At 39.2% G+C, this 72,089-nt stretch overlaps 1 protein-coding gene across 1 annotated transcript; it reads left to right on the top strand.

The window, feature by feature from the left end:
• Positions 1 to 14,447: 14,447 nt before the first annotated feature.
• COL1A2 (collagen type I alpha 2 chain) lies at positions 14,448 to 50,664 on the top strand. The gene is made up of 52 exons (XM_030307966.1): positions 14,448 to 14,590; positions 17,571 to 17,581; positions 18,240 to 18,254; positions 18,899 to 18,934; positions 20,129 to 20,221; positions 21,499 to 21,555; positions 24,347 to 24,391; positions 24,479 to 24,532; positions 24,622 to 24,675; positions 24,991 to 25,044; positions 25,465 to 25,518; positions 26,013 to 26,066; positions 27,799 to 27,843; positions 28,137 to 28,190; positions 28,293 to 28,337; positions 28,699 to 28,752; positions 29,258 to 29,356; positions 29,479 to 29,523; positions 29,631 to 29,729; positions 30,172 to 30,225; positions 30,389 to 30,496; positions 30,840 to 30,893; positions 30,983 to 31,081; positions 31,985 to 32,038; positions 32,502 to 32,600; positions 32,977 to 33,030; positions 33,498 to 33,551; positions 33,704 to 33,757; positions 34,032 to 34,085; positions 35,062 to 35,106; positions 36,271 to 36,369; positions 37,768 to 37,875; positions 38,528 to 38,581; positions 39,545 to 39,598; positions 40,294 to 40,347; positions 40,445 to 40,498; positions 40,595 to 40,702; positions 41,062 to 41,115; positions 42,230 to 42,283; positions 43,256 to 43,417; positions 44,125 to 44,232; positions 44,906 to 45,013; positions 45,449 to 45,502; positions 45,590 to 45,697; positions 45,842 to 45,895; positions 46,277 to 46,384; positions 46,843 to 46,896; positions 47,019 to 47,126; positions 47,462 to 47,720; positions 48,102 to 48,286; positions 48,979 to 49,221; positions 50,195 to 50,664. The coding sequence occupies exons 1-52, from the start codon at positions 14,521 to 14,523 to the stop codon at positions 50,339 to 50,341; spliced, it is 4,104 nt and encodes a 1,367-aa protein (XP_030163826.1). The 5' UTR covers positions 14,448 to 14,520; the 3' UTR covers positions 50,342 to 50,664.
• Positions 50,665 to 72,089: the final 21,425 nt, after the last annotated feature.

A 72,089-nucleotide genomic window follows, 5' to 3' on the forward strand; every position in this document is an offset into this window, starting at 1 on the left:
AGTTAACATTTGGGTCCGGGCTTAATACTCTTCAGTGACTTCTCATTGCTGCTAGGATAAATTCCTTGATATGCCTTTTTGAGGCCTTCCCTGATTGTCCTTTGGGTAACCTGGAACATACCGCTATGGACTCAACCTCTACTCACCCATCTCCCTTCCTTTAGCTAAATGCCACTCATTTATTATGGACTGAATGTTTGTGTCCCCACCACATTATAATGTTGAAGCCCTAACCCCCAATGTATTTAGATATGAGGCTTTTGAGAGGTTATTAGATTTAGATGAGGTGATGAGGGGGAGACCCCCCCCCATGAAGGGGTTAGTATCCTATTATGTAGAGGAAGAGAAACCAGAGCCCTTGCTCCCTGTCTTCCATGTAAAGATAAAACAAGAAGGCAATCATTTACAAGACAAAAAGAGGGTTCTTACCAGGAACCAAATCTGTAGGTACCTTGACCTTGGATTTCCCAGCTTCCAGAAGAGTGAGAAATAAATGTCTGTTGTTTTAGCCACTCAGCCTGTTGTATTTTATTATGGCAGCCCAAGCTAAGACATCATGCTCATTCTGAGTTTTACATTCCCCCAGATCCTTCCCTATATCCCATGGCTAGATCAGGGTCCCTGCCATGTACTCCAGTAGCACCCTACGTATTTCCTGTCAGATGATTCATCTCAGTTTACTGTGCACACTTGTTTAGTGCCTGTCTTCTCTGCTAGACTATAAGATCATGAGAGCAGGAACCCTCCAGCCTTAGATTATTAGTGTCTGTCACAGTGCCTGAGATATAGTTGGCATAAAGTATTTGATAAATAAATGAAAAAATAACTTGATTGCACCATGCTGCTATGCTTTTACATATTCTTGTTTATTTCCTGCAGTGCCAACCTCACAAAACCCTACCCATCAATAATCATCTTCTCCTCTTGGGGATCCACCTTAATATTCTCAGGCAAAGTTAGATACCTCATTTGTTTTCCTACAGAAAGACCTCTATCATATTGTATTGTGTCTCTCTCACACATCCTCACTAAATTATGAGCAACTTGAAGGCAATTATCATCTTAAGCATCCGTTTCTCCTCAGAGCCTGTGATGTTTGCTGAATAAGTGGATAAATGATTCGCTTGAGAAAGAGGTAGGTTAAGTAATATTTCTTCCAATATGGAGGGATGGAGCTATCCTAACTATTCAGTGATTCCAGTTCTTCATTACCGTATTTGAAAGGCATTATAAACATAAAAGAAACAATAGTCTATTGTTTAAGGTATAGAAAATAATAATCATATCTTCCTTATCTCATTTTACATCAGGAAAATATCTTCAGTTAATTGTGAGACTATTCCACCAATTCCTTATTGTTCACTACATTTTTTAGCCCATTCTTTATTTTTAAAAACAACTGAAGTAGTGGAAATTCCTTAATGTTCTTTGAGAAATCCATATAAAGCTTTAAAGGCCACATGATTGTAAGTTGTGTTATAAGTTTCCACTGTTCTTTCTTAAACAATTATTTTTCTATTTGTAATTCTTTTAATTATCATTGTCATTCTCTGACTTCACTTTCTACAAATCTTTTGGAGATGAAGTCTATAGGAGACTTGAGTTCCAAGGAACGGTGAACTGTACTATTTCAGACCTTTCCCATTGTATGATCACAAGACGTTGATGGAACCAATTTATGTCTCTGGAATATCTCCATTGTGCTTTACATGAAGTGTGGTAACCAGGATTGTAAAAATAGAGCAAATGGTCTCTTCAATCCCTTTTTGCTCCCCACTCATGACATGGGCTTTCATATCTGCTGAAGCTTTACCTGGAAAGTTTCCTCGGCTTGAAGAACATTTTGTATTGTTTGAGACAATAATAGATGGTTCACATTGTTTTGCCATATTTTTTACTAGTCTTTTTTTCTCACAATAATGTGAGCTTCCTTTAAAAAAAAACTGCTTGAGGGGCACCTGGATGACTCAGTCAGTTAAGTGTCTCAGGTCATGAACTCAGGGTCCGTGAATTCAAGCCCTGCTTTGGACTGGACAGTGCAGAGCCAACTTGGGATTCTCTCTTTCCCTCTCTCTGCCCTTCTTCTGTTTGCTCTCTCTCTAAACACATAACCTTAAAATTAAGAACTACTTGAGGCAAATTTGCATAAAATAAAATTAACCACCTTAAACTGTAAACCCAGTGGCATTTAGTAGATCCACAGTGTTGTGAAACCATACGACTATATAGTTCCAGAACATTCTCATCATCATCAAAAGAGACCCATACCCTTTAAGTAGTCATTCTCTGTTGCCCTTTTCCCCTAGCCCTTTGGCCACCACTAATATGCCTCTGTGGATTTCTCTGTTCTGAATATTTCAAATAAATGAAATCATATATCATGTGACCTTTTTGAGTCTGGCTTCCTTCACTTGGCATAATACTTTTGAGGTTCATCCATGTTGAAGCATATATCAGTACATTATTCCTTTCTACAGATGAATAAAATTCCATTGTATGGATATACCACATTTTGTTTATCCATTCACCCATTAATGGACATTTGGGTTGTTTCCACTTCTTGGCTAATGTGACTAGAGCGCCTATAAACATGTCAGTTTCTGAAGGACTGTAATTATTTATTTTGATATTCTCAGTGCCTAAATAATCGGTTAATCAAAGTCTGTTGAGTATAATGATATAATGTAATAATACAATATAAAGTTAATATTTTTAATGAATATTCAAAGACAAGCTCATACATACACACACACACACACACACACACACACACACACACACACAAATCCTGCTTCTACTGCTATCTTCCATATCTCTAGTAATGATACCAATGTCCACTTAATAACCCAAGGCAGAAACTTCTCCATTTTCCACATTTAATTATCAAGTCTTAACAATTTTAAGTCTCAAATAGCTCTCAGATCTGCCTCTTCTATCTTAACTACTTCAGCCTTAGATTAGGCCTTCATCATCCCTGCACTATTACCACGCCTTTCTCAATGACTTCCCAAATTCCTGGTTCTTTCTACTGCTGCTTGGTAGGGCACAAATCAGATGGTATCATTTTCCTGCTGAAAACCTTCCATGGTTCTCTATAAACTGTGTATTAAAGGACTTAATATGGCACAAGATGCCCTATATAGTTTTTCTTTAACTTAACAATGGCCTTGTTTTTCCACTCCTCTTTAATTATACCCTAACTTTTAACTCTGCATATGTATTTCCCCTCCCCAAATACTTCCCCTTCTCTTTCATGTCTACATTCACTCAACAAATGTTAAATCAGTATCAACTCTGCCTGTTGACACAGGACTGAGTAAGACAGGTTAGGCAATATTGACATCTGAGGTGGATAATTATGTGTTATGGAGTCTGTCCTGTGTATTGGATTATACTTAGCAGCACCTCTGGCTTCTATCCACTAGACGCCAGTAGCACACCACCCCCCTCCGCCTGTGACAGTAAAAAATGTCTCCAGATATTGCCAAATGTCTCCCAGGGCCCAAATCGCCCTGGGTTGAGAACCATTATTCTAGAGGGAAATTGTTATAACATTAATTATTTTTTAAGTACAAATTACAATAAATTTCATCTGCCTCCATGCATGTTGGACCGCCTCCCTACAAAAGGTTTTCCAAAAAAAAAAAAGGTTTTCCTTTCCCTTTTGCTTGATAAATTTCTCCAAGAATCAGTTTCAGCGTTTCCTTCCCCTGGTCACCTTCCCCAGCAGAATCAGTTACTTCTTTGATTCTCCTGTGGACTCCCTTAGATCTTGTTAATACATTGTTCACTAAACAAATGCAAAATATCTCTGTTTTAATGAGCTAATGTGTTATTTTCTCCAGTTATGTAAGGTAATCTCTCCCCGTGAGTAAATTGCCCCTACTTCAGATTTTGGTAAGCAAGGGATTTGAGTATATGCAGATTTAGTTTTGTATACTTTTTCCCAACCACAAAATTTTAGTTCCAGTATATAGGGATTATAAGTCATTCCTGTTGAGGATAATTGGGGGAAAAAAGGAAATTGGGTGTCGGGAATAAAAAAGTAAAGTAAAGCAGATGGCATGGCAGTAACAGAGGTTTTTGCCTTGAGGCTTTCGGAAATAAGGGAATCTGAGGAGACATAAACCAGGACCTTAAAATGGCACTCCCGCAGCTGCAAGGAAGCAGGAAAGTGATATTTGTGTAAGAGGGGCCTGATGGCATGCGCTTTGGGGAGTTATCTCTGGGACTGAGGATGCAGGAGTCAACAATTCCAAATCATGAAATCAGAAAGGCATTACGCATTTGGATGGAGAACCAGATACAGGGGGGGAAATCCTTTCATATGCATATTATCTTCAGCAAAGCAAAGCAAATTTATGGGTATTTCATTGAAATGGCAGGGGAGGAAGACCCTGAGAAATTTCTTTTGAGCAAAAGATGGTAAATGGAAAGCAATTGTACCATAACCATTATTAGTAATTTAAGACGTGAAAAATGTTACTGATACTCTCCTTATTTAGCATGTTGTCTTAATGGTTCTGTTTTAGAGAGATGATACAGAGGTTTATAAGGGTTTGCATCTAGTCTGTCCATAACCTTATTTTTCCCCTTACATCCTAAGTACTTCAAACTGAAATATATCCTTATCCTCACTTTTAGGGAGAATCTATTGTATTTGTGACATCTCCTGAGATTGGAATCTATACCTTATCCCTCTGTCTATCCCCACATCTGCACCTGGCACATAATTGGAACTCCAACATTGTTTGTCAAGCACACAGTCCAAAACAAGATGTTGCTAGAGGAACTGGCAAAACCCATTCTCTTCTCTCAGATGGAGATTCTGAGAGAAAAGTGGAGATTGGGAGCAGGCACAACAGAAATGGACTCAGCTGCAGGCAATAGCTGGAAGTCAGAAGCAGGGAAAGCACGGAGATGACTAGCATGTGTTGGGCCAAGCCAGGACTGCTATCAGTGAGGTCCTGCAAGAAGAAATGCAGGTGTTGCAACAGGTGCTGGAAGATAGAGCCCTGGGGAAGCACTATTGCAGACCCAGTCAGACAGGTCTACAACAGTAACAGACATGAACATAGAGACATAGTGCTGAAGTTAGGGGCAGGACTCCAGTGTTCAGGATGTCAGGAAAAGGGGATAAAGGGATGGTTGCCAAGAGCATGTCTCACACCCAGTTTCCAACATTTTACTTGCATAAACAGTAGCAGATTCGTTGAGTGAATGAATGAATGAATGAATGGGGTGAATAAATCCAGTCATAGAGGAAATAAATATATTATCAAAAGAGGAACTTGAGTGCAAGAAGAGATGGAAAATATATGAATGAGCATACAATTTACATTGGGCTTTAAATATATGAAGCCCAGACAAAAGAACAATGCTATAGAGTCAAATCCAATGAGTGACAGAAAATGCTAAAACTGGAGCTTCTTAATTTCATCTTATACAAGGACAGGGCAGATTTCCAGAGTCTGGGCAGAACTGGGTCTGAAGGTGTACATCAGTGGCCACAGTTGTAAAATCAGGACCTGTCAGGAAGCCGAGCAGGAACTCACAGGCAGAAACAATGACTTCTGCGATTGTTTTAGTCTAGCATCTTGCACATTCTGAAGTTCTGAACAGGAAGATTTATTTGCTCACTTACTCTCTTGGGTGCTTCAGAAGGAAAGTCCATTTTTTAAGGCTCTCGAGTACCATTCCAATTCAAGTATCAAACGTGACATGGGAACCACAGGGAATAGAAGCGTATGTCTGTGATGTCGATATATAAATAAAATGTTTCAAAACATCATCTGGGCCTTTGGGGGGCACTGTCCAGAATGAGTCATGGATTTGCAGTAAACCATGAATCTTTCCTGCCTCACCTGAACTAATTACCCAGGGAATTAGACCCAGGACCACAGAGTGGTGAATTCCAAGGTACTGTAGCAGGGGGAAGTTAATTGGTCCACAGAGGGACTCCCTAGACTTTATTAGCACCAAGTTCTAACCATTAGGCTGACCATACTCAGCTTTCTTAAAAAGTTCATATATATCCTTCAACACACATTTTTCTACTATAAATGCTATTTATCCAAATAACCTTAAGTAGAGTTTGGATCAGCAAAACAGGATTGAAACGGTCTTCCTTTGATGTTGCATATTCTGTAAATAAAAAATAACCAATAGCCTTCCAGAATGTTTAGCTACCCATCCCCTTGAACCAAGAAAAATTAAGAAAAGAAACAGTAAGTCAACAGATATATTAGAAAGAGAGCAAAAATAGGTGTGAAGGGGACTTTCTGGAGTGAAGGAGCATAGAAAAAAGGAGTTAACATTTTCTTAACTGGACTCTCCCACTTTTCCATCTTGACATGTTCACATCTATTCTCTTTGATGTGAATTAGATGAATTAGATCTAATTCAAGTTTAACCATGACAGTCACATTCCTCAGTACTAAATCACCTGGAGAGCTGTTAAAACACAGACAACTGCTAACCCATGTCCAGAGTTCCTGATTTGCTAGGTCTGGGATGGGGAATGTGATTTGTATCTCTAACAAATTCTAAGCTGATGCTAATATTACTGGTCCAGAACCATACTTTGAGAACCACTGACCTGGAGAAAAACTTTAATTTTGTGAAGCCTCAGTTTAATCCTTTGTAAAATAATAACCAATTTCCAGATTGTTGTAAATACTGCAAAATATTCCAGGCAAGTGCTAGTTGTTATTTTAATTTAAAGGAAAAAGCAAGAGACCGGGAATCAGGAAACCCCCTGGTCACAGATCTACCAGAAGGCAGCTAGTCATATAACCTCAGTAGGCATGTTTTCTCATTTATAAAATGTATTAATTCATGCAACTAAAACATATTGAATGCCTGATGTATACCTGACATTTGCCAGGTATTAAAAGTATGGTAGAAAACAAATCCTGATTCTACACATTTAGAATTATTATGTTTTGGATGATCCCTCAGTTGTCTTCCAGCTCTAAAATTTTGTGACTTTATAATAGTAAAGTTAGCTTTTTCCTAATCTTCAGTCACTTTGTTCTTCAATAATTGGACTTGAAATGTTTATGAGATACCAAGGAAAAGTTAGGTGCTACTATTGGGTGAGTAGGCTAAAACACATTCACGTATTATTCAAGTAATTTCATATATTGACTGTCAGTCTTACCTATCAATAAAAAGAAAAGTTTAAGTGTGTGGACTAAGTGGTAAAACCAACAATGAAGACAATAACCAGAACTGACATCTATGACCCATATTCGCCAATGATGTCATGCCAACTCTATCTTTGTTTATTGAGTAAATATTTGTTGAGCATCTATTATTTAGCAAGCACTATGCTACAATAAAGGGTTGGAAGTGTGAATAAAATAGGCATTGTCTCTGCTATTAATGACCTCACATTCAAGTGAGGTCAGTCAATGAAAAGTTAATTCCTTTCATTAATTAATCAATTGTCATTGTGAGAGCCACTAGATATTAGATCTACAAGGCATTAGAAAATATACAAGGAAAGATGCTCTACATCACTAATCATCAGAAAAGTGCAAATCAAAACTACAGTGAGATATCACCTCACACCTGTCTGAATGGCTAATATAAAAAACACAAGAAACAATAGGTGTTGGTGAGGATGTAGAGAAAAAGGAACCCTTATGCACTATTGGTGGGAATGCAAACTGGTGCAGCCACTGTGAAAAATAGTATGGAGGCTCCTCAAAAAATTAAAAATAGAATTACCATATGATCCACTACTGGATATTTACCCAAAGAATACAAAAGCATAATTCATAAAGATATATGCACTCCTACATTTACTGAAGCACTATTTATAATAGCTAAATTATGAAGCAGCCCAAGAGCTCATCGATAGATGGATGGATAAAGATGTGGTATGTACACACACACACACACACACACACACACTGGAATATTACTCAGCTATAAAAAAAAAAAGGAAATCTGGCCATTTGCAACAACATGGATGGATCTAGAGAGTACAATGCTAAATGAAATAAGCCAGGCAGAGAAAGACAAATACCATATGATTTCACTCATAAGTGGAATTTAAGAAGCAAAACACAAGAACAAAGGGAAAAAAAGATAAAAAACAAACAAACAAAAACCACAGACTCTTAATTATAGAGAATAAACTGATGATTACCAGAGGGGAGGTGAATGGAGTGAGGGAAGCAGGGAGGAGATGGGTAAACTAGGTGAAGGGGATTAAGAGTCCTTCATTTTGATCAGCACTGAGTAATGTATAGAAGTGTTGAATCACTGTATTGTACACCTGAAACTAATAGAACACTGTATGTTAACTACGCTAGAATATTTTTTTAAAAAGAAAAGAAAATGTACAGAGACTTGACTCATTCTAGGATATCCAGGAAGCCTTAGACAAGTCACTTCACTTCTCTAATCCTCAGGTTTTTTACTTGTAAAATCGGGAATAATAGAATATACCCTACTGAGATTTAGATAATGATTATTGGAGGTTTGAGATAATTTATGTCAAATTCCTAGCATAGTACTTAGCACACAATATAATAGGTAGTTATGATGGCTCATTAACTAACTGCAAGATTATCCATGCAAATAGAGAATTTCAAAGGTCAAGATCAAATTTTAAATTCTAAAGAATTCGTCAGTAATACCATTAACTTAATTCACTAGTTATTTTTAAAAGATGAAATATAAATTACATAAATTCTAAATATGGTATCATGTATAAGTAAGTCTTTATAACGCTTTTTCTATATGCAATGTAGGAACCAAAGAGAATGTATCTTGATTCAACTTAACGGGTGAATCAATCAATTACCAACACCCAGAATCTTTCTTGCAACTAAAGTAAAAGTCTCCTCATTTCGTCCAGCTACTTGAAAAGAATTGGAAAATATGAGTCTGGAAACCAAGCCAACCAAAGTTCTAATAAGCCAGAGTGGACTTTTGGAATGCATCAGCATTCTGGTGCTTTTCAATCTAAGGATGAATTTGGAACTAGCTGAAGAAATGTAATCAGCATCTTCTCAAAGAAAGAGGTGGACTTAGTTGAAAGCTGAGATTTGTATGCCCAATAGAGTCTCTGGAATTATCACCCTTAGAACAGACAATAACAAGATACCACAAAACAAACCTGTCCATACAACCTGTACACAAGGACACTCAGAGTCATGCAGAAGTAAAGAAATGAGTATCTATTTCATATTTCTAAACTTGAAAAATGGGGTACTGAGTCCCAGATTAATTCCCCAGATTAAATTAGGATTCATAAACTATGAGATAAATTGACTCTGTCTACACATTTTAAAGAGAACTCCCAAAAAAAAAGAATGCTCATTCACTATGAAGGTAAAAAAAATCTATAAGCACTTAATGCAAAATGCAAATGAGGAGGGGTATAATGTAGGAAATCTAAAGGAGGAGAAGAGCATTTCAGTGGAAGTCTTTAAAGTGGGGCTTAAGTTAAAACATCTGTTAAGATTAAACATTCAGATGGTCTTATTCTAACATACATAATTCTCTTCCATATGAATCTTAACATCATCCTTAAACTATACTCCAACTCTCTCCCAATTCATATTATACTCCCTATATATCTTAAATTCTACCCTAGATGTGTTTCTCACCTCATTCTTCCACCTTCTCATAGCTGGATTCCATTCCATTGAAACCACCTCACCAAGATCACCGGTGACCTCCAAGTTGCTAATCTATGTAATCTTTTTAGCTTTTACTTGACCTCTCAGTAACATATGAAACTTCAACACCCAAAAATCTATACTCTTCTCTCCCAAGCAACCTGTTTCCTTGCCTTCTGTGATGGAGACACTGTGGTTTTCCTCCATCATTTATGTGACTGTTCCTTCTCAGTCACCTTTATCCATTTTCCCCTTCTGTCCATTGCTCACAGGCTGGACCTCTTCAGGGTTTTGTTCTGGCTTTTACTATTGTCCACTTCCACACACACATACAACCCGGGGGATTTCACCCACTCCCATGACATTAGTAATCTAATGTCTTTGACTCCTTTGTCCATAAACCCTGGCCAAGTATAAGTTTTGGACTCCAGGCCTATCCACCTAATCATCTATGAAAACTATCCATTTGGGTAGTCCATAAAAACCCAACACCGACATGCCCAGATTTGGCCTCTGTAGCCTCCCCTCCTTCACCTCAAGTCTTCCCCTCAAATGTTTCCCAGCTCGATGGACTATGCCTCCAGGCAGTCAGTTGCTGAGGCCAGACACCTGGCAATGCTCCCCTCTACCAAGCATCAGACTACTTCCAACTCTAACGGCACCTTGGTACTGACCACCATTATCTTCTGGCAGAATTACTGTTGAAGCCTCCTTACTAGCTCCTCTGTCTCCACTGGTTCCCCCTCTAATCATTTTCTCTGCACTGCAGCCGGAACCATCTTTTTAGAAGCACTCTCTCATTACATAATTTCTCTGTTTAAAAATCATCCAAACACTCCCCATAGCACAGTTTAAAAAACATAAACACCAGAATACAGCTTAAAGGTGCTTTTTTGATCTGGTTCCTGCCAAATCCACCAATCTCATCTCTAGCTCTGTCCTCTGTCCTCCCCTCTGCCCATCCCCACTCCACAATTCAACCATGCTGAAATGCTTCCATTGCTCAGAACTGCCACATTATCTTTTTTTTTTTCTTTAAGTTTATATATGTATTTTGAGAGAGAAAGAGAGAGAGAAAACACAAGCAGGAAAGGGTCAGAGAGAGAGAGAGAGAGAGAGAGAGAGAGAGACATGAAGTTTGAACTCATGAACTATGAGAAAATGACCTGAGCTGAGATCAAGAGTTGGAAACTTAACTGACTGAGCCACCCAGGTGCCCCAGAACTGCCACATATTCTAATGTGTCTGTGCCCAATCTCTCCCCCATCTCTTATAAATCCTATTCATATTTAGGGCTTGAGCTAGTTGCATCTTCCAGGAAGCCCTCCTTGATTCCACCTACCTAAGTTTAGATTAGGTGTCCATCTTAAAACCTCCCCCCCACCAAAAGCATCGTGTCCTCCCCCAGGGTAGTATTCCCCACACTCTTCTCTGTCCTTCAGCAGACCATCAGCTGCCTGAGGGCAATGAGCATGTCATTCTGTTTCAACCCACCAACTAGTACAGTGCCTGGCACAACACTAAATGTTACTTGAATGAATATACATCTGGTCTCATTTAAATAATCAGTGGGAGCTGAATAATGCAACTGATATGATGTAGGACAGGAATCTCCATGCCTTCCCAAACATATCACAGAAAGAAGTCAGCAATCAAACCTTGTCAGCTACCACCTTAATTATCAGCTAATACCTTCTTACAACTGTTTGACAACCAACTCAACTCAAACTCAAACTAGAATGTGATAGGGTAATATTGGGGCTTTCCAGAGAGCGGATCCTCAACAAATGTTTGAAAGGAGACATCAGTCAGATGCTTACTTTGATTAAAGAGAGGAATACAAATGTAAGACAATGTGGCTTCATAAGCCTGTTCACGTCCCTGTATCAGGCTGACTCTCACATCATACTTTAAAGTGTGACCCGGTTCGAAATCTGTGGAGGGTACAGAGCTGAAGAGGCCATCTGTTTGCAACAGAGAATACTTTAGGAATGGGAACCCAGGTGTTAACTGTCAAGCAGAGACTGATCTCTGCCTTCCTTGTTTCACCCCTCCATCCCTTGGCTCTCAACGTCTCCCTCATCTACTCCCTCCCTCCTCTCTCTTCAGGCTCAGTCCCCAACCCACCATCATCAGGTGCCAGGCCCCCCTACACTCACACACCATGGCAGCTATCACCAGGACACTCGTTTAGGCTTCGGGTCAGCTCTCCTCCCAGCCCCACCCCTATCCACACCAAAAGTTTGTCTCTGTTTGAGGTACAAAATATTTAACAGAGATCTAAATATAAACACTATCTTCCCCATTGAGCAATGAGTAAGAAAGAGTAAAAAAAAAAACAATGTATAAAAATGGCTGGGACTGGAATCAGTCTCCTGCTTATAAAAGAAAAATTCCCCTTCAGTTTTCACCATTTTCATTGTTCCATCTAGTTCCAGGGCCTCCCACCAAATGCTGACGACTGACTGCCGGCTTCAACCCCTGCCACATCAGCAGGGAAGGAGCCGGGCAGCATTTGCTATTTGCATCAGTTTCTAGGAATGTGTTTCAAGTTATCAGTTTACTCTGCAGAGATGTTTTTCTTTTCAGTTTATAAACGTGTGACTGAAATTATATTTCTCTAGTTCTTCAAAACTAGCTGAGCATTTTTTTTGCTAAAAGAGAAATTATGGTGGCACTTCCAAAAAAGGTTTTCCGATTTGAACTATCCGATTTGACTGTGGAGTCCTCCTTGTAAACACCCTCCTAAAACTGACCAGACACCCTTTCAAATTCCTTCACTCCAAGTTACTTCAAAAATTCAAAGTTATCTCCCCAGTCAATGCCTTTAATTAGAATAAAAGAAAGGGTCTATTACAGCTTTGGTTGTTCTCTTGTATTTCCATTAACCTGTTGGTTTTTAAGTTTCCAGGCTGCAACCAGTTTAAGAACATTCAATCCCTTTTGTTTATAGAGGTTGCTGATGGAGTTAACTTAGGAGGAATTCCTCCGTAAAGCACAGCCAAAAAAAAAAAAAAAAAAGACGAGTTAGGGGAAAGAAGGGGGCAGGGGGGCGGGGTGTGGAGAGAAAGGAACTGCTGCCCACTCACTTCTGTTTGGCGCCAATGAAATTGACCTAAAGATGGCTCTTTCGAGTTGACTTCTGGGATCCCAAGACACTCTGAGTGGCACCAGACGGCCTCATGGGGGTGCGGGGCAAGCACAGTACAGTCCCAGACCTATGGCCTTTCCTCTGGGCCCGCAATGACATCTCAGGAGGGTTGGGAAAAGGGCCATCCACTGAAGCTGACTGCACCCAATCAGTATTCCACAATCTCCGACTTCTCAATGAGGCCTTTCACCCTCCTTGCTTCAGGGTCAAGGTTGCAACTCCTCCTCCCACTGCTGGAGAGCAGAGAGTGAGTGGGATGGGGCCAAAAGGGGAGAAGGAGGTTGGGTGTTGAGGAGAGAGTTAATATCCACATTGATGAGAGCGCAACTTGGAATGTTACCAGAAAAGACTGCCCTATCCCAAAGTCGAATTGGAAGCCTCTCTAGATGGGCTAGGCATTTTCCCCAAGGTGTGGAGGGGAGGGGAGGAAGGCACGAAGGTGCTTAGGCATTGCCTGTAAGTAGGGTCAGTGAACGCGCATCAGGGTCCAGAGGCATTGGTGGACTCAGTGGAGAGTTATCCGAGTCCAGGCTCCCCCTGGAGCTGGTAAATCTGGACAAGATGTCTGTGGAGAAGAGGAGGTGGAGAATGGAAACCTGAAGCGGAGGGGACAAATTCTCCACTGCAACCTCAGAAACGAGAGACCCCATAAGACAGTCATCCAGGTCGTCCATTGCAGTCATTTTGCAGGGCCAGATGATCTCTGAAGCCTCAGCCGAGAATCGGCCTCAGCAGAGGGAAGCGAGGAGGTCGAAGGATTTCCCCAATAGCCGTCTAGTCTAGCGTGCGCAGAGCACATCCTCCCCCATCACTCGTTGCCACGCTGCCCCTAGCGTGCTCCCCCCACCTTCCGGACACCAGGCGTCCTGGGACTCCAACCCAACCCTGCACAGACAGAAACCCCTTCTCACCCTATCCCGGGGCCAGAAGAGAGAGAAAGCGTTACTGATGAAAAGCGGGCGCACACACGCCCCAAAACTGGAGAGGGGGTTGCGGGAGGGAGCAGGAGGAGGGGGCGGGGGCGGGGGCGGGGGCGGGCGGCCACCGCCTGCGCCACGCTGTCGAATCCCCACTCCCTCCTCCCTAACTTCCTCCGCGCCCGACCGGCCCCCTCCACCCTGCGGGTGGCCCTCAGGGCACAAGGTGAAGCAGGGCTGGACAGCTCCTACTTTGATCTCCGGGCTCCCGTCCCCTCTACAGCTGCCCGGTGCCCGGAGATCGGCAAATGTGCCCACGTCGGTGTCTGCAGAGCGCTCCGACGTGTCCAAAAGTGTTTCCAAACTTGGAAAGGGCGGGGAAGGGAGGGGGGATGGGGAGGGCGGAGGTATGCAGACAGCGAGTCAGAGTTTCCCCCTTGAAAGCCTCAAAAGTGTCCACGTCCTCAAAAAGAATGGAACCAATTTAAGAAGCCAGCCCCGTGGCCACGTCCCTCCCCCCTTCGCTCCCTCCTCTGTGCCCCCGCAGTCTCCTCCCAGCTGTGGCTGCCCGGGCCCCCAGCCCCAGCCTTCCGATTGGTGGAGGCGCTTTTGGAGGCACCCTCGGGCCAGGGAAACTTTGGCCGTATAAATAGGGCAGATCCGGGCTTTATTATTTTAGCACCAAGGCGGCAGGAGGTTACAGCTAAGTTGGAGGTACTGGCCACGACTGCATGCCTGCGCCCGCCAGGTGATACCTCCGCCGGTGACCCAGGGGCTCTGCGACACAAGGAGTCTGCATGTCTAAGTGGTAGACATGCTCAGCTTTGTGGATACGCGGACTTTGTTGCTGCTTGCAGTAACTTCGTGCCTAGCAACATGCCAATGTAAGTGCCTTCGGCTTGCTTGGGGCAAACGGGGAAGAAAGGTTAGATGGGTGGGCACCCTGGTCGGAAGAAAGAAAACCTGGTACAGCTTGGAGGCAAGGCTCCCTGGTATGTGGAGAACCACCGGCATGGATGAAAACATGGAAATTATTTTAGAAAATGAAAACATAAAATGCTCAACTCTCTCCAAAAGTTAGGGAACTTTTCTCTCAACTGAAAGTGAGTCTTAATTTGATCTGGGTCCTCTGATTAGTGAAGCTCAAAAAGCAGAAAGTCTTTTTCCTTAGGATGAGACATTAACAGGCCCCATAACTGCACTGATGCCCACCATGTAAAATCTGAGGCCTGCTTTAGAAAGCCCTTTAATTTCGTAATATAAAACTCACCCCACTATGTAAATCTGGACTTTGGGCTTTTCTCTTCTGGGCGGTTTAAGGCTTGCCTGGATGAGGATGATAACTATGAGGCGCCCTCTGGAGGGAGGACAAGGAAAGCACAGAGGACCAGGCATTATGCTAATGGAATCCCCATGAGAGACTCTATGGGTTTACATATAGAGGTGACCTGCGTTTCTGATTGAAGCCATTCCCAGTAGCTAGTCAGTGTATCCTGGGAAGGAAAATGGATGTTCCTTGGAGTGGATACACTCTGAAGAGTAAGATTAGCTTCTCCACGTATTATCTGGTCATGGAAATGGTAACTTTAGTTAAAATATGTTCTACCTTTTGTTGAGCCTGAGAGTTACCTCTTTAACGTGTCCTCAGTGACAATCAGACACTCTGACCATAGCAAGTTGAGAAATATCAACACTGAGCTGAAACTCAAGAGACCGCGTTTTTTCCAATGACTTTGCCACTAATTTACCACGTGACCTCAGGCAAGTCAAACTGAGCCTTCTCTAAAATGCAGAATGGAGATTAGATGGACTCCAAGGCCACCTTCCAGACATAGGTTTTATGACCAGACTTCTATGTCAAGATAGAATGGAGAAAAGCAATCTGTTTTTGTCTTGAAAATGGCTGTCTAGATACCAGACAAAGATACTGACTTGATGGGGTATGAGGGGTGTCTGGCCACACCCAACACTCCAGAAAGTTTGCTCCACCCACATGCCACGGTGTCTACCATTGCATCATTGTTGGTTCACTTTTGTATGTGTGTTTTCTCCCTTTGTCCACTTTTAGTATACACACTGTGGATACTAAGGAATAATTGTATTGAAGAAATTCATATTACCAATTTTTTTTTCATGAGATCTGAGGATGGGGGAAAGAGTTGGCTCCTAAAGAAATGATGAAAACAGACCTAGGAAAGTTTGAAGGTACAAAAGGCAACTCATCTCTGACCAACAGCCAACTACAGTCTGGAATAAAAGTTACCAAACACACATTTCTTCAAAATGGCTCAGTCTGAGTAATTAAAAGGCAAATTTCCAAAATCATAAGGACTTCTGTTAATCAAGTTTAGGCCTAATTATTCTTCCTACTGATGGATACAATGAAGTAAACATATCATTTTCCTAATTTAAAAGTAATTCTTATAAATTGCCCTTAAATGTCAGTGCTGGATATGGTCCACCCTCCTGAATTGTGACTGTTGTAACAGATGTTCTCACTCCAAATGACACACTTCTTGGCCACCTAATTAAAGCAATTTTTAGGGGTGATTCATCTTGTTGCCAGCTTGGCCACCCTTACATCCTGTGTTAACCTATAATTTTTATACCATAGGAGAGGAATTCAGTCTTTAAGGACTTACAGCAATTATGGCAAAGGGGGGGGGATATTACTTTAGTATGTTTTTCCCATTATTTCTCAAGATCTTTAATCCACAGTTTTTCCATTTATACAGAGCAATTCCTTCCCGGGGACAAAAGTGATACATATTGGCAAAATGACCTTACCTAATTTAAGTGAACCAATTTAAAGCAAAATTTCAGATGTCCAAATGACTCCATTTTCATAGTGACTAATTTGCAAATTAGACCTTTTGAAAAAGGACCTTAAGAATGGTATAAATTCAGTGAAATACTAAGTAAATTTTGTTTTAAAAAAAAGTCTGTTTCGATAACATAGTTCCCTAAATTTTCCCTTTTTTAGATTTTTACATATCAAAAACTATCTAAACCATAAATTATTTCCTCATCAATGTACCCGTCTTACTCACATTCAGTGATTTACCTATGCAGTTTACTAACTTAATTACTACTCATTATAAATATCCTTCAGACACATTAATATTTAACAGCATTTATAAAATAGTAAATAATTAACAATTTAATTCAAAATATATTTACATATTAATATTGCAAACAAATCACACTGCTGACCCCTGCCATACTTTTGACCTGCATAATTTCCAAGGCATTAGAATATTCTTTTTTTTTTTTTTTTTTTTCAACGTTTATTTATTTTTGAGACAGAGAGAGACAGAGCATGAACGGGGGAGGGGCAGAGAGAGAGGGAGACACAGAATCGGAAACAGGCTCCAGGCTCTGAGCCATCAGCCCAGAGCCTGACGCGGGGCTGGAACTCACGGACCGCGAGATCGTGACCTGGCTGAAGTCGGACGCTTAACCGACTGTGCCACCCAGGCGCCCCTAGAATATTCTTTTTTTTTTTTTTTTCAACGTTTATTTATTTTTGGGACAGAGAGAGACAGAGCATGAACGGGGGAGGGGCAGAGAGAGAGGGAGACACAGAACCGGAAACAGGCTCCAGGCTCCGAGCCATCAGCCCAGAGCCCGACGCGGGGCTCGAACTCACGGACCGCGAGATCGTGACCTGGCTGAAGTCGGACGCTTAACCGACTGCGCCACCCAGGCGCCCCCTAGAATATTCTTAATAAAAAAGAAAAAACACTTGATCCTTTAGTTGGATAAGTCAATTTTATAGACTAATATACCTATTTGTTAAGCACTGCTATGGATCGATGAAATGATTCTAATAATTATGTCCCTCTTTTTCTCTTTTCTCTACAGCTTTAGAAGAGGTAAGTAAAATAATTTTTAGAATTTGTTTTATATATATATATATATATACATATATATATATATATACACACACACACACACACACACATACTGAGATTACTGTGGTCACACTAATGTCTTCTCTGGGGAAGGAAGAGGAGGCTACATTGGTGTTGAACAACCTGGATTCCCAAGAAAATCATCAAGAGTTGTGGTAGTCAAACTTTTCTGGCTGCCTCGAAGGCATCCACCCCAATGTCCAAAATGGGCGGTGCTACTGAATAAGACCACCCTTATAAGAACACTCCTAAGAAACAGAATAAATAATCTAGTGGAAGTTTGGGTTTTAAGCACCCGCTACTACAAAGCAGGAGACTTCACAGAACTAAAGAATCTTTGTTATTCCCTTGGAATCATTTGCAAGACTATTACGAACAAATTCTTAGCTCGTGAATTGAATTTGAGGCATAATTACAGATAAGTATAAATTTTGGTTCTGAACATATTTTATTTAATTTATTGGTAAAATTTAAAATCGAACTTTGAAATATTTAAATAATGGTACGCACAGTGTATATACTCTGTAGATATATTTGTATACTACACAGAACTGGGAGCCATTTTTAAAAACACAAATGCAGTTTTCCCCCTAATAATTTCTTACTTATTCTTTTCTAGGCAACTGCAAGAAAGGTAAGAGTCTCGTATTTTCCATAATATCTGAAATGATCAGAAAGAACTTCTAATTTAACTAAATTTATAGTAGACTACAGAAGGAAAATACTTTGTCAAGATTTTGCCCACATGAATATGCATTAGCTAAACCATAAAATAAAGTATCTTTGATGTTAAAGATAACCAAGCTTTATTATCTTCCAGAATTATCTCTAATTACACTGATATTATACAAACTGGTGATTTACATACTAAAGGAAAAAAAGACTTGTTTTAATTCTGGAGATGGAATGAGTATTATGTTAATTATAGGTAGTAAATGCAAGTTTATTTTAAAGGGCTTTGACTATATAAATATACTGTTAACGATGTAACAAAATGGTAATTTTATCCACAGAAATCATATTTCTAAAAATAGTAGTTATAATATTGGCGTAGTGACTGGAGACTATAGCCTGTAGTCTCCCAGTTTAAAAAACATCCCATGTCATTATAATAAAAACAAAATACTTTTTCTATTGTATTATGCCACTTTTATAGCTACTTTCTAATAATATTGTGTTTAGATCAGTCTTACTGACTAATTATTGTCAAGAATGCTTGCTCGTTCACTGTTAATTGCTTAGACATTTATTATCGTGCTGTTTGTATCTTCCTTGTAGGGCCCAACTGGAGATAGAGGACCACGTGGAGAAAGGGTGTGTAATTTTTGAACTATTAAAAAGCTTTGAACCATATTTGAATAACTACATGTTAGAAACTACAGGAAACTATCACAGTTTATAAGAACACTATATTTCTTATATCTGGTGGGGCATCCAGATATTTGCACCACCTTTTAAGCAGATAATGTCCTACAGAAAAGGTGAATGAGCATTATTGTATATACATCAATAATTTTTTTTTAGATCAAGACTATCCTTTTAGAAAGCAAAACTATTATAAGCAGCCATATTCTTTGCATGGTCTATCTTTCTTTGTTTTCAGTTGACCTGTCCAACTCCTGTATAATGGAAATGTATCTACCTACCACCATACATCCTCTCTTTTCACATGTTTTGTTTGCTTTTCAAGTAAGATCTCTTACGTAGTCTGGTAATAGAAGTGAAACATCAGTCAGTCAACAACATGTTTCTGTGTAAATTCATAAATGTGCAAGTTAGGCTTACGATTTATTCATGATATTCTTAGATCTCCCTGCTATACTTATTTGGCATGTATAACTACATGCTTTTGCATTATATAACACGTTTGCCAGTGTATAAATACCTACATTATATGTGTTGGGAAGTACAGACTAAAATGTATTCCACTCAAACAATATGTTAGAAGTAGCAATGTGTCGGTAAATTATCTTAACAATGTAAATAGTGTTAATGGTAAGAAATCCGCAGGATTTTCTATCCTGTGATAAAGTGACTTTATTAATTGTGATATCAATTAATCTACTGTTCATACATAATATATCAAAACAATTGAATAAGTTCATCAGTCTGAAACTGACAATCAGTATACATGGTACATCGCTGTGCACTCTTTTCCATATGAAGTTTATAGAATTCTAAATTGTAGCTGTAATTTCCATCTTTATTTGAATACTGGAGCTCCATTATGAATTAATATTCAAATCCTGAGATAGCCCTCTTCCAGAGGAACTACTCTGTCTTGTGTCTTCTTTGTGTGCCAGTCAGTAAACCTCCTTCTAAGAAAGACCGATGTCATAAGTGAATTCCAATTAGTGACAAATATGGCGTATTACATTTCCTTACCACTTGCACGTTGAAAGAGCTGAACAACTGATCTTACCACATGTGTTCTTAGGTCTTCTTTTATATGTATAGATTTCTGAGGGATCAGTCTAACCCTGACCTAATTCACTTTTTACAAAACAGGGTCCACCAGGCCCACCAGGCAGAGATGGTGACGACGGTATCCCAGGCCCTCCTGGCCCACCTGGTCCTCCTGGCCCCCCTGGTCTTGGCGGGGTAAGGTGTCTTAAGCACTGCTAACTTTTAGCTAACTTTAGTTTTGTTATACCTCTATTGGAAGAAGGTTCATTGTGGAAGTTATTTTTTAGCAGTTAAGGGAGAGTCTACTATTTGAATATTAGTACATTTTATTTCATTTCTTTGGTTTCTTCATTCAAGATTTTGCTTTGCCTGTTCTCTTTGTGAGCCCTTGTCAATTACAGGACTAGTCTTTGTGTTCACTGAAGGTAGCTGCAGTCCTCACAACTATTATTTAATTTGGGGATTTAATATCTTTCATCAGTAGGGCACAAATAAGAGGTGTTGCATTATTAAAGAGTTTGATTAGATTGAATTATAAGTGAAATCCCTGATCTTCAGCAATTTCACAAACATCCTACTCTTTTTATTCTCCTTGGCTTGAAGTCTGCTGAACCAACATTCAAAGTAGTTTTAGGTTTAATTTGCTTGAAACTAATTTAAGAAAAGTACATTTCCCTTTTTCATTAATATCTTCCTTTAGCTTTATGTCTTTAACAATGGTATGAGTGCCAAATGGCCTCACTGCAGGAAGGAAAACATATTTGCTTAATTGGTTAGCACTATGAATCAGAAGCCTGATTCTAATACCCAACTGTATGCCAGTAAAATAAGACCTTTCTCCCCCAAAAGATCTTATTATGATTGCTTATCTACTGAGTGCATTAAAAAGCACCTTCTTTAATAGATCTACTACTATAAGAGAGATCTTTAACAGTAAAGTTATTACTGTGAACTATTTTTTAAAAGTTTAATCTTCCAAGGGGCATTTTAATTTAATTTTCCTCTAAACTTGAAAACTCGTTTTTGAAACTCAAGCATGAAAAAGGTCTCTTAGTCACTTTGGGTAGTTCTGGAGGAGCTGGCAAACAGGTGAAAATACAAAGGTGACCTCTTGTGCTCTGTGTAATTTATCAGGGATCCCCAGTGGCTTAAAGTGTAGAAGGCTCCCCTTTCTCAGTGTAGAGGTTTTAGGGGGTGGGAACAGGGGAGGGGTGATGGACAGGGAGGGAAAGGGTTTGGAAAATAAGGTAGGGAAGCTTCCCACTTCAAACCAGGTGTGGACTAAATTTTTTTAAACTTGTATTTTTTTCCTCACTTTTTAGGAACTTCATTCAATATGGAATTATAAACTAACAACTATATAAAAATATTGCTCCCTTTTAAACAATAATGTAAAAATCTTCACAAGTAGAATGAGAAAGTGAACTATAGGGCCGGTATTTATAATGTATATAATTTTTTTTCCTCTCTAGAACTTTGCGGCTCAGTATGACCCTGGAAAAGGAGTTGGCCTTGGCCCTGGACCAATGGTATGCTTATCTCTTTTTATCTTAACCAAAACAAAAAGAATTTGTTTTTCATGTTAAAAATTTCACATTGCTATTTCCTTAGCTCCCGAGGTTAACACTTAATACTTAGATCAGATAAAAGCAGCAATTCCTTTTGTATTCAAATGTATAATAATCTGAGCCTAGATTCAGGGTTCACTTTTCTCTACAAACATGTTTCCAATGTGTAAATAATCTCTGGACATAGTAACCATAACTTAGATAAATCAATTTAGTTCAAAAGAGTGATCATTCTGATTAATTTTTTTACATCCTTTGACCTTGCTCAGAATTTTAAGCAACCCGTAGAGGCACGGACCTATTAAGTTCTATAAACTTGCTGGAAAGGAGCAACAAGTTCTAGTCCATCCTGTTTGTTCTATAGCAAGAGAGTTTAAGCCCTTTCCCTTTAAGGCCATGGAAGTGGTTAATGGCAGAATTAGAATGTCTGATAATCAACGACATCATGTCTCATGTATCTAGTACTTGAATGAAACATCAATTTATTCAACAGTATTTATCAGATGCCTTCAATGAGCCCCAAACTGTATTATGCACTAGGGATGCAACAATGAATATGACAGAATCTCTCCCTTCCTCAAGGAGTTAACAATACAGGAAATGTTTCTTTTTATACCTTTCAATAAAAATACCCTTTTTAGTCTATTAACTATAAACCAATATAGAAGAGAATTTGAGTGCAATTTAGCATTCATATCACTCAGCACACATAGTTAGCAACATATCCATAATTTGAGTAACATCTAGAAAAGCGTCTATATGATTATGATGATGATGGTCTATCTTTAACAAGTGAACCTTCCAACAAGCATTAGTGAGATGTGTTAGCAAAAGGATGATATGAGCATGCAAAATATATACTAGTATGTATAAAATAAAGGAAAAAATTGCTGGAACTAAAAATATTAAGTTGATTAAACACTGCAGTTTAAAGTTAACATGGTCTTTAAAATATAAATTTTACCTGGACGATGCATTCGGTGCTCTATCTTCAAAAGAAGATGTTTGGCTGGACCTAATGGTCCGTAATAAGCTAATACACTTTAAGGGCAAGATAATATTTTCTGTAAATTAAAACTCTCACTTGAGAAGTAATGTGCCTTTAATTGATGATTTCCAATTTCCTGCTTTGTCCTGGTAATTTAAAACATCCATATGTGAAATGAAGAAGTAGAGATTTTCTTTGGCTTTGTTTATATTGGATATTTGAAATTAGCCATTTTAGCTAATGCTGGACATTAGTCAGTTTTAAAGCAGTACCTATGTCTCAAGAAGAATCTAAAGGGGAAAAAAGTAAAACACTAATAAAAAAAAAAAAAAAGCCTGCATAAGCCCAGAAAATTAATATGGATTTCAGATTCCCCTGACTTTGGAACCTTCTCTGGGGGGCATAAAACAGTGTGTTTTACTTTTAAATATCAGTGAAATATAATTTAAGCTTTCACATCCACACAGTCACAGACATATGTAATCAACAGATATGTGGCTCACAAATAAGAAGATAGGCAGCAATAAAGTATTAAAATAATTTTCCATGTTGGAAAATCAATAACTATAAAACCCCACAGGGTTCTTCTCTGAATTAATGAGTAATCATGGTCCGTCTCACAGCCCCCGCAAAATAAACTACCTTTTATGTAAATGAAATTGTTGCAAATACGCAGAAAAATGAATAAATATAATTAAAAATTCATGGCGTCAAAAAAAACTATTTTTAACGTATACCTAAACAATCATTTTGATTGAAAAGTGACAGTTTCTTTTAATGTAGAAGCAATTTCTAAAAGCAAACAATTCTTATAATTAAGATGATGTGCTTTTTAATAAAATCCGTATTATTTCACCCTAGGCATTCATGCAGTGGGGCAGACTTTCCTGTAGAGCCCCCATCGTTGATGTGTCACGAATAAATTGCCCTAGACTTGTCTATGCAATATTTTCAGCGTGAAGGAGCTGGCCCCTACAGGAGAGCTTGCCCAGGCATTCATTACTGCACCGGGGAGTCAAGAATGTGGAGCTAGCTCCCAAACTAGTAATGCTGCTTGACTCTACTTGTGTGCTGCAGAATGAAGAACAAAAACAACAATCTGCCATTATTGTGGGCCACAGTTTCAGGAATAATATTAGATCCTTCCAGGAGGATGTTTCAGTAATATTTTCTTTTTCCTTCACCCCTCACTACATCCCCTTTTGTTTGACGTTTTCATCGGTCACCAACAGCCCTTAAAGGAGCTATAGGGCTCTATAAGGAACCTCCCTCTAATCATTAAGAAGGACTTTTGATCCTTTTCAATTTATGCCTCTTGTGCCAATAAGCATATCAATTTCCTAGCTGGATATGACATGCAGAAGTGACATATGATCGAGGGAATCCAAATGGAAAGGCTTTGCCAGCCGCATAGAAGGCGGTCGTGTATTCTATGCTGTGCAGAGACGGATCCACTTCATGGCATTAGAACCACCTCAATATGCCCAATTGTGTGCGACTGTCAGGAACCGGTGGTCACCCATCCAACTGGGTTCTGATGATCTGGGTTAGGAAAAGAAGTGAGAGCAAAGGCAGAGAAATCGTGGAGGAAACGTGGGTCCTTAAGAGCTTCTTTGGGAGAAACAAAAACTATGAAATAAAACCAGGATAGTTCTCTTCATCTGTCCATCACAAAATGTCTATGGCAATACTGTACTATCCTATCCAACCCAAACCAAAGCCATGAGAACTTATCAGTGCTAACTATGTTTTTCCTCTTTACAGGGTTTGATGGGACCTAGAGGGCCTCCTGGTGCATCTGGAGCTCCTGTAAGTACTGGAAGCTAGTAATCTCTCTTGGGCAAAAAGACAGAATTAAACAAAGGTGCGGAGCATGACATCTCTGTTTTCTTTTAGGGTCCTCAAGGTTTCCAAGGACCTGCTGGTGAGCCCGGTGAGCCTGGTCAAACTGTGAGTACATTTTTCCCCTTTGTGGTAAAGATTTGTTTTTCAAGAAGTTTATTGATGTAACCTTGACGAAATGATTGGTCTCTTCTTAGGGTCCCGCGGGTGCTCGTGGTCCACCTGGGCCTCCTGGCAAGGCTGGTGAGGATGTAAGTATTTACTCATGAGCACTTGCAAAATGCCATTTAAATACTGCCTCAACAAGAATTTCTGGATTCAAATGAAGTATTTTGCCAAAAGCTGAATATGCCTGATATAACTCTCCCCATCTGGAAAACATTACTTTAATGAAATCTTAATTTGTTTGTATTTAAGGGAATTAGTTGTTAATTAAATATATATTTGGACCCACATTTTTATATGATGCCTTTTCCGCCTATTTTAAAAACCAAGATGTCCCAACTTCCATCTGATGGCTTAGCAAGAAAAGCAGCTAACCTAACTATGATGTTTTCATGTTTTAGGGTCACCCTGGAAAACCTGGACGGCCTGGTGAGAGAGGAGTTGTTGGACCACAGGTAAGATTTATTAGCCCAGTGTATACAGTCCAGACATCAGAAGCATCTCACATATAAGACAGTTGGTAAAACTGGAATCAGTCTAAATGGCCACATAGATGTTTGAACACATGCACCACTCACTGAAGGCGTCTGACAAATCAAGGAGCCTAGTTAAGGATGCATACAGTTTTTATTAATGCAAATAATGTCGTCTTAATGATAGCAAGCATACTATAAACTAAATCATGTTTTGTACAAATACCATAGTATTAGTTACTCAAATTAGAGCAAGTTAATTTGCTGATCTGTGCTTTAAAAATATCCCAGCCATTGATTCCAAGCTTGAACTTCCATGAGAAGAAGTACTTTGGAGGGAAGAAATCATTGTTTTTTAATTGAGAACGAAAACATTTACCTTCTTCTGTGTTTCTTTTTAAGGGTGCTCGTGGTTTCCCTGGGACTCCTGGACTTCCCGGCTTCAAGGGCATTAGGGTGAGCACATTCTTGACCCGGAGGAAAGAAAATGTTGATTATTTTTAGGAAAAACCTCAACTATATTTAAACTCCTGGGTGACACATACTTGCTTCCAAATTCCTGGAATTCACCAGAGTGAAGAGAGTGAGAGAAGAGGTCGGATGGCTGGGAAGTACAGTGGGGTATAGTTTTTTCAGTCTGTCCTCAGCTTCCAAGAAATGAGGATCCCTACAGAGAAAATTGTGTAAAAGGCATATGACTTAAGAGGTGTTTATAACCATCTGAAGATCGTAAAATGATTAAAGATGGAAAGAATGTGAGAGATCATCTAGTTCTATGTCCTTCCCTTTCAAGCACAGGGAGGTTTAGCGACTTACCTGGGGAAACGGAGCAAGTTTGCTGGGCCCTGGACACATTGTACTGAAGCGGTCACCAGATTCACCCAGGAGGTTTGGATTTGACCAAGCACTATAATGAAACGGAATTTTAATCATAAGAATTTGCATTTCAGGGACACAATGGTCTGGATGGATTGAAGGGACAGCCTGGTGCTCCAGGTGTGAAGGTAAGTACCAAACCAGAAGCATTGTTTTTAAAACAATTGACTGTAATTCCCCATCACCATCAGAAAGTATATTTTTACAGAAGACTACTCATATTCCAAAGAGTATCTTATTTCCCCCTCAGTACTTCAGAGCCCTTAATGGTGAGGATACAGGATTCTGTGACAAAAGGCCAATTATTAATAATATTTATTTAATTTAATATCTATTAAACAGTTGAGATAAAAATGTCAATAGTTTCTTCCTCCATTTCCTCTCCTCCTGTAATTTCACCCGACCTCTGCAGCCAAAATAAAAGTAAATAAACATAAAATCAGATATTAGAACGCCATGTTATTTTAAACTGTAAATTCTCCTTTGCCATGCACAAATTAGATAGGTACATTCATGTCACAATCCACTTTTCAACCTCTTTCCTGTGATTTATCTGTGCACACTCAAAAAATTTTTAATTAGGTAATTAAAGTCTCAGAAGTGTGTTATCTCTTGGCTAGGCTCTTCTCTGACAGCGCTTTCAACTATAAAATGTTCTCTCTCCTATTAAGGAGATAATGTGATATTAAAGTGAATACCAACGTAATTACAAATTAATGAGTGACGAATACTAGCGGGACCAGAAATGAACGTGAATATGGAGAGTCTGCTCTAACTTTCCAGCTGCCACACAAATGGATAAGGTCAAACTCATTCTCCCTAGGGCCTAATGTAATAGCTCAGACTACTAGTCTCAGCATCATCAAATGTTAGAGCCACAGCGAGCTTTGGAGACCCCCTCACTTTGCAGATGAGGGAAACTGAGGCTTAGAGAGAATGAGTGGCTCACCCAGAGTCACACATCCAGTAGTTAGAAGGCCTTAGGCTAAAATCCTTACCTCTCATTTGCGCTTATTCCCAAAGAATACACTTCACCTAGAATCCTAGAAATGAAGGGTCCTTAAAGGGTCTCTCAAACCTGTGTCTTCTATATCTTCATCAGATTATTTAGAAAGAAAGTTTCTTTACATGTAGCATTTTATTAAATTACTGCTCCCCCTCCCACCATGCTTTTTACTCAAGAGTATAGGTTGGAAAAAAATAAGAAAGCTCTGAAAAATATTATGAAGCTTTAAATTTCCATGCATATTTTACAAAAAGGAAAATATTCAGTGTTTAAAATAACTTTAGGGACGCCTGGGTGGTTCAGTCAGTTAAGCTGACTCTTGATTTCAGCTTAGGTCATGATCCTGTGGTTTATGGGTTTGAGCCCCATGTCGGGCTCTACACTGACACTGTGGAACCTGCTTGGGATTCTCTCTCTCCCTCTAGCTGCCCTCCCCTCCCCCACCAAAGTAAATAAATAAAATTAAATTAAAAAAATAACTTTAAAGAGGGTAAATATGATTCTATTGAAAGCAGTTTATCCTCTGCCATCTCTTTTTATGATATTATTCCTGGTAAATAGGCCTAGTCGAAATGATATCCAAAGTCTAAGGAGAAATATTAGAGCTAGGGTAAATAACCCTCAAGTAACCACATGTCCCTAGTACTGTGATATTTGGTATTATCTAAATAAAAACATGAATTTTAGAAATTTAAAAAAATTTATGTGATTGGCATAATTGAGAAGCAGTCTACATGTTTCAAAATATATAAATGGTTCAAATTAAAATAAGAGGGTAAAAATTACCCGATCAGAAAAAAAAAAATAATCAATACCTGTAATGAACAAAATCCCAATCCTTCTTTTCCATGTAGGGTGAACCTGGCGCCCCTGGTGAAAATGGAACTCCAGGTCAAACGGTAAGTTATTGATTACTTGATTGTAAATCTAAATGTGTACACTCTTTGCAAGCTGGAACTTCTTTAATGTTTTTGCTAATTACCATTTCCCTTGGCATTGTATTCTTTGATATTTTTCTAATAACTTTCTGCATACTTAATTGAAATCCATTACCTTTTAGTTGGAATTAGAACAAGACCTAGTTATTTCTAGTGGATTCTTACGCATGTTGGAAATCGGACGAAGCAAATTATGCCTGTGACATTTTTTAAATTAGCATTCTGGATTTCATTGAAAGTATTTCTGCTTCTAGGGAGCTCGTGGGCTTCCTGGTGAGAGAGGACGTGTCGGTGCCCCTGGCCCAGCTGTGAGTATTTCCAATTTTGTCCCTTTTTATCATTTTAAATAGTCTTCTAACAACTGCTGTTTAACTTTTCCTCTTGACTTTTTCTCCTTATTTTCTTCATAGGGTGCCCGTGGAAGTGATGGAAGTGTGGGTCCTGTGGGTCCTGCTGTAAGTTTTGACACTGAAGAATTTGGAAGGGGTTGAGAGTGTGGGATGGGAACTATCTTCTTTATTAATTTGTAAAATGACACCATTTTAGACCCCTTACCAAATGTTCTAGGAGGTCTTTTGGAAGTTCTCTTTATAAGTACTAGTATCCCTAGGGCTTTTCATTGATGCACAAAGTAAAATCTACCTCACCTTGGATACCTTGAATGTCTTCCCTTTGATATTAATGACAACAGACTAGCTGTCACTTTTCTCTTTGCCGGTAGGAACCAGCCACTCTGAGCCACTTCAATCTTCTAGCCTCATTGGATTGTTAATTTACTGGGAGGAAGTTTCTTACCATATTCTACTTTGATTTCAGGGTCCCATTGGGTCTGCTGGCCCTCCAGGCTTCCCAGGTGCTCCTGGCCCCAAGGTAAAAACACTGGTGACCATTGTCATTACCTTGATAAACTTCTTATTGTGATGTGAAAGACACAGACTGTGTTTGCAGATAGGTAATTACAGAACAGGTAACTTAATGAGTTGCCCTTTCCAAATGGATATAGAATGGCTACTTTTCTCACTCCAAGCATGAAATAGATCATGTCTCTATACTTGAACCCAAGAACATAGATATGAAAGCCAACATGGAGGTTTATTTTATGGGACCCCTCTGAAATAGACTTCCAAACTAGTCAGGACTGACTAGCTGAGAAACAGTCTCCACCGCAGAGAGACAGAGGTAGGTGAAGATGATAGCCAAGATGGGAGAACTAGACCAGGAAAACAGGAACCCAAATCCAAATCTGTGGTACCAAACCAGGTAAGGGAAATGATTGTGGTTCTGAAGAAAGTTCATGAAACTTGGTGTCCTAAAAATGGAGATCCGCTGTTTCATTATTCGCAGACTAATGCCTCAGTGTCATTCCTTCTTTTAGGGTGAACTTGGACCGGTCGGTAATCCTGGTCCTGCTGGTCCCGCGGGTCCCCGTGGTGAAATGGGTCTTCCAGGTGTTTCTGGCCCTGTCGGACCTCCTGTAAGTAGTCATTGTCATTAACCTCAGGGAGTGGAAGAAAGCCAAAAGAGTGAAGGTGGGGTCAGAGAAGAATGGAAATACTCCTATTAACTGATATCCTTCTCCCTTCTTTTTCTTCGTAGGGTAACCCTGGAGCCAACGGCCTGACTGGTGCGAAGGGTGCTGCTGTGAGTATATGGCTATTACGTGCTGCTCTGCTTTTAAAGGCACTTTAAAGAGCACCACCTCATCTGCCAATCATCTTATGATGGGTCACCCTGCATTCTCTTCACAGGGCTTGCCCGGTGTTGCTGGGGCACCTGGCCTCCCTGGACCCCGTGGTATTCCCGGCCCTGTTGGTGCTGCTGGCGCTACTGGTGCCAGAGGACTCGTTGTAAGTGATCGTGGCCACAGCTTCCATCATCCTGAAATACTAGCTCTGCTGTCATCTTGTCACCATCTAGACTTCCTCTTGTGGATTTATCGTTTTTATGTTTCCTTTTCTTAGCATTTTTAGTTTGCATTTCTTCTATGAGTGCATGTACATGTATGTTCTGTATGTCCATCTGTCTGTCTCTCTGTCACACACACACACACACACACCCTTCCGCTATCCTAGAACATTACCCAAAGTTCAGTGAGGTACATTTCTATTATCAGCCTTGTCCTTTCAACTAAGCCATTCCCCTATAAGCTGTTCCAATATGAATTGGACACATTTCTTACAGAACCTGAACTTCTCTTTACCTTGATCCGTGAACATTCCAAGATGCTTGTCTGTAAAAGAGTTGTGACAAATGTTTGTCATTTGACCACTGTTTTGTAATGAACCCTAGGGTGAACCTGGTCCAGCTGGTTCCAAAGGAGAGAGTGGCAACAAGGGTGAGCCCGTAAGTAGTTCTATAATTACAATTTGATGGGTTTGTTACTTTTTCAATCCAAAAAGTAATACTTCTGCTTTTTTAAAAAAGTTATTATTTTTTCTCTGGGTGGATTTGACATAAAAATGATTTTTTTTCTACTCCCTCCTCTTTTTCTTTTTCCATGAAACAGGGCTCTGCTGGTCCTCAAGGTCCTCCTGGTCCCAGTGGTGAAGAAGGAAAGAGAGGTCCCAATGGTGAAGCTGGATCCGCTGGCCCCTCTGGGCCTCCTGGGCTGAGAGTAGGTTCCAGATGCTCTTGACACCCAGGCACACCAACCAGAGGGATAGAACACCCTTTCATTGGAAATTGGTCAGAATGACTGAGGGAGCATCTGCTCTCCATCTGCTTTCCTAGATCAGTGACTCAGTCTGGTCTGGAAACAGGATTGACCTACTGTTGTAGAATGTCTCCTGCACACATCCCTCTGGGGTTCGGGTGAAATTTTTTGGCTTGGCCTGTGTTGGTCTCTCTCCCTTAAGGGCATCACGGTTTCTCGCATGCATGCCATATTTCTGTGAACACTGCCCTGTTGGATTCTAGGATTTTCTCTGACTCTTGCTGTTTCATGTACTCTCTCACAGGGAAGTCCTGGTTCTCGTGGTCTCCCTGGAGCTGATGGCAGAGCCGGTGTTATGGTAAGCTGTCCATTCCTCACTCCCAGGGAGAGAATTCGGTGGGTGTGTCCCCCGCCTGAGCACCCTTCTCTCCCCCTTCTGTTGAACAGGGCCCTCCTGGCCCCCGTGGTGCTACTGGCCCTGCTGGTGTCCGAGGCCCCAATGGAGATGCTGGTCGCCCTGGAGAGCCCGGCCTCATGGGACCCCGAGTAAGTTTCAGAAAGATTCTGAGTGAGTCACACCTGGCACCGTTTCCTTTTTTAAAGGGATGATTTATATCAGAAGACGACAATAAAAAAATCATCAAACGTAAATCTGCTAGTAGATTTGCTGATGGTTGCCTTTTTAACGTAACTTTATCAACACCCAGAGATACTTTTACGAATTTGGTTAGTTCGTAAATTTCTTATTTACTGCTCGATACAATGGCCAGGAGGTTTTGGAAAAATAGATTGATTTTAATATATCCAAATTAGGTTGGTTCTCCTATCAGCATGAATCTTGTATCTCAATTTGTGAGTTTTATATAAGGTGTTCATGAAACGTATTAGGACTATACATTATCAGTGTATTAGATTCATAAGTGAAATCATTTTTCCAGCAATCACAAAATGCTGTAATGTATTCAGCATCACACTAGCCACAGAGAAATGACCTTTAGATTCGTAGACACTCTAATCCATAGCAATAGAGTGATTTTTTTGCCTCCATTATCTCTTATGGATGAATATCATCTGTAATTGTACCATAAACAAGTAATAAAGACACCAAATATAGCAATAAAAAATCCACTTTGAAAATTGCTGACTAAAAGTATTTGTTTTTCTGTTATGAGGTAAATAACATGATACATTTTGCCCCTATAGTATGGTGCTTAACACTTTCTTGAGATATCTGTAAATGAATCACTTGCACTAAAATCCAATAAAAGGAAAGGCATAAAAGATAGAAAGAAGAAAGATTTCAAAGCTCTTTCCATACCTCCCAGTGATTTACCCTAGGCAACAAACAAGAAGTCAGGGGGAAAATGCTTTTGTGAGATTTTAATGAATTGGAGCCTTGAGTATGTGCGTTAAAGGGCCAACATGAAAGCATCCTCATTTATTTTATAGGGTTTTCCTGGTGCCCCTGGAAATGTTGGCCCAGCTGGCAAAGAAGGTCCCATGGTAAGAACTGCTCATTTTCCATTATATTTTCAAGGACACTTATTGCACCCTTATCAAGTCTATTCTGTGGCTTCTTTATACATGAACACACAGAAAATAAATATCAGCCACATACATCATCTGGGAATGCAAAGTAATAGATTGTAATTATGGAGTCCAAATGAACGCAGGACTGAAAGGAGAGAAGGAAAGAGAAAAACATGGCAGGGAAAATTGAAGAGGGTGACGGGTACGGGAAGGGAGGGGAAAGCAGGAATTGTGTACATATGAGATTGACTTGGCCGTGTGTGTACTGACATCCTATTTAGAAAAGGAAAATAGATTCATAATTTATTGACACTTTATACCAGGAAGCTGTTTGCATTCAGAAAATGATTCTGTTGCATCCCATGGCAGCATCACAAGTTTGAGGTTGTGAGGCCCTGTTGATGCCGAATGAACTTTAAATAAACTCTGCTTTCAGGGCCTCCCTGGCATTGATGGCCGGCCTGGACCAATTGGCCCAGCTGGAGCAAGAGGAGAGCCTGGCAACATCGGATTCCCTGGCCCCAAAGGCCCCACTGTAAGAACGCCACACTCTCTTCTCCCTCGGCACTTCTTTGCCACATTTCACCAAAACTCTCTTTTCTCTCCTGCCCTCAGTCCACTCTACCTCAAGGGGGGCAGGGGGAGGTCCCTTTCAACACAAGAAAACAGCAAGCCACTTACCACATTAATAATTGATCTCCAATATGTCACTGCACACCTGATGGAAACCTATCTCCTGAGTCTATGCCTCTGCAAACACAGGTGGACCTTATTGTACTTGGACTTGCAAGAAGATGGAACAGAATTCAAAGACTAGGAACCTTAAAAAACAATCAAGCAAGAAATTAACATTTCAAAATTTTCATGGTTAATTTGACATTAAATGTGTACTTTTTTCATGTTTGTTATAGGGTGATCCAGGCAAAAATGGTGATAAAGGTCATGCTGGTCTTGCCGGTGCTCGGGTAGGTGCCAACTTCTGCCTGTAGCTGCCCACATAGTACCCGCTTAGGAAACACACAGCCTTTGAGGCCACCTGATATAATTCTGGCATTTTCTTTTCAAAATGGCATCCCCAAGGATCCTTTTACCATCAAAACATGTCTTTTTTTTTTTTTTTAACTGCACTTACAAAGCAGTGAGCTGTAATGAATCAGAATGTATACTAGGTCAAAAATATTTATGGATGCATTTGATTTTAATTTATTTTATGGTTAAAGAGCTATGCATATGCTAGTAGCATTCTCAGGCCTTCATAAATTGCCCTCCATCCATGGACTTCCCACAAGCCATTTCAAAAGTTAGTACTTGGGCAGGGGACCCACAATGAGTCATTCTAAGATGATAAGCTTTGAAGAAGTAATGCATGAGGCTTTGAGGCTTCTTAAGCTGTCTCACTGGTAATTCTGAGCCTCTCTGTGAAACTTTCCAGGGTGCTCCAGGTCCTGACGGAAACAATGGTGCTCAGGGACCCCCTGGACCACAAGTGAGTATTTCTTCCATTCTTGTTCTTTGCTGCCCTACAACAAATCCAGTCCTGCAAAATGACCATCTCATTTTTCCAGTCCAAGAGTTCTATAGGTAGACAGCAGTGGTGGCATACACCTCTATTCATGCTATCTTGCCTATCACTTTCAGGGTGTCCAAGGTGGAAAAGGTGAACAGGGTCCCGCTGGTCCTCCAGGCTTCCAGGTAAGTCAATTAAAACATACAGAATACTGCCTCTGGTCAGACTATCCAGCTACAAATCACCATAGCACTCCCCCCACCACACAGAACCTGATTTCAGAACTGTAAAGTTAAATGAAAATTCACTTTTTCAAGGCAAACTTTCGTGTAATGCTGTAATAACACGCAATATTTGGTGATCATGTCGCTATCAGTATCCAGAAAAACCCAATCATTAGCATCCTGTGAATGTGCCGCAAGATTGAGATTTGTGGCTTGTTTGTTTGTTTTTTCCTAGGGTCTGCCTGGCCCTGCAGGTACAGCTGGTGAAGTTGGCAAACCAGGAGAAAGGGTGAGTAAAACAAGTGCTAGTAGACTTACCTGAAGTTGGGACTTTTCCCCCTTGTAATGCCCTCCTGCAGTGCAATTATAATAGGCAAAAAGAACCTTCTTATTTCACATGTTAATGATAGTGTTCTGCCTACCTGGGTACTTTGGAGAGAATAAACCAACTTACTCATTTTTGTTGGAATAATGAATCCTTCGTTTTAAAGACTGAATGAAACACTGCATTATGGAAGTAAAATGTACCAATGAACATTCCATTTAATAGCCTTACTTTTTGTATTGTTCATGGTAACGTTAACATGCAAATTATTTCCTTTCCCATAGCAAAAAAGTAAATGCGCTGATTTTCCATCAAACTAGACCCTGAAAAATTGCGTTTAATATTTTTCTTGGCATTCAGACATGACACTGCTAGCCACAATCAGGGAATGAATTCTGAGTCATTTTCTCTGGTAATTGTGATGAATGTGCCTCAATTCAGTTACATTCTGTGGCCTGGTCTCCTTTGTCAACAGTGGGGCACATTAAGGAGACAGCTGGTCAGTAATAAAGGAGATACACTTGGGTATACAATTAACTAGGTAATGTGCAGAATATGATCATTTCTATTAAGAAAGCAGTCTGTTATATAACTAAAAATAAGCAATGTCTGATACTGTTCATCATTATTTATCAAATCAAATGAGATAGTCTGTTTTGTCATTTTTTTAAAGCAATAAACTAAGTAATGGAAAGCTTAAATTTGTTGGTACCAGCTTCTAGCATAGAAGTATCTTTGATATCAATGGAATTCTCACTTTTTGTACCTGTCCGTATACAACAAATTTCTCTTATTCCTAATAGCCCTGTACTTGTACACTCAGGGAGGTAGAGCTTCGTGGCTTTATGCTGCTATGTTGAAATTACCTAAATATAATCATAAGTGGATTTCAAGAACATACGTACACTTCATGATTTATTTATTATCATGTTTTGCCTAGGGTCTCCCTGGTGAATTTGGTCTCCCTGGTCCTGCTGGCCCAAGAGTAAGTGTTATTTAATTAACTTTCATAAACTTCTGGTGATGTGTTTGTAAAACAAGTAGTGCTTTCTTTTGAAAGCTATTGATGACCTTGCAATAGGTTCTGAGACTCTTCTGTAGTTAAACATAATCTGTAGAGAATGTTTGATTTGTAAATTAAATCAAAAATTTAAATTTAATTATTCGTATTTCTTAGCCAAAAACCACAGTTATAAGAAACATAAATGAGCTAATATATGTATTATATTCAGTAACTTATATATACAAGTATGATATATTTATGACAAACAAGAAAAAGTAATGTCTTACTAAGATTTGAAGTCAATTTTTGCAATGCATGTCGATGCTCAAACTCTAATGCCGAAATCATGAATCTGCTCTTATAAAAAATAAATAAATAGATTTGGTTTGTCTGTAGTCATTGGAAAAACTGGAATGATCACTTTGCCCCACAAGTATCCTATTATATGGTCAGTTACCAAATTTAGTATCATAAAACCATAGTTATAAAAAAGGTCTTTGAAACAGGTGCAATGTGGACTGTGTACATGTTAAATATTCTGGGCCATGGAATACCACCATGTCATGGTGATATTTACATACAATTGAGCGATATTTAGAAAGGTAGGTAGACACATGCACACACACACACATATATACATATACATCCTGTTAATATTATAATTGTTATATCACTATTGCATAAGGTTATAAAAAGGGAGCATAGACATGACAGTATCTCATCTTATTTACACCTAGCATTGCTCTTCATTTAAAATGGCACAGTCTTTCCCAATGAATACCAAGCATAACTGATGTCTGTTTTTATCTGTGGACCTATTACACACACACACACACACACACACACACAAAAAGAATGACTTCCAAAGGTTGAATGTTGTACTCTAGAAGAAAAACATTCCGGGGTTACAGCCACAAAACACTAAAGCTGAATGAGACTTTAGAGATTATCTCATCCCATTCGTTCATTTTACTACCAGAGAAATTAAGGAAAAATAACTGTAATTTGTTAATGGACCAGGATTCAAAAGCTAAAAATCTATGAACTCTGATGTGAAAAATAGTATCTCTGAAAGTGCTGAACAGTGCAACACTTATATCTGTCTTTTCTTTTCTTTTCTTTTTTCTTTTCTTTTTTTTTTAACAGGGGGAGCGTGGGCCCCCTGGTGAAAGTGGTGCTGCTGGTCCTTCTGGTCCTATTGGAAGCCGAGGTCCTTCTGGACCCCCTGGGCCTGATGGAAACAAGGTAAAATTTTGTGTCCCATATTGCTGCTTGGGCCCACTATATTCTAGAGTAGCTAGATCATTCACAATAGTAAATGAATTGTTTTTCAGAGTTTTTATTTCCAATTCTGTGTTGATTTCCATCACAGTAAATGACAATCTGATTCTAGCGGACCTGAATTATTCCAAAAGAAGGGAAATCCCAGTGTTCTACATACATAAATGAATTAGTATGGGTTTACTCTTGTCTCACCAAACTGTTTATACTTTGGGTTGTTTGGGTTTTTTGTTTTTGTTTTTTTTTTAGTTTATTTTTATTTTGAGAGAGAGAGTGTGCATGCAAACTGGAGAGAGAGAATCCTAAGCAGGCTCCATGCTGTCAGTGCAGAGCCTGACGTGGGGCTTGATCTCACGAACCATGAGATCATGACCTGAGCTGAAATCAAGAGTCAGATACTTACCCGACTGAGCCACCCAGGCACCCCTATACTTTGATTTTAATCTAGAAACATCATATAATTTTGGACAGTATTTTTAGAGAACAAAGTTTCACCTTCTTACCTTGCTACTTCAGAGAGTAAAATTTCAAAAGGTAGTCTAAATTTTAATAACAGAAGAGGTAAAAATTAAGTGGCCAATATATTCATCCCCAAAACATAAGCCTGGCAACTTGTATTTCAAAACAGAATCTGTGGCTTAGATTTTAAAATAGATAGAATCACACACTTCTGAAAAACAGATGAACCAAAATAAAGAAAGGCAACTCATATTACTCCTGATGTCTACCTTTAAGGGGAAAAAAATGTAAGGATTAGCTGCAAAAAGCTATTTTGGTATGTGGAAGGATATTGGAAAAAACAAAAAGGAAAGAGGGAAAGAGGAAACAAGAAAGAAAATATGGTTTGGTGAGGTAGTACTTCCAAAGACTTTTATCTTAGAAGTTAGTCGATAGGTTTTAAATATGTGGAATTGTAGGGTTTTTATATAAAGTAGAAGCTATAGTTCCTGCTCTTAAGGAGATTAAAATGTAAACATCTCCCCAGTTGATGAGGTTTCTTTCCCTATTTCCTGTGTGGGCTAAGAGACTTATCCTTGAAAAATGTTTGTGGGCAAACATTTTTCACTCTCTGCATCCTATTGTCCTTCCCTCTTCTTCTCCACGCCTGCCTGCCTGAAGAGGACTAGGAGCGGGTTATAGAAAAATCACAGCCACCCACTCCCACTTCTCTTCTCTTTAGCCACGGTGTCATTAATAGCATCTCCCTCTGTTAGATTCTCCCTCCTTTCAACAGCCCTCCTTTGTGTCTCTAAACTGGCAAGAATGCTATTAAATGTTTAAATTGGAATCCTTCAAGAGTTCGAGTCTTCATTTTCTTCTTTTGCCACTGAAATAATTGATTTCACATGTGTTTGATTCAAGGGTGAACCTGGTGTGCTTGGTGCTCCAGGCACTGCTGGTCCATCTGGTCCCAGTGGACTCCCAGGAGAGAGGGGTGCTGCCGGCATACCTGGAGGCAAGGGAGAAAAGGTACCCTCTCAGTGTTGGACCCTAAGACATGTTGTTGATGAACTCTAGCAAAGAAGGCTGCACAGGGTTGCCCAGTTTTTTACAATTCTTGGTAGGTGGTCTGGTAGCATTTTGATATCTATCAATACGCATTTCCCTCTGCCACCTAGCACCTACGCATTTCTAAACTCACTAATCTGGCAAAATTCCTTGCTACCATGGAATTTCACGCAAACAGATGGTGTTGAGTAATACATGAGGCTCATTTTAATGCCACTAACAATAATGCCTCATCCTGCCCTAATTAATGGGAAGAAGCTATATTGAACAGCTGTCAACCGTGCTGCTGCATTAGTTATGCCATAAGAGTGATCAGACACTGAAGCCCATTGTGATGTTGCCTTATAATTCTGTCCACATGAATTTGTACCTTGCTTGATTATGCTTCAGGAGGGTGTATGGAAATTAGAAAAGAATATTTAACAATAATCTGGAGAGGGCCTTGAATTATTTTTTCCTTAATTTTTTTTCCCTCATTCAACATTCTATAGAATAGTAGGGAATCAAGACATTACTAAAAATGTAAGCGACTGAAGGTATAAACACTTCAGGTTAATTTTGCTTCAAAAATTTGGTTGGAAAACGAAAAGCTACTCTTGCTTTATACTTTCAGGGTGAAACTGGTCTCAGAGGTGAAATTGGTAACCCAGGCAGAGATGGTGCCCGTGTGAGTAGAATTTTGTTTGTTTGTTTGTGCTTAGATTGGTATTTTGTTTTATTTTATTTTTACATTTCACTCGATTTGAGGTCGGCAGTTTTCCAAAATAGAACTGACAAAAGGATCCAGGTTTAGTGAAAGAGTATTCCTTTCCTTCCTGGATCTCTGAATAGTAATATCATTTTACATGTCCCAAAAGAAAGATTCAACAGAACTTATCCCTTTGAAAATCAAAACCTGAATTTCTTAACTTCCTTAGTGTTAACTATACGAAGTACAAACTATAAACCAAAAGCTCTAGGTTAAATAGAATTTCAAGTGACTGTTCAAATTATTATAGGGCTTTAGAAAAACAAAACAAAACAAAACGATAACTCTTACATTTTAAAAAGCCAAAACCTCTAACAAGGTCCCATTTATTCAAATGTATGTCCTAAGAATTTATCACCTGAAGAGCAGTCCCAACGATTACCTGTTACTGCCCTGGTGATGCCAAAGATAATCCCGTAAAGGTATAATAACCCTACCAGAGCATTGGCAACATGGTTCTTCCAGGCCGTCAGCTACCTCGGTCCTTCTTCTCACCTCCCTCAGAGCTGATAACTCACTCTGGCACATTGATAATGGTCCTTTCTCTGAGTCACACAGTCCTAGTGGTCTCAAACAAGGCTACTCATTTGCTGCTCTCTAGGGAATTTGACAAGAGCAGAGAGTTCAGATCTCCCCAATTCCTAACCTGCCCTTGACTGACACATTTCTATAACCTTTATCACTGGGGTACTTTCCTCCTGAGAGCCGCTTCTAATAGTTTTGATAATTAGAACTGAAATGCATCAAAAGCCTTCTCGATGTCCATCCAGAGTGTGCGGTGAAAGTGTTCAGTCACTGTATAAGCACAGCAAGGGGGAATGGCAAGGGTCACTTTTGAAACTGGGGGTGTTATTAATAAGACTCATTTCCTTTTGGTATTAGGGTGCTCCTGGTGCTGTAGGTGCCCCTGGTCCTGCTGGAGCCACTGGTGACCGGGTAAGCACACATTTTTACGGAGTTGCAACTCTCTGAGCCAACAGCAGTATCTAAAATTTCCTGCCTGCCCCAGCCCCAGGGAGCCCCAGCAATTCATTTTTATGACTTGGTATAAAGCCTACTTATTTAAAAACCTATCTGTTGTGATGGGGCAGCAGGAAACAAATGCTGTGTGTTTAAAGTTCTCTTTCCCTTCGTATAGATGTGCTAGCTATCTGATCTATACTTTAATCCCTATCATTTGTTTTAAAGACTTTCCCTGTTGCCCATTAACAATATCCTAATGCACTGAGCCTTCTCAAAGCCTTCAATTGTAAAAAATCAATAAAATACATAGTGTGCCCATTTCACATCGAACAGTCTACTTAAAATAGACCTTATTTATTGTATTGCACAGATTGCAGCAAATAGATCAGCTCAGTGTCCATCTAAAAATTAAAATGTCCACCTCCTAGTATTGTGGGCACTGATTTATAGTGTTTTTGCAAGTGTATGACCAATACCACTTCAGCCCCCAAAATGAATACAACAGTAAGCACGGTAAGAATCCATTTTATTTTACTGTCTGAGATGAGCATTAGTTTTCTCTTCTGATGTGACTGCAAACCCTGACAAGAGCCCACTGTCTACCGCTGTTCCCTCCCCCCACCTCCTCTTTGAGCACATTAATGAGCTCATCTTTGGTTCCATTAAAGGGTGAAGCCGGTCCTGCCGGTCCCGCTGGTCCTGCTGGTCCTCGTGGTAGCCCTGTAAGTAGAAACCTGGGTCATTTTGGACACTCATAGCCTTTAGACATGAACGAATCTAATACTGCTACGACATTCTTCAATCCCTTCTCCCACCTAGGGTGAACGTGGTGAGGTTGGTCCCGCTGGCCCCAACGGATTTGCTGGTCCTGCTGTGAGTATCACATAATGACGGTTAACCCCAAAACATCCCAAACTGGCAAGTAGAGTGAACTGGAATGCCTGAACTCCAACTATTCCTTTCTAACAGGGTGCTGCTGGTCAACCTGGTGCTAAAGGAGAGAGAGGAACCAAAGGGCCCAAGGGTGAAAATGGCCCCGTTGGTCCCACGGGCCCTGTTGGATCTGCTGGCCCATCCGTAAGTTGAATTCATTGGTGGTCAACACAGCCTGTGTAGTTACCCTTGAAATCTTATCATTCTACCTATATCAATCAAGTGCCTACTGTAACTACACCAGGAATGTAAGAGTTAGCATTTGCATACTGCTTTATAATTTATAGAAATTTCATAAATATTGTCTCATCTTACTTCTTTGGTAACCCCATGAGGGTGGTAACACTGAAAAAAGGACATTTATCTTATGACACAGATTATCATTTTTGATTTCAGGATTTGCTTCTAATAGATATAGGAATGATACCTTTGAATAAAAAAGCAACATGTAGAAGAACTCTTTTGTGATTTGACCCCATCTTTTTTTGTCAATTTCCATTTAGGGTCCAAATGGTCCCCCTGGTCCTGCTGGCAGTCGTGGTGATGGTGGCCCTCCTGTGAGTATTTATAATGGAGGACATTTCTTTCTTTAGAATCTATGAAAACCTTGAAACTATGGAGATTTTTGGTTAATTTTGGACTATAATAAGGAGACCCTTGAAATTCAAGTTAACTTTATCTGAAGATATTCTGGTGTTGAAGTGATAGTCAGGCCAAGGGATATTAACTTAATCCCAACTGGAGCTCAGTGTAGTGTATGTTGCTACCCCTCACCTGAGGCAATAACCAAAGTTAATGCCAGGTTGTTGAATTGTGAAATGGGTAAAAATATTTCTCTTTATCCTTTTGACGATGCTCCCCTTCTCCTGCCTGACCATGCCCTTTCTCTTGGCACCAGTGCTGTTATGCAGACTCCTTAAAGACCCAGACCTCCCAAGGAATGAACTGCACTGACTCCTTCCTGCTCTTGCTGGACAGCAATTAATACTCATGGTCTTTTGTTGTACCTTCCTGTGTAAACAAAATTACTTATCCAGTGTCCACTTCTTTTGCACCCAGCCAAGTGGTTAAGACATTTATTAACGTATGCACATCAGTGTGTAATAATGGCATGGTGTCTTCTTGTTCTTAAAACCATGAGGTTACATACCAGCATTTCAAAAAGGACCATCAGAGCCTTAATGCAAAATATGGATGTTGCAATTGGGGCACGCTGGTCGGAAAGCTGTGTAGAGATGGAAGGTCTTTGGGGTTCTTCATATTTTTTTTAAAATTGTTTTTTTAACGTTTATTTATTTTTGAGACAGAGAGAGACAGAGCATGAACGGGGGAGGGGCAGAGAGAGAGGGAGACACAGAATCGGAAACAGGCTCCAGGCTCTGAGCCATCAGCCCAGAGCCTGACGCGGGGCTCGAACTCACGGGCCGCGAGATCGTGACCTGAGCTGAAGTCGGACGCTTAACCGACTGAGCCACCCAGGCACCCCCTTTTTTCTTTTTTTTTTTAATTTTTTGGGGGGCTTGTTATATAATACCCTATATGAGGGTGCCACCACCTACTCCTTGGTCTATCTGTGGTCATGTGTATTGAGGAATTGTCAGAGGAGAAGTTTCCATCTTACATCCCTAGAGCTGCCATTGATTGTGGAATTTTGATGTGCTTGGTTCTTAGGGTGCAACTGGTTTCCCTGGTGCTGCTGGACGGACTGGTCCTCCTGGACCCTCTGTAAGTAAATCACTTCAAAATGTGTCATTTAGCCAAACAACCTTGCCTCTAATAGGAAATTGGTAAGAAACTCTCTAGAAACACGCTACTAATATTTTGCTATTACTTTCCTGGTCTGAAATCAGTTTTCCTGAACCATTAAGGAAAAATCATCACAAATTATATTTTATAATATCGGCTTAAGAGGCTTTTATTCATGTGAACACAAGTCCCTTTTTAGGGGCACGGTCTCTTCGTTAAAAATAAAAAAAACAGAACAGTTTTAGTCACATATCAGATATTTCTATATCTAATTACCCTTTATGGCCAACATTCTGCCTCCGTTGTTAAGGTATAATTGTTCCAGAATTTAAAGGTGGTTTGGCCTCTAATTTAATTCTGATTCAGACTCTCCTGTCAGGACTCAAGAGAATTTAATTAATTACCAAGGATTAAGTCTTCCGGTTAAGGTTTCAGGGAAAAAAATCACAAAGATGTTGATTTCTTGGAATCCTTTTACAGGTTCATAACAGAAAAATCTTCATTCCCTGTAGGCATTTAATTAAACCTAGTTGAGAGCATATGTGATTCCTCAATTATGAACAAAATTCCAGTATTGTCTTTCTTCAAAAAGAAATGAGCAGAGTCCTCCAAAACCCAAAGTCCCATTCATTGACGACTAACTCTTCTAACTCTACATAGTTCTGATTCCAATATGCCAGGATCCTGGTAGCACAGCATTGCTTTTCCTCGCCAACATTTGCCATAGCCTCTGCTTCAGTTATTCATTTTGCCATAACCTTCGGAGAAAGGATGGGAGCTGCTTCTCTCCATAAGAAAGACTATTACAAACCCTAAACATGTCCCCCAAATGGTCAGGGTATCATCCTGTTGCTTCACACTGTTTGCATCTTAATATCTGGAACCTCAGCTGCTCTCTCCCAGGTCTGTGATGATTAACTGAGGATAAATAACCTTGCCATTTGCTCACAGGGTATCACTGGCCCTCCTGGCCCCCCTGGTGCTGCTGGTAAAGAAGGACTTCGTGGGCCTCGGGGTGACCAAGGTCCAGTTGGCCGAACAGGGGAAACAGGTGCATCTGGTCCCCCTGGCTTTGCTGGTGAGAAGGGTCCCTCTGGAGAGCCTGGAACTGCTGTAAGTGATTTCAAGCTTCTCTTTCTTAATACCTTGTGTTGAATTAAAATAAAGCCTTACACAGATCTTCAAGTGGCATATATTTGTTGATGAGTGTTGCAGGCTTTCAAGTAGAGCTCAATTTGAGCCAGGAAATCTGTCCAACAGATACTGAGGTGTCATAGCTTCAGCAGTTGCTCAGAAGGCATGAGATGGGGATGACAATAAATGAGGGAACTCACTCTTTTATCAAAATGGCACCTTACTGGTACTGGGAACTGAACAGAATCCCATTGCCATGGTCATCCTATTGTAAATTTATCAAATCTCAGCAAGCTACCAATTCCTTAAACATGCATTGTTCAGTATCGTTGTTACTCTGAAATGTGTCTTTCTTAGACCTGGTTCAGTTAGAGGCCGAGGTCAAAATCTGCATCTTGGCATAGATTCCATAAAAACTCTATTTCACTACCCCAGATGGCTTCATTAATCACAACCACATACTCTTTAATGTCGTTCCATTGGTGTCAGGGAGGAACTGGGTACAAAGAAATATACTTGCCAACATGAAACTCATCACTGGAGAAAAGATATCCAAGGATACATCCTACTAATGGAAGGTCACTAGCTTTTTTCTAAACCAAGGATAGCGTATTCTCACAATCCTCAAGCCAACCCGTATTGTCACTGAGGGGCTTATTAGTAATGGTATTTTTCCTCTTGTTCAGGGACCCCCTGGAACCCCTGGTCCTCAAGGTCTTCTTGGTGCTCCTGGTATTCTGGGTCTCCCAGGCTCTAGAGGTGAACGTGGTCTACCAGGTGTTTCTGGATCTGTGGTAAGTGTTTGACACCATTCTTATTCTCATTAACATAATAAAAGATTTTAAAAGCTGCCACTTCAGATGTGACAGATTGATCACTGAATAACTCCACTTAAGATTTTTTATTCATGGCATTTTCTTTATACAGATCACATGTCACTTATCTAAGAAGCTTTAATACCACCTTACTTAGACACACGCTATAAAGATACAGCTTAATATTATGCAGAATGATTTTTGTTCTTTTTACATGCTTAAGAACTATATAAGCTCTAATTGCATTTACTCCTCTGCAGTGTGAAATGCTGGCATCATTTATCCTGTTGGAAGAATGAAGCTCTGGAAGTTCTGAATCATTCCATTAAATCCTATACATGACAGCAGCTAGGGCTCAGCTCACCTCCATAAACTCTCTCAACTTTATGAATTCATTTCATTTGGGATATCGGACGTAACTAGGCTCACCTGTACAGAACAGCATTCCAAAATTCAATAAAGCTGACCATCTGAGTGTGTAGGATGAGGGCAAGGATAACACTAATGACACTTCTTACCATTTTGTGACCCATTCAGTCTCACTGTACCTTCTCCTTGCAAACTGGAATCTCCTCACCGGGGTTGTTTAGGAAGGGTGAGGTTTGCTCTCAATCCAATAAGAAGAATGTTGTTTTGTGTTCTCTGCCTCTAGGGTGAACCTGGACCTCTCGGCATCTCTGGTCCACCTGGGGCTCGTGGTCCCTCTGGTGCTGTGGGCGCACCTGGAGTCAATGGTGCTCCTGGTGAAGCTGGTCGCGATGTGAGTATGACGCTTGGTTTGTCATACCAGACTACATACTAACTACATAAACATAGCTAGAAAACTTATCTGTGTTTCATTATGTGCAACATCATATCCTGAGCTGAGTTCCTCTTGTTCCAAGTTTTGGAACAAGATGGTCTGTTTCTCCATTAAATCAGCATGTACTGACCACTCCTGGTATTGAAAATACGAAAAATTACTTGGACTGGGGGATGGATGGGTCTTTGAAGAGCATGCTTCAAAGTTGGCCAAACTATCCAAAACACCTCTAAAAGCAACTAGGTTGGCAAGTTCTTGCTCCTGTCTTTTAACAGTCTGAAAGTGGGTTCACTAGTGAGCACTGGGAGTGATGAAGACGGAGGAGCTGAACTATAGGGGCTGGTGGGTTAAAGAGCCTCACTAAGTGCCTTCATTGGTGTGGTGTCTTCACAGGGCAACCCTGGGAATGATGGTCCCCCAGGCCGTGACGGTCAACCTGGACACAAGGTCAGTATACCTCTCTGTCTTTCTCCAGTTGAAAAGTGACTAAAACACAGGACAGTTTGATGCTAAACTTCACTTTGCCTTTGGTAGGGAGAACGCGGTTACCCTGGCAACATTGGTCCAGTTGGCGCTGTGGGCGCACCTGGTCCTCATGGCCCCGTGGGTCCCACTGGAAAACATGGAAACCGTGGTGAACCTGTAAGTTTGTAAATACCAGTCCCTTTGTGCTGCCATCTTTGTAGGCTTCCCTTGTGACCTCCCCACACTTGGGAACTGTGGGGGCTTGGGGAGGAGAGTTTTGGGCTTGGCTGATCAGTTATGTTTTTCTTTTTCAACTCACAGGGTCCTGCTGGTGTTGTTGGTCCCGTTGGTGCTGTTGGTCCAAGAGGTCCTACTGTATGTACATGGTGATGATTTCTTTACAAATTAACATTTAAGGAGCCTCAGTCCAGACTGTCTGTGAAGGAAATAAATAATATACAGGCTAGACTTCATATTTTTTTAAAAATGTAGTCCATGTTGAGAATTGCTACAAATAGCTTCTAAGTCTCTTCTATTTCAAATCCCTTCTGCTTGTTTTAAATAATCACAAAAATCTAGCCACTTCACAGGAAGCTCAACTAAAGCAGATTAAGGGAATAGATAACACCCCCATGGCTTTTAAACCTTTGCACATCCTGAGTTGCTTTGTAAACAGATTAAGCAATATTTGTGGGCACGGGAGTCTCATTTTCTAAAGAAGTAAATGTCCTATCCGCCCTTCTTTTTTCTATACAGGGCCCACAAGGTATTCGAGGTGATAAAGGAGAGCCTGGTGACAAGGGGCCTAGGGGTCTTCCTGGCTTAAAGGGACACAATGGACTGCAAGGTCTTCCTGGTCTTGCTGTAAGTAAAATGTGGACATCATGCATGTATACAGATCTTAAAAGATCTTCCTCAAATTTTCACTGCCATTGTTCTAAAATGTCCTACATCATATTCATTTCCCATTCTCTGGCTCACTCCATCTCGCAGAGATTAATGCCATTTCATCCCAACACAAAAAGGTGAGGGTTAAGGGAAATTGAAATATACATATATTAAAATCTCTTGGCAACAATGTCCTTCAACCCCACTTAAAATAAATATAATTAGAGGAATGACTAATATTGCACTGCTGAAATAGCTTGTAGAAAAAAATATAATTGAATATAATAGACATAATGGGAGAAAAGAGCCCCATTTTACATTTTCAATTTTCTCAATCCAGAGTCCATTGAAACTAAAGTTTTCCATTCAATTTAAAAAAACCTATTTGTCGACACGTGTTCTGAAAGTGTGATTTTCCTGTTCTCTCTTTAAAGGGCCAACATGGCGATCAAGGTGCTCCTGGCTCTGTGGGTCCTGCTGGTCCTAGGGTAAGTCAATCTAAGAGACATTTATCTCTGAAATGGAGTTTATGCCAGGCACTGAGCCCAGGCCTCTGCTTCCTTGTGGGGTTTTTACTGACTCACTCAGACCCAGCGTCCTTCTTCCCTAGGGCCCTGCTGGTCCTTCTGGCCCTATGGGCAAAGACGGTCGCACTGGACATCCTGGTTCAGTCGGACCTGCTGGCGTTCGTGGCTCTCAGGGTAGCCAAGGTCCTGCTGTAAGTATCGTTTTGGGAAATAATAAAGAGCATCACAGACCTAAGGAATATCTTCTTCAGACTAAACCAAGATGGTTACGACAACACATTAAAGTTGTCCCCCACTGCCACATGTTAGTTCTAAAACGTGTAAAAATTATCTGTATGTGATAACGTTGTTTAGGTCCATCCCTGCAAGTATGTCTGAGATCAAGTTGTTTATTTACATGGACTTAGTTCTTTTTTACTTATTAGAACATGCTTGTGTGTGATGCTCGACTGAAAATCTGCTGTCACTGATGTCTCTCACTGTGACCAAATACAAAACCTCCTTTTTCTCACGTTCACCTTTGCAGGGCCCCCCTGGTCCCCCTGGCCCTCCTGGACCTCCTGGCCCAAGTGGTGGTGGTTATGATTTTGGTTACGAAGGGGACTTCTACAGGGCTGACCAGCCTCGCTCACCACCTTCTCTCAGACCCAAGGATTATGAAGTTGATGCTACTCTGAAATCTCTCAACAACCAGATTGAGACCCTTCTTACTCCTGAAGGCTCTAGGAAGAACCCAGCTCGCACATGCCGTGACTTGAGACTTAGCCACCCTGAGTGGAGCAGTGGTAGGTCAAGATATCCAAGCCAGAATGGCCCTTCTCACAAGCTGGGCTTTGCAAAGTCAGTTCCCACTGACATTTAGAATGAAAAGGTTTTGGGTAAAAATTGCATTATATAGAATCATGCCTAATTAGAAGCATTTTCTTCTTCACCAGCATCCAGTTTCAGGCTTCTCTTAATGTGTATTTTTCATATACTCTGATTTGATGTTTCACGGAGGAGAGGAGAGAAGGAACTGTCTAATCTGGAAAGTAGCCATCCTCTTCCTATTAAATGTAGGGTAGACAATGTTACTTATAAGAATCAAAATCTTGGTCTAGTAATTATTAGAACCTATAGTCCACTCAATAAGAAGTTTTATGAGCTGGGTCTTGTCTTTTTTAAAGGTTACTACTGGATTGACCCTAACCAAGGATGCACTATGGATGCTATCAAAGTATACTGTGATTTCTCTACTGGCGAAACCTGTATCCGGGCTCAACCTGAAAACATCCTAGCCAAGAACTGGTACAGAAATTCCAAGGTCAAGAAGCACGTGTGGTTAGGAGAAACTATCAATGGTGGTACCCAGGTGAGGAATCCTACAAACATTCCTTCTCCTACTAAATAATATTATTAAGATTGTTTGCTTTTTAATGATCTGCATTTTAGTCCTTTACCCAAATGGGATTGTTAAAAGAACCTGCTCTTTTCTTGGGTTCCAGTTCTAACCTGGGATTGTACATTAAAGATGGATTGATTGAACGTACCCACACAATTCAAAGTTATTCTGCAAATTTGGCTCAACTGATAATCCCTGGAGAAACTGACTAATGACATTTAGTGTGAGGAAGTACTGGCCAGCATATGCATCCCTGTACCCATGAATGTATATTTTCAGAACATGTGCTTTTCTGAATTTTTAATCAAATCTTTCCACCAACTTTATTGCATGCCTCCTGGTGGGGATTACAGAAAAAGAAAGAGGTCTGAATCTCTGTCTCCTTGTTCTCTTATTCTAAAGAAGATACATACCCATTAAAAATACCTTATCTAGAACAGGTACCTTTTTGAGATGATCTTGCCTCAGCCTGGTAGTTCCTATGTCCCTTCTACGTAACTAATATTTCAAAGACCAGTGAATTGAGTTTCCTGGAAAAGTACCTTTTTCCCAAGGTCAGCTCTGAGTCCATTTTTCCTCCCTATACCAGACATTTTTTTTTTTGACTCTTAGTACCTGAGGCCATCTCCACTTAACTAGAATTTCTATCTTATTTTCTGTAGTTTGAATATAATGTTGAAGGAGTAACCACCAAGGAAATGGCTACTCAACTTGCCTTCATGCGCCTGCTGGCCAACCATGCCTCTCAAAACATCACCTACCACTGCAAGAACAGCATTGCATACATGGATGAGGAGACTGGTAACCTGAAAAAGGCTGTCATTCTGCAAGGCTCCAACGATGTTGAACTTGTTGCCGAGGGCAACAGCAGGTTCACTTACACTGTTCTTGTAGACGGCTGCTCTGTAAGTAATAGTGAAATGTGGGGATACCCTTATTTGGGGAGTATATTTTGGAGGTGGGGAGATGGAGTTTTAACTTAGACCGTAATGAATGAATAAGACCATAAACGGATGAATAAGAGACCTAACTTACTAAATCTATTTTCATAACTGTATTTATTTAAATTAAATTCTGAGTGTTCTTATCAGACCTTGCCTTCTGAAATTCTCTGCAATGCTAAAATATATACAGTGTCCATGCACTAGCTGTTTTTCTTTAAACATGAGTTTGTTAAATGATGATGTCTGCCCACAATTTAAAATTACTTGAGGTTAAAAGGTCCCAAGCTATCACTTATGGCTATATGTATTTTATTTTACTTATTAGTATGGCGTGCATGCGATTTTTCTCTACAATATGCTAGACATTGCAGAAAAATTAAAATTTACTTGCAGCAGCCTGCATACCCACCTGGCTCTCCCTTACCCACACACGCACACCCCAAAAACGATAATGTAGCAGTAAGCCACGTGGAATACGTATTGAAATTTTCTTTTAAAAAATTAGACTGGAGGGGCGCCTGGGTGGCGCAGTCGGTTAAGCGTCCGACTTCAGCCAGGTCACGATCTCGCGGTCCGTGAGTTCGAGCCCCGCGTCAGGCTCTGGGCTGATGGCTCAGAGCCTGGAGCCTGTTTCCGATTCTGTGTCTCCCTCTCTCTCTGCCCCTCCCCCGTTCATGCTCTGTCTCTCTCTGTCCCAAAAATAAATAAACGTTGAAAAAAAAATTAAAAAAAAAAAATTAGACTGGTAAGAAACTGCTCTCCCTAAAGACACCCCTGATATTTCTGTTGCAAAGAGAACATGTTGACCTTGGGAAAACTTCTTCGGAATGAACAAGCCCAAAAGTGGTTCTTAAATATCTAAGGTTCTGACGATACTAGATGTAGAAATAGTGCTGCTTTTCATATATGTACTTTTTTTTCCTCTTTTAAACAGAAAAAGACAAATGAATGGAAAAAGACAATCATTGAATACAAAACAAATAAGCCATCCCGCCTGCCTATCCTTGATATTGCACCTTTGGACATCGGTGGTGCTGACCAAGAAATCAGGGTGGACGTTGGCCCAGTCTGTTTCAAATAAATGAACTCAACCTAAATTAAAAAGAAAACAAAAGAAGTCCGAAAAAAACTTTCTCTCTTTGCCATTTCTTTTTCTTCTTTTTTAACTGAGAGCTGAGTCCTTCCATTTCATTTCCCCTGCACATCTATTTGCTTAAATTGTGGGCAAAAGAGAAGGAGAAGGATTGATCAGAGCATAGTGCAATACGATTTCATTCATTCCCTCCCTTCCCCCCAAAGATTTGGAACTTTTTTCAACACTCTTACACCTGTTGTGGAAAATGTCAACCTTTGTAAGAAAACCAAAATAAAAATTGAAAAATAAAATAAAAACCATGAACAATTTGCACCACTTGTGGCTTTTGAATATCTTCCACAGAGGGAAGTTTAAAACCCAGACTTCCAAAGGTTTAAAACTACCTCAAAACACTTTCCTATGAGTGTGATCCACACCATTAGGTGCTGACCTAGACGGAGATGAGCTGAGGTACTTGTTTTGTTTTGTTCCAAATACAAAGGTGCTACCAGTATTTCAGATACTTGAAGACTGTTGATGGTGCTAGAGGACTCTAAGAAGAAAGACTCCTCTGTAATGGGTTGCGGTGTGTGTTCTTTCTTCATTTGATTTAGCATCAGTATTTTACATCTTCTTCCCAAATAAAAGTATGCAGATTGCTTGCCCAACCTCGTCCTCTTCTTTAAATTCAGCATTTGTTCTTTGCCAGTCTCATTTTCATCCTCTCCCATGGTACCAAAAAGAAGCCTTGTTTCTCGGACAAGCAGAAAGATTAAATTGTACCTATTTTGTATATGTGAGATGTTTAAATAAATTGTGAAAAAAATGAAATAAAGCATGTTTGGTTTTCCAAAAGAAAATGCTGAGTAGAATTCCTTGCTTCGATGCTCTTTGCAATATAAATATGGATTATAGCATCTCTACCAGCCGTTAGACTGTTTCTCATTAGATAGAAACTATGCAAAAAGGGCAGTGTGGTATAATAGAAAGAGCAGAGAACAAGGACCCAGGAGATCTGAGCCCCAATTTTGACTCTGCTTCTTGCGGTCAAGGGACCTTGAGCGTTTCACCTTTCTGCCCCTCAACTTCCATATCTAATATGGGGAAGATTCCTTCTCTGAACTATAAACACTTGCCCTGCTCAAAATACATAATACTTAAACAAATGGTATTGTAGACCTAAGTTTACTCTAAGCAGAGATCCACAGAACCTTCTGGTTTATTGTCTATTAAGTACTTTGAAGCAGTGGCTGAAAGTTGGTCTATGCACAATTAATACTATTAACTAAAACAGTTTCAAATATTCAGTAAAAATGCCATACACTTAAATCTGATGCAACTGAGTACAATGCGTGTGAGGAGGTAATGTGTGTGCTGTCAATCAGCACAGACAGTTGTGGATAATAGTACCATGAACACCTACCTGCCAAATCAAGTTCATTTTCCTCCCCTGCACCTTTCAATGACATCTTTAATACACTTAAACAGAGTGATGTGTCAAGTAAAATGTTAAGATTCATTTAGAGCTTATTTCCTGTTGCAGAACATAATTGGGATTGTAATATTTGCCTCCTGAAATAAGTCATCTCAAGATTCAATTAGTTTTAAAAGCAAAAGACTGAACATGATGAAAATCTAACATCAAGTCTAAAAAGTTAGCATAGTCTATTACCCAAACGGTAACTTCCAATTATGGTCCTTCCCGCCACCTGAATCTCAACACAGGATGCTTATTAGAATGCAGATTCCCAGTCCTCAGCCACCAAATTAAGATTTAGTAGGGAATCAGTATTCCTAAGAACCCTGCAAAATTCTGAGGTACATCCATCAGGAAGCCACTGTACCCAGTGATTTCCACAACGCTTTGTGGCTCTAACATTTTGTATCCGGCAAGAATGAACCAATATAGCTGACCAAATGATACAAAGAAAACCAAACCCCTGTATATCAGAATATGAGTACTCCTTACAAATTAGTAATTAAAATGGCCAGGGCAAGCTTACATGATAACCAGTTAGACATCTCTGGATTCCTTCAACATGCCTTGCCCTCAGGTCACAATCCAAAAAAGTTAGCGTAAAGGGTGAAAGCGAAGAAGGAAGAAGCCATTTCCTGAGTACCAGCTATGAGCCAAACACTACGTTAGATAATAATAATAATGCTCTTTGTCAAACTGAATCCAAATAGGCAGATTTCTTAAGCCAAGAGTCACTAATAATCATTTAGCCATCAGTTGGGACTACAGAAAAATAGTTCAATAAATAAGGGTATATCTGATAAAATAATAATGAGGAAATAAATGATGGTATAGCCAATAAATACTAAGGAGGAATGAATAATGGTATATCTAATAGAAAGCAATGGGAAAACAGTGAAATAAGTGTTGATAACCCAATAACATTTATGAGGGTAGTTAAACAACAAAAAATGCTTAGAACGGAATATTACAATCTTTAAAATATCATTTTCAAGTACACTGTCATTAGAAATATATCAAACATGCGTGTAAAAATGCTAGGAGTAGGCGCATTCATGGAGTAATGATAGGAATGACTTTTATGCCTGAATTTTCCAGATTTGCTATGATATAGCTATATCACCTTTATCATTTACAACAAATTTAGCCTTAAAATACTATGAAAAGAAATAAGCAGCCAACAAGCGAAAATAATCCTGGCTGAGAAGTAGCCATCTCCGGGGAAACAGTGGTCCACCTCCCACCCATTCATCTTCTGAAAGAGAAGAAAACCCTAACCTAAGAGTCATCACTCACAGTGACCCAGCCACACTGGGGGGCATCAGAAAGGGGTACATGAGGCCATACATACCAAGCAGCGGCATCCTCAGGGATTTCGCAGTTTAGTTGCAGAGAGAGAATAAAAAAATGTGTGAACACAATTTTAAACCAAGTGTCCTGTGAGGATAGCGGAGGACACTATTAATTAATGAGAGGGAATCCCAGAAAATTAACCTTAGCTTCATGCAGTAATAGTGACATTTGGGTTTAGCTGGTCAGCTTTTGCCAGAGATCTAATTTCACTTTCAAACGCTCTGTGTCTGGCCAGAGGCTTCTTCTCTGGAAGCCACGTATTAGAACAGTCTGGTACTTACCAAGCAGGAGGTCCACTGTGAGTGTTCCCGGGGCCTGGGCAAAGTACCGAAGGCTTGACCCTGGCACACTAGCCCTCTCTTTAGAGACTAATCACCAGGCCCAAGGGACCCTCCTCACAACATTTCCTGACCCTTGGTCCTATGAAGGTCAGCCACCTCTAACTGTGCCAGTCTGAGAAGGAAGAAGATTGCATATGAGAGAAGGAAGGAGCAGGTAGCCAAGACTGGGGGACGAGACATTAATCAAGTCTGGTAAAAAGGGTCATTTAAAATTCTAAAATCAATACAGCTAATGCACTGGCAAAGAGCAAGGACACCTGACCAATGCAGAACACATTTATTATCTTTAATGCCAAAATACTTTTTTCTGCTATTCCACTTAATATCACTGAAAACGAAGTTCAGAAATTGGATTATATATAAGAAAAGTTGGAAATGTCGTTTTGGGTCAGAACAACAATCCATCTAGATGAGTACTTTGCCTTTGACAGTGGCACCAAGGGAAATTTGGGAGAAAGAGTGGTTGGCACTTCTTGAGAAACCAGCCTCAAAATTCCCATTTAATAACCCATTGTAAATCTTTTTTGTACATAGATGAATCTAAACCCTTCCAGAGCCCTCTATCTGTTTTGAAATATGTTGGTATTACTGTACCAACAGGAGAGAGCTAATGCTGAATTGTTAGCTCGGCTTCCTAGCCCTCTGATCAAGTAGCTAAAATATGCTTTGTATCCTTGTGCCTAGATCAGCCAGGGATTCAACTACTCAGTGTCCATAGGGAGCACCAGTAACTGCTGCAATGGGGCCATCGACCGCCCATAATGATTGACTTTTCCCTGCAGTTTGGTGAAATGAGCACATAATTTGTGGCCAGCAGCCAAGGTTATGTGCACCAGCTCCACCAGTGACTAGCCAAGAGCACCTGGGAAAGTGTCTTAAGTTCTCTGAGAAGGTTACGGATCATCTTTAGGTCTGAAGTTTGCAGGCACTGGTAGTCATCTCTTGAGTTAATCTCCTGTTCCTGGCCCTCCAGTGTAGGGAGAGGAGAACCTAGAATTTAAATTTAATTAGCACCACTCTTTCAATTGGTAACCCATCAATTTTGAGTCATGCCTCCCTATCAGTAAAAATGTGAGCCCTTAACTAATTTTGTTAATCTATTTATATATAAATGTTATACACGTACTACGTACTATGGGACTAATACATGATGTGCAATGGAAAACCTACATGGGAAAAAAAACTGTAAAAGAGAGAAAATAAATACAAATAGAAGATTCCATACTCCAGTGGATCATTTCATGCATACCCTAGAGGGTGTGCACATTCCGTCCCCCTACTGTGAAGACTACTGCCCTAAACAAGGATTCAGGATGGTCTTCGGGGGAGGGCAGAACATCAATGGACTCCTGAAATAGCACACCAAATTTTGTGTGTATGTGCATTTTTCTTGGAATAGAATCCACAACTTTCTTCAGATACCTCAAAGGGTCTATGACCAAGAAACATGTTAGGAACCACTATACAAAAGCAGTATTACTTATTCATTAAACCCTGGGCTTTTCTGAACCATGACCTTCATATCTCATCTTGGGTCTCATACTCAGAGCATGCTGCTTTTCCTGTCCTAAGACCTGATAGGTCAACCTGCATCAACCCACATTAAAATAGAAATATTTCCCTCTTCCACTTCCCTGCTATGGGACCTCTCTCCTACGCTTGAACAAGACTTGGCAGATGCTCTATGACCCAGAGTTGGACCTTACAACATCAAAGTGCACCTGTTCACAAAACCTTTTCAAATTAAGAACAAATGTATTCAATAATGGAGAGTTATTATATAATAATAATAATGTTATTTTTAGGAAAATTATGCATATTTTAGTTATTTTTTTTAAAGAAGCTTTAACCTAAAAGAGATTACAATTCCTGGAACTATAAAAGACTGTAAGGACAATAATTGGAACATGTTCTTCAGAGACCCTCAGGTCATCCCAGAACCAAATGTCTCCTCTTCATCTGGCTCTTCTCAAACAGAGCTATTATGCTGAGCCCAACCTACAAGAATAATTTTGGCCAGAATTAACAATCCTATGGATTCTAGAAAGGTCTCCTTAAAATTGCAATTCACTACATAGTTAAAGAAATTCACAAACACAAAATGCCAGTAAAGTGAATATTTTCTAGTATAACATTGCTCTTGGTGCCCAATGACTTAATTAACCATCAACATCATGAAAAAAAAAAAAAAGGCAGAAACAATTTTTTTAATGGAATCTATTAATGCCAGGCAGAATAAGAACACCTACTCATAAACCACTGTGCGGAGTAGATGGCCTTTCTCTCCCAACGGGATGTCACTTTGAGTTCACTGCTCCCCCTGCTGACTGGATAATAGAACACCCCAGTCTTTTAACACAGCCACATGCACACCATCAGAGAATGAAAACTCAAATTTCGGAGGAGAAAATAGAACAGCTTCCTGTGCTTATTTCCTGTCTGCCCCAGACACACAGCCCTCTCTCCAGCTTCCATGGCAGCCCACCTTCATCTCCTCAATGCTCCCTTTTTTTTCTTACCCATTTTAATCTATCCTTAATATCTCTCCCATGGAGCTGGTAAATGGAAGTCACAAGGGGGCAAACATAAGCTCAAAAGGAGAATGGCCTTTTTGGGTGAGTAGAGCTGTCCAATGATACAAATGTTGCCCCAAAATGCACTGAATAACCCTTCAGGATTTAAGCATGGGGTTTGGGGGATTATATAGAATGGAAATAAGAGGATGATAGAAAGAACAGGGGCTTGGAAGGCAGAGCTATCTGGGTATGAACCCTATCTCCACCATTTCCTCATCTGTAAGACAGGGATAGTGATGAACTGCCCACCAGACTGTTAGGATCAGAAACAGGAATGCGTAGCAGTTTATAAGACTGATGGACAGTAAGCACGCAGCACCACCACTAGCATCATCCCCACAAAGCTGGGTCTTCCCTCAAGCCTGTAACTTCATCCTCCCCATTCCAGGAGCATTAGCTTCTCTGACAAGAGTGGCCTAAAATGACAGCACATCTACAATGCAGTTACACTTCACTTTCTCCTACAAATGGATTCCAAGCAAACTTCCAAACTCTCACAATTTTGGTGAGTCCTCCTCCACAATCTAATAAAAAAAGTATCAACCTTTTATTAGAAGCTTGAAAATCTCAATTTTTTACAAAGGAAACTAACGATCCCACCTTAACAGTAAAAACAAAAAAGGCAAAATTTCTGAAATGTCATTAGGTGCATCTAATTTTGGAGACAAAGCTTCCTGAGCTGAGAAAACCACCCTTTTGCTTACTCGGAAACTAGTTCTTGTACGCGAATGGACTATAAGTCATACACATACATGTTGAACTAGTCAAACTCCTGACACTTAATTTTCACAATTTGCGTTTCTAAAACTTTGTCTCTGGAAGCAGAAATTCTAACTCAAAAGTGATCAGCACACAAAATGATCATAATTATTAAATTCATGTCCTCTGGGAAATTTCTTGGCCTATATGAATTTACTCAAGGGTTTTAAGCATCATTAAATCACCTATTATTGCCAGTGCTTTGAATGTCTCTATGAGTATTATTATAAATGCATCCACTTCAAAGATGCTGGATTATAGTAATTTTCAACATGGTTTTTCTATCACTGATTATAGGTCTCCTTTTCCTTATAATACAAGTGTCTACATTTTTTTTTAAACTTTATGAGTGTAACTCAATTTTCCATCTACTACTTTGCTCATCATGATAAGATATGTTCCTAATCATAAGAATAAAAAAAAAAAAACACTTTCCTCAGATAACATCTGGAAAATTGCCCATTTAACCAATTCTCTGGGTTTATTCATAATTAATATTTACTTTTTGTTAAATATTAAAATATAGTAAGCTTTTGCTCAATTTGAAGTTCCACATGTTTTCTTAGATTTTCTTCAACTAAACTATCACAATAAACACTCACCTTGTCACCATAAATTATAAAAAGAGCCTTGTTTTTCTTCTCTCAAGCTTGGGAGAGCTATCTATCAAACAAGAAAACAAAGTCCACTAAATCCTTTGAACCTTTGAAGAGAGAAAGACAAATCAATGCCAAAAATGATGTGCCTTCTCACCAATACACAAATTAAACTGTGTATTTTGTAAGATTTATAGGGTAAGTGGGCTTCTTTTTATTATCACTTTTGCTAGGTATCTGTCAAGTGAGTCTAATTCAGTAAAATAGATTGATACATTGGGAGACATCTCTAGCCTCCATTCTGGGTTGGGGAAAAAAACAGGCAGACAATTTAGTCACCCTATACCACTCATATTATGATTTAATTGGTCTGAAATATTGTTTTAAAACTCCCTTGGCGAATGTAATATGCAGCCAGTCTTGAGAAAAATTGTACTCAACTAATGCCACAGGGTTCTGAAACCCTCCCTTAAAATCACTGGTAAAGTTGGAAGTATGTGTACATGGGCTTTTTTCTAGGAAGATGGTGTGCAATACTTAAAGTTTTTCCAGATCCCATAGTATCTACCTAACCAGAATTGCTGAGGTGGAGTCAAGAGATTTTCATTTTCAGTGAGTACATTAAGATGATTCCCATGTACTCTCAAAGTTTGGGAACCACTGGTTTATTGCCATTACCATATTATTGACATATTCTTGGATGATTCTGAGCCCCTCTTCCCAAAATGTTTAGGATCACAGCTCTAAAATCATGGGCTCCCTAAGCTGCTTTAAATGAGAACATGTAATGGCTCATTGAACTTGTGAGCAATTAATTTGGGAACAGTTGCAGTATTATAAATGTGATTACTTATTGCAAACCCAATTAATCCAGCCAGGAGGAATGTTAATTACAAAGGAGTATGGAAATTAGCATGAGTGCATGACTAAATGCCTAAATTCTGACCTATTATACTGTCTGTCTGGTAATTTACTTTAAAAATACTTCCACAGGAAGTCTCATGTATATATGTGCATGTGGGCAATAAGGTAACATTAGTCCACACTCCAGGGCTGATTAGGTAACCTTGGAAATACCCTAATTAAGGAAAAGCCAAGCTTTAGAGGTAGCTACTGCAGTATTTAAAAGAGCATTATTGGGGGCGCCTGGGTGGCGCAGTCGGTTGAGCATCCGACTTCAGCCAGGTCACGATCTCGCGGTCCGTGAGTTCGAGCCCCGCGTCAGGCTCCGGGCTGATGGCTCGGAGCCTGGAGCCTGTTTCCGATTCTGTGTCTCCCTCTCACTCTGCCCCTCCCCCGTTCATGCTCTGTCTCTCTCTGTCCCAAAAATAAATAAACATTGAAAAAAAAAATTTAAAAAAAAATAAAAAATAAAAAAAAAAAATAAAAGAGCATTATTGAAATCTACATCAGGGGATATATTAGTTAGCATAAAAGATGTGGAAAATAAATTTTTATTGTTGAAATAATGGTCTTGAAGATAAATGACTAGCTAATAAATATTTAATATTAACAAAATTTGAGCTAAGCCTTGCTCTACTTGTAGCACACCACTTAATAGCAAGATTGACAAGAAAAGACCTATAGTCCAATCGATCTCCAGCCACTAGAGGCTACCTATATTTACCCAAAATTCTTGAATCACCAAATTGCTTATCAGGTCACAAAATAACTCCAAACCAAAAAAAAAAAAAAAAAAAAAAAAAAAAAAAAAAAATTGTAAAACAAAACTATATTTAATTGATTTTAAAAAAGAAGTTACATACAATAACTGTATTTCTCTTATGAGTAATGGAATATCAATCAAAACAAATCTAGACAGACTAGAAAGCAATTGAGAAGGCTTCCAAAGCTCCCAAGAAATAATCTCTCCTAATTTGGGAATAGCTAAGATATACTAGGTGTGTGCTTTTTTATGGCCTTTTCCCCTTTCATAACTGAAAAAAATAAAGGCAGAGCCTCAGCCAAACTGTGCCATTTGACTCCTCTTCTCTGCGAATTTAAAACTTGGAGTGAAGAATGACAGAGACTGGGAGCCACTGAAGTTGAGGCACGCTAATACAGCACTCTGTGGGGGGGGGGGGAGCATGAACTTCTGCTGATGAGGTCCTAGAATGGTAATAGGTGTTTTGCTTTGAATTATGAAATAATCCAGTATCCTTCCACTATCTTTTTGGCTTAAGTTGGTTTCTATTACATAAAACAAAAAAGTTTCAACGAGTACACCTAGTAAACAGGATATAGAGTGAATAGCAAAAACAGAGGAGTATAGGCCAATCTCAGAGTGAGTAGGTACTTAGAGTTAGTAGAAATAAGAACCAAAAATTTGAATGGCTGAAAAAAGTACCAGAGAAAGAATATGGTAAGGAAACAATTCTCCATGGGGCTTTGGTGTTTCTGCAAAATGCCTTGCAGGCAAAGATTCTGATAATGTTTGTTCTGGATAACCATTTCAAGGATGTTTGTATAGTGATAGGGACAGTCTTGAAAGGGAGAGATAGTGTCTCCTTCCAGAGCGCAGAGCAGTTACTGTCCATTGTAATAAAGATAATGTTTCCCTACAGGGCAAATGTCTGGCTGGTTTGCTTGCAGCCCATTGTAAAATATTTGGGTTCCCTACACTTGGTGTTCCTCAGTTGTGACACATCCACCTGGGTTGCTCTGCATTGCCCCCATAGGACTTGGGGGCAAGGGAACCAGCAGTAAACACAAAGCTCCAGTTGCTTGCCTTGCTGTGAGTAATAATAAACTCCTTTGTCTCTGACCTAGATGTCACATGTCTTCTGCCAGCATCTATTAAACTGTGGCAGGCTAACATCTTAGCTTTAAAGCAGAGAAAATTTCAGCCCCTTCACAGTTCTTGACAAACATTTCAAAGAAGAATACATATCAGAATAGAGCTGCATCAGGTCTGTATTCCTGTCTTTCGAGTTGCCTAGCAACTAGTTGGTCACCATTGATCTGACAATCTGCAGTAATGAAAGACCACGCCATGTAGAAAAGTGTGATTGAACTATATGCTTCTAGATCGCAGAGATTGTCTGATTCGTCTCCGTGTCTCCTTCATCACCTAGCCCAATACCTAACATAGACTGCATGTTCGATGATATTATGTTGAACAAACTGTTAAATCAAAGAATTAACTTATAAGGATGGCTCTACCGGGATATGTATGGAATTGTAACTAAGGTAGTTCTTAAATCTGTATCGTAAGTACTTTCGCTCAGAATCATTGTTTCTTCAAGTTCACTTAATTGTAAATAATAGAGATGTGTCCAGGAAGCTCATGGGACAGGGACATGCTTAGAGTGGGAAAGATAAACAGCTTTGCTGGAACTGGAGCTGGAATGTGACTCTCCATTTAAGGTGGCTTTAGAGATCTCAGGGGCAGGAATTGGTGACTCTGTTCTCTGCAGCTCTACCACTAATCTGGTTCATTCATATTCTGCATGTTTATCTTTTTAGATCCACTATTAATTGGCAGTTGTGGTTTTTTTTTTTTTTTTTTTTTTTTTTTTTTTTTTTTTTTTTTTTTCTATCCTAATTCCTTTGGAAGAGATTCTGGTGCAGTTCATAAATCCCTTGGCAGTCTATTAACTGATGACCTTTGAGTAGACATCCCATCAGCTGTGATCATTAAAGTCATGTGGTATAACACCTGGCCACCTAGGAGTCAGAAGCCATGGGTGGGGCAATTTTTCAAGGGGGTTAGGGCACCAAAGGCCATAAGCAACATCTCTATTTGGAGGTCTGCACCCTGTCTATCCTCCTACACTCTTCCTGTCACCCCTCCCTCCTGAAAAATGTGTACCTTATTTCATGTGGTTTCAGTACTTGTCTTTAGATAAGAACATAAAATACAAAAAGTTCTTAGACATTAATTTAAAAACAAAACACTTGCACAAAAAAAAAAAAAAAACCTTGGGTGTGGTGGGGGTGGGACTGGACAAAGAACATGAATTTTAGGAAAAACAAAACAAAACAAAATGTCATTAAATATACAAAAAAAAAAAAAAAGGTTCAACTTGTCTAGTAAAGAAACACAAAGTAAAATCTTAACCGGTGTATGGTGATGCTTCTTAAAAAAAAAAAAAAAAAAGAGTGTTTCAGACAAAAGATCAGTCTCATTTATAGCTGGCATAGTATAAGTTGGTACAAAACATCTGGAGAGCAATTTATCAGTATGTATCAAAAGCCTTAAAAATGTTTATACTTTTGACCACTTATTATTCACACCTTGGAATGTATCCTAGGAAATGAATCCTTAAGTTTTCTAAAGACTTTTGAACAAGCACAGTTTGTATGAAGAGTTTCTCATAAAGCTGTGAGACTACTTTTTCTTCCACCGCTCAAGTGCGAACACATAGCTGTCCTCTAGTGCAGCTGCCCAGAGCAACCTAGGCTTGGAGGGAGAGCTATGCCAGTATGAAAGACAAGCACATGAATCGCAGTTAGAAGTCTTCTAACTTTGAGAAATGCCGTGCCTATTTGCAGCATGAAGCTGACAGAAGGAAGCAGAACCGTGGAGCTCCCAAAAAAGCCACTGCAAATCCCCTCTTTGAACTGGCTCACACGACTAAATGCCAATCTAACCCTCTGCACAGGAGGTGTCATCGTAAGGAGCCACCAAGGAACACCAAAAGGTTGTATTAAAAATGCATGTTTTATTGCCTCCTCTTCCATTGGAGTCAATCCCCAGTTGGTCATTGTGAGAAATCACATTCTCCTGCCTCCTGTATCTTATCAGAATGAACGTGGTGGAAGTGCCTGAAGGGAAGACACTACAACAGCAGTAAGTACACGTGCAAAATAATGACTGACAGTCGTATCATATCTCGGGCACAACAGTTGTCATAGCCTTATTTATAGCAAAAGATTGGAAATTAACCAAATGTCTAATAATAGTGGATTGGTTAAAGTAGATAGGGCACATCCATATGATAGATTGCGATGCAGTTATTAAGAATGTTCTCGAAGAGTGCTTAGTGATATGGGGGGGGAACTTAATAACTCTATACTAAAATAAACAAGTAGATTACAAGGAAGTTGCATCTCATGCAGCAGATAGGCTTTTCAATCATGATGAAAAAAATCTCATATAGTTAACATTATCCTTGAAAATCTCCAGGATGGTACCAAATACCTTAATTTCATCATAGTTTTTCTTTTTAGTATTAGAATAGATAACTGTGTCTGTGAGCATCAGAGAAGTTGGCTTGAGGTTAGACTATGTTGTAGGAAAAATACATATTTTTACCACTGGAGTCACAGTCACTGTAGCAAGATGTACATACTACAAGAGACATACAGGAATTGAGACACAGAGATTGAGGAAAGAGTCAATTCATATCACCCATCTCATGCTTATTCTGGGGAATATGCTCATGAACACAATAAAGGGGAAATTTTTTTTTAAATCTATTTAATTGTTGTACACACACACACGCAGAGTAAAGTTCACATAAGTTAAATGTGTGTAGCAATTATCTGTATAAATCATTACATACAAGTCCCAGTCTGTTTTAAAATTTTCATTTTAAACAGATATGCATACAAGATCCAGAAAGGGTATATGCAACAATTTAACAGCCATAATCTCTAGTGAGATTATGGGTATTGTTGGGATTCTTTCCTCTAATTTTTCTGTTTTTAAAACTTTTTTAAATGAACATTTTTGCTTTCATTATCAGAAAAAAATACTGATTGTTTTTAAATGGCACTCACAAAACAGATGATACCTTTAAAATACCTTTCAAACTAAGCCTTATTTTATTACAAATGTTTACAATGTATAGTTTTTGGTATGCAATCTCTATACCAAACGAACAAGTACTTGGTGAAACAAACTACTGCTAAACAGGACAGAAACATGAGAGCACATGTATAATGCAGGAAGTCTGAATCAACAGAATTCTATTAGTCTACCTCTGTAAAGCAGTGTTCTTAGGGACTATCGAACGGGACATGGAAACAGCCTTCTTATTATATTGAACTGGACATTAAACTGTACTTGTCAAAAGAAAAAAGAAGGTCCTCTCTAGATACGGATTATGTAAATACACATACAGAGTCTATAATACATTATGTTAGGAGATGCCTTCTGAGTTGAGCTTCCGTGAATTCCTACTCTTCATGCACTTGCCTAAAATTTCATTTAAAAAACCCTATTACAGCAATACTCTCCCTGCTTCATTCATAAAAAATGCATAGATGCATTCATGTAATAAAGGAAATTTCTCGCTGAAACACATATATCACTCTGGTAAGTCTGTTTTAGTGATTGGAAAAAATAAATGTCTCATATGAGAAGGATTTCAAAGACAGGTCAGTTAAAATAGTTCTTTGATTGTGTAAAATTACTAGTGGTTGATCCATTGTGTCAGATGTGAAATGAGATTAAACTGTAAGAGTCAGTTTTAAATTCTCAGCATTAAACTGAATTAATAAATTGAGCAAAGACATGGTTCAAGTAGGATTGAAAGGTTCTGCTAAAACCGGACTGTTTAGATCCATTAGCAACACAGCTACAAAGAAAGAATATCTTATCAGAAAGGAGTGTAGGCTGTGGAAAATTAATAGAGAGTGCTAGACCCAATCTTGGTGTAGAATTACATGGAAGGGATTAGGAAGTGAGGGGAAGGTAATTAAGTAGAAAGAACAGCCGGAAAGAACTGAAAAGCAAAAGATCAGATGGTCTGAGGTTGAGCCCCTCACCATCTGTTGGCAATCATCAAAATTTATTTGATCTTATTGTGTATTTACTTTGTAAAAGGGGGGAAAAAAACCCTCATTCTAATGAATGAATAGGTGGGATACAAGGTGAATGCCCATTATAACAGAGCTCATTATTACTGTGAGAAAATCATTGCCATTGCAACATAACAAATACAATTAATGCAATCTAATTGTTCCATTTCTGTCCATGTCTCTGACATCAGCTTCATAAAAAGGTTCTTATGCTTTCGGGGCCTTTTGTGATTTAGCTGGAGGGCTTTGTCTATAATTTTACTGTCATTGTTTATTGCATGTCTATCTATACAATTTGCTCTTGTAAAATTTCTGAGTGACTGCATGTATCCATTAGCAAAGTAGGTCAACCAGCCACTTAGGTTTCCCCCTTCTAATAGGCATCATCAGCACCTGTGATTTCAATATCAGTCAACAGTGCTAACTATCCATCCAGTTATACAAAGAGGAAAACTCAATTCTTTCCTCTACTTTATCTCTGGCCCCATATTCACTTACCGGATCTTTCTGAAGGGTTTCCCTACATGTTTTCCCTTTCAAATATTTTGGTGCTTCCTCCCATCTTTTTCCCCTGTACTTCTCACTTTAGGCTTTGCGGTCTTTCACCTTAACTGCTACCTGCCTCTTTTCCTGTCCCTCTCACATCCATCTCCCATCACACAGGGAAAACACAAATCTGACCTTTCAATCTCCTGTTAAAAGATTTCTGTTTCCACATCACTTACAGGATAAAGTCAAAAGGCATCTGTGTGGTATATGAAACCCTTAACTGCAGTGTCCCCTGACAATTTCACCTCTCTAGCTCTTCTCTCCCATCTCACAGTTTATACCCTTCAGCAAAACCAGAGTAATTTATAAAGCAACTACTAATAAATAATTAAGCAATTTTTATTATAATCAACTCATGATATGCCTCAGGGATGAGTATTTTCATCCATTCTTTAGGACTGTGCCATGCATTCCTATTTTAAAATTAGCTGCTTGGTTTTTAGAGTGCAAGCCTTGCAAGTAAGGCAGAGCAGACTACACAGCCAGCTGTCACACAGGAGCATCTGTACAAGAGGTCTCAGCACAGCTCAGCAAGACTAGCAGATACATCATCATATCTCTGGACACATATTAGTATTGCCCACCAGTCAAGCAGTGTGCAGCTACACAGGAGAGCTGTATATTTTCCTTTATTAAAAAATGATTGAAACAGTGTCGTTCTTTGTCTAGTATCATCTTTCACGTACCTAGCAACACACTTTTAACATGCCGGATATTTGAAAGCTTTATCAGAAAAGGCTGGCTGCCTCAAATCAAGGGTTTTATTTAATTTAGCTCTGAATTTGCTGGAGGAAAATAAATTGATGTCAGGTTTTTAATTTTAAAGTCACATTTGCATTGCAGATGGACTATTTAACAGTTCACATAATCAATAAAATTACTGCTGAAGCACAGGATGTGTTAATGAGAGACTCTAATATCTGAGTAAGTGGTTTCCTTCTGAAAAGTCAAGTCATGTTTGTTTGCTTGTTTAAATTTGTTAATCATAAGAAATGACCTTATTCTGATGGAAAAATAGCTAAATGTTTCCACAAGGTACTTGGCTCCTTGCACATGATAGGGATTAACATTATTTTGATAGGTAGAAATATTCTACCCCACTCTCCATACCCTAGAAAAGAATGTGCAGATCCAAATTTATGGAACCCAGTTTAAAGTGCTGATTCATTACTGTCCCAAATGCCAGTGAAGAAATATTTTGAAATGTCTTAAGTATTCTATATATCTACAAATGGGATGGAATGAAAGTTGGGCTAGTAAAAACTGACACCACACTTTTTAAACATTAAATTTTCTTTTTAGAAAGAGGAGAGTTGTTTCTGTCTTGTTTTTGAGCAGCAATTTTGTACTATATATTTCTAACAACTTTATTGAAGTATAACCAACACAATAAACTGCATATATTTAAAATATGCAATTCAATGTATATATTTGACATACATGTACAGACTCTATTTTCTAGTTAAAAAGTCAGAAAAATAAATAAGAAAACTATCAACTATATTCATAGTACTATAATCACAGTTGAACTTTTAAAACATTCCTCTCACAAGTTTTTAAGTCTATTCATATATATGTATGAATAAAATAGATATATGCTTCTACTTCTATCACACTGTCAACAAACTGCATATACTGCCTATACTTTTCCCTCTTTCAACCATTAAGTGTCCATGAATATTTTACATGTCTTTAACTATCGTCCTAAAGACGACTTTCAGTATATACAATGTACATTTTTGTTCATCAGTAGTAAAATAATTATATAATAAATGATGAATAATTACCTATAACCATAGAAATATAAACAAATAGCCATACAAATATCACTACTAAATTCTAAAACAATTTTAATCTACATATATGAATTATAAATACAGAAATGTATATATATATATATATACATATGATTTTTATCTTATTAAAATAGTAATCGAACTACATGTATTATTTTGTAATCCAATTAAATGAATTTTAATGAGCATTTTATATATTTGAAATTTTTTGTTGCCAAAAGTTAAAAAATACAAATATGCGTGAAAAAGGAAATTATCACCAATAACTCTAATAACATAAATAATCTCATTTAAACATTTGGAATAATGTTTTCCTGGAGAGATACAGATAAACTGCATTATTATTTAAACCCTATTTATAATCTAAATTTGATATGGGTATTTTTCCATGTTATTATATCTTTTTAAGGAATAATTTTAAATAGCAAAGTAGTTCTATAGTATGGAGTACTTTTGACAACATTGATATTTTTAAATCGTGGCCAATTTATAGCAAAATTTTTCATTTCAAAAAAATGTGCAATCCTTTGATTAGTAGTGAGGTTTAACTTTTTTTTTCAAGTGCTCACAGGCTTTTTTTAAAAAAATATTTATTTTGTCAGTTCTATATGCTATAAATATTTTCTCCCCAGGTTCTCATTTGCTTTATGGTAATACTCTTACACAGAAGTTTTCAATATTTTCCTTTATAATTTTTTCCATTGCATTTTTGATTAGCTTAAATATTCATTTATGTATTTTGAAATTTATTTTATTTTATGTTTTTAATTTTCACATGTGGAATTTATTTGGTAAATGATGTGAGGTAACCAAGCATCCTTGCACATGAAGTTGAAATGGCATCTTTATCACATAATAAATTCTTATGTATGCATTTGAATTTAAAATTTGTGCTAGCGGAGTGATGAAAGCCGCAGTTCAATCTCAGAGCTTTTGTTCCTTTTGTATCTGTTTAGTTAAATGTGGCATTGATTTAAGGTGGTGCTTTTTTTTTTTTTAACACTCCATAAAGTGCTGTTATTGAAGACTTACATTTCGATTTATATACACACATATTGCTATTTTCCCTCTTTGGATTTATATTTTCTTTTAAAGCAATGCAAGCTTTCTGCAGAAAAAAAAATTAAGTAAATAAAAATGTAAAGAGGCAACAAAAATTAGTTTAATCCCTCTTAATCTTAGTATTCAACAGCAACCACTGATAGCACTCTTGGCATAATTAATTCCAAGATTTTTTTTTTTCATTTCACCCCTTTGTAGGGGATACAAGAGATGTAAATAAAGGTTTCTAAATGGTTTTATAATGATGACTTTTTTATTCTTCCCATAAAGCTTTAAATTGTTTCATAATAATGAAATTCTTTATTCTTTTAATGGAGCTTGAAATATATTTTTTAAAGGACCTAAATATATGAATTCCTACTCTGAAAACAGAAAACTAATGTGTTTTCTTACACATGAAAATGAAAATTCTCTATTTCACCAGTGGGTGGCAATCTCAACATGTACCCAGCTGGGTGCTGTCATTGGATCCTGGTCATGCAAAGGGGAAAACTAACCTAAAATGTCTGACAAATGTAACTCCAGCCGCTGTTGTTGCCCTTTAGTTGTCGTGATTTAAAAAAGAAAATGAGAAACCTGCAGAAATAATCACAAGTGAGAACATTACACAACATGGAACAAAATTACCTTGGCTTAATGTGGGCTCAGTGAAAATAAAAGCTATGTGTTAAAATATTATTCCTCATGTGCTCCCAAAGAACACAGTGTTTTAAATATTTCCAAAAAGGACTAAGAGTTTACATCAAACAAACATCCTACAATTACATGAATTACAAGACAAAAAGTAATGGAGAATACCATTGTGATGGGAAATCAGCAAATTTGAGTTACTAGCAAAACATTCAAGCACACAGCTGAGCCACCATTAGAGTTAAAGTCAGTCAGGATGGTAGAAAGCTTAGAAGGCAGGAGAACCCACATGGGGTTGGACTTGCAAGTAACAGCCTGAAACTGCACTCAACAAAAATGAGCATAAAATCAAAGTAATTGGTTTTTTAAGTGCAAAATTCAATGATCCCAAACATCGGATCATGAAATAAAGCAGTTCTCGGTACTTCCACTGATAGTTTGACCAACATATTTAGATATTTAGTCTCCAAACCAAATATAGTATAAACATGACAATTTTTTTTTTATTTTGTAGAAAAACCACACTCTTTTTTGCACTAATAATTTAAAATAAACTATGAAGCACAATCACTTGAGAGAGAAAGAATCTTCAAGGTTTCAGGAAGTCTAAAATTGAGTGTAGGGTTAAGCTGCAAAGTTGTAGAGTTTGCCTTCAAACCAAGTACATGTTCTCAAAAAGATAAAGCTTTGAACCCACTCTGTCCAACCCAGCTGTCTCTTACTGACCATGAATCCAAGCCCCTTGGCTAACTACAGTTTGTTAGTTCCAATTTCCCACCTGTTTCTACTCCATTGTTTTAGAACCCACTGAGCCCATGGGAGAAGAGCATGGTGAGAATTTGACTCCAGATTCAGCAATGCTGAGGCCCCCCAGCAAACTGTTAGATGCTCCCTCAACCTCTAGGGAGCACTATTTGGCGGGGGGTGGGGGGTAGGAGGGGTGGGGGGGGGCACAAGGCAAGGACAATAAAGCTGACTTAAACATAAAGCCATAGTAACTACAAGAGTAAGAGCTGTTTGTTTTTTGGTTTTTTTTAGAGAGCAAGAGAGAGCAGGGGAGGGGCAGAAAGAGAGAGAGAGAGAATCCCAAGCAGGCTTCGCACTGTCAGCACAGAGCCTGATGTGGGGCTCGAACTCACGAACCATGAGATCATGACCTGAGCCAAAATCAAGAGTTGGATGCTTAACCAACAGAGTCACTTAGACACCCCAAGAGTAAGAGCTTCTAAAGTGTGGTAACCCTTGATGGGAACTACCCCCAATCCTGCCTAAGGGATTTGAATTAAAAATTGACTACAAATAGAAATCTAAAAACTGCAAACCTCTCCAATAGCATCTAACACCAAAGAAACAGACATTCTCATCCCCTGCCTTATCCAGTCCTTTCAACCATTTCTCATATAATGTAAGGTTGCTAGACCCTCCTCTTCTTGCTTCTTGTTGCCAGAATCATTCCCAGAGTATCGATTCCCATAATTAAACCCAATATCCTAGCAATGAGGAATAAAGCAGGGCTTCTATAAACTGGACACTTTTTCTGCATTAATAGAACACAATATTCCTTTAGCTTTTTTAGTATTGACTTAGAGCTTTGAATAAATATTTATCAGAGGTCAGTTTAATGCGCAGAGCACTAAAATAGGCAATCTGCTATCTTAAACACTATGTGAGCCGTATTCAGCCCTCCAATAGGGATTGAAGTCACCTCAATAGATGGTGATAGATGAATTAATGCATGATCAAGTGCCAAAATGAGCACTGCAGATTCCAAGGGCTTTAGTAGTTCAGAGTCAAGGAGTAGTTACGGCAGACAGGACTTAACAGCTAACATTCATTGAGTGTTTATTTGGTGCCAGGCTCTGTCCCATGTTCTCTCAGTAGCATGATCTCATTTAATCCTCACATCAACCCTGTGAGTTAGATACTATTATTATCTCCATTTCACAAGCAAGGAAACTGAGCCTTAGAGATGTTAAGTAATTGATCCAAAAGTACACACTCATAATTGGGAAGATCTGGTTCTTGAACCTAGACAGCCTGACTCCATTCTGCTCTGCATTCTCCCTACACAGCTGTGGTGCCATCAGTTTCTCAGTCATGCCCGAAAAATCAGAGGTGTCTCATTTAGCTTAGTTCATGGTGGCTGCTTTCTGATCTTCAGGGACTGACACTTCTAGGCTCCCTTTTTTATGTGAAACCAGGCAAACTGGACCTAATGAAACAGTCTGAAGCTTTGTCACATCCGAGTCCACTGCATTCATGAGGATCCAGCCCACGTTGGCAGGTTAGGGCTCTGTGAAAATGAGCAGCAGAAACATCAAAATGACCCATAATGGAAGATTTATGAAAAGAGCTAATATTATGATCTATTTTTGATTTGGGGATAGTAACATAGATAACTCAAAACTATGTACATCTTTTTCACTCAAATAACAAGCATGACAGAATGCATAATGTGTGCACGGTGCTGCAATAGATACTATGGGTATTCACTGCAGGGCTTGCGGCGATGATTATGGATCTTTAGAAGCAGATATACTTCTTAAGTTTTTTTCATTGGGACTTAAGTTTTTAATTCTAAGCACACAAGGCTATCATGACAGAGGTGAGTATGGAAAGTACTACATAATAACACCAAAGGGAAATACACTAAAAAGGAAAAAAAGCCTCGCTCCAAAATTCATTGAGAATGTTTATATTAATTGAAAGCCAATAACTCTAGACCTATTATGATCATATTCACAGCCTCAGGAGGACAGTGATGTGAATAATGATAAAGTAGAAAGAATTCCTTCCACGATGATAAAATATTTGGTCTCTTTATACTGTTCTGAGGGGACGGAGCAAAAAAAAAAAATTGTCAAGAAACATATGAATAGTCCCTATTAGACTAATGAAAAGTGAAAAGTGATTTTATGTTCTTTGTTAAACAACTTAAACATTTACCTAGGCAAGTACTATATTTCAGGAGCCAAATTCTGCCTCAAAGGGAACCAGCTGGCCATGAAATATAATCTGTAGTTGGATGGAGGATAAACAAAGTTTAGTTCTTCGTGCAGAACATGCAATGAAGATGGAAAGCACATTGCCCTGGGATTTGTCTGGAGCAGGTGTCAGCAGCCTCTGTGAGGCGGCTGCCAAGTCTCTATTTATTCACTCTCTCACGAACTGGAAGAGGGAAGAATTCTAGTATCTTCAGGTCACTCGCACACACACACAACATGCCCAGAAGTGGATGCACCTTGACGCAGGTAGGTTAAATCTATAGCAGAAACACTATGAAAAACACCTGGTCTGTGTCTGCTGCTCCACTGAAAGTGTGGGAATAGGGTATCCACCCCCCCAACCCCCCTTCAAAGAACCTCTCTTCCCACCATTCCAGTTAAAGCTCCTAGAGCTTCTTTAGAGTCCTCAAGAATTTCCTTTTATAACGCAAATACCCTTGAGACAGACTACATCTCACATCTATTAGTGCAAAGCCTTAGTGAAGCTGAAAGACTGATAACACTCAAGCATAGTTATGATCTTATGATTCAAGAAGAGAACATTTCAGTTCTGTATGTTTATCTGGTCCCATTGGTGTCGGCGTGAGGGGCAGAGTGACAGGGAAAGGCCAAGGGTATTGTTGGTTACAAAAGGGAATAGTTGCTTATTTTCTTGCTGTTCTGCTTATCTGTGTTAAGATCTCATAGGAAGGTGTAGTAGATCAGCTTTGAGGCTAGAATACCACATTACAATCATATTTTACATATATTTATGCTACTGAATGGGTCGGTAAACAACAATAATTGAGTTCTGACCAGAAGCAGCATACTGCATTTGGGATTTATGAGAACAGCAAACAATATAGTGTGGTTTACCCCTAGTT

This window comes from Lynx canadensis, chromosome A2 (genome assembly GCF_007474595.2).
Source record: "Lynx canadensis isolate LIC74 chromosome A2, mLynCan4.pri.v2, whole genome shotgun sequence".
NCBI lineage: Eukaryota > Metazoa > Chordata > Mammalia > Carnivora > Felidae > Lynx > Lynx canadensis.

Excerpts from the sequence above, each read along its gene's own strand:
- COL1A2 (XM_030307966.1), top strand. The coding sequence starts at position 14,521 with ATGCTCAGCTTTGTGGATACGCGGACTTTGTTGCTGCTTGCAGTAACT. Across the intron at positions 33,031-33,497 it reads CTGGTCTTGCCGGTGCTCGG|GGTGCTCCAGGTCCTGACGG; the intron begins GTAGGTGCCAAC and ends GAAACTTTCCAG. Across the intron at positions 47,721-48,101 it reads CCACCCTGAGTGGAGCAGTG|GTTACTACTGGATTGACCCT; the intron begins GTAGGTCAAGAT and ends TCTTTTTTAAAG.